Below are 72,089 nucleotides of genomic sequence, written 5' to 3' on the forward strand. Positions count from 1 at the left end.
GCACACCGCTGAAATTTAACAGAAAATAATTGTCAGAATCAATTTATCAAAAACGTGTTGTGTAATACCTAAAAACCAAACACATAATGATTAAATCATGCAATGCTTAAAAAGTAGTCTAGTAACACCTAAGTCACATAATGCCTAAAAACCATTCATGCAATGCCTACAACCTAGTTATGCAATGCCTACAACCAAGCACACAATGCCTAAAAACTAGAGATGCAATGATTAAGTCACGCAATGCCTAAAAACCAATCTTATAATGCCTAAATCATAGAATATCTAAAAACCAGTCTTGTAATGCCTAAAAATCAATGGCGCAATGCCTAAAAACCAGTAATATAATGCTTAATAACTAATTGATTTGCCTGCTTACAGCCAAGTTTAAGTTGCCAAAGTCATACAATGTTCTGATTTACAGATATGTTTAATCAATTTCAACCCCTCAACTTTAGGGTTCTATGAATATAAACCAATAAACCCAAGAACCTAAGACACATACCTTGATGTCATCTTGACTCTTTGGGATGGCAAGAAAGAATTGGATAGCAAGATAAATAGTATTTAGCAAGAGAGATAAATTGAGATTTAATTTTAAAATTTTTGTTTGAATGGTGGGATAGAGAAAACCGAGACCATTTAATTTGTTTGAAATTGTCTAAAGGGCATTGTTGTCAATTCATGCCAAAAATTGGGTAAAACAGTTAAAATTATAATAAAAGGCATTTTTGAATTATGCTTCTAAGAAGGGTTATTTTTTACAATTTTCTCTTTGTAATTTAATTAATATTTATACTTATGTAGATAAAGCCTATGGAACTATATATGTTTTGCAAAGAAATTGTATTGAGATATAATTATGAGATCCTTATGCATCAAAGCATTGTTCCTAAAAGTTTTTAATCATTATATTATTGAGACAAGGCATCGATAATGCTCAAAGATTAGCACATACTATGTTCTTTACTTATGAAGTAAGCAATTGATCCCATAGGTAAAAGTATAGAGACATTTGGAACTAGCATGTGGGTGTTTGCCTTGAGAGAACAGGTTCACTGAATATGACCCAACATGAGAAATGCATTTGGTATCTCACTCTAGTGTCTATGCAAATCTTTCTCATATGTTAGTTATGTAAATACTCCTTAGATTTGAGACACTAAGTTATCTTATATGTGGAGTGTTATATATTTGATCATATTACTACGGGTTCTACTAAGGATGCCAAAACAAGATATGGTTGGTTGTAGTATGAAGCATGTGAAAACAAATGAGTAGTTAAGAAAGGAATCATGCCCAAGTGATTTAGGGGACATATCTTAACATTTCTTGATTGATATTACTTTATTGAAGTCTTTGGCCAAGATTACTTGGAGATTATAAAAAGAAGTTTCATAAGTCTCCATAAAGCTAAATCTAAATTCAAGAACGAATATGGAAATCAATAAGAGTAGACACTATACTATACTCTTAGTATCTTCGAGATATATGATAAGAGAATGAATTACATTGATAGACTATACACTGAAAGTTTAGTCAAACCATTTTGACTTTTCTAACATTTATGTGGCTATCATGCATTGTTAAATGCCAATCTTGGTCTATGGACATGAATTAATTAATTGGGAATTGATAATGAATATGATTTATTTAATCCTAATTTATTATGATTATAATTCAAGTCCATTACCAACTTGTTAGGAGTTTAATGGGTTACACACATAAAATCACTATGATAAAATCAAAATGGGCTTTTACAATTAAGTAAGACTTAAGACTTAATTGAATAAAGGTTATGAACTTCTACTGGATTTAATTAAAATGTTTAAATAAGCCTTGGGGTCAAATACTTAATTATCTAAAAGTTATGTGGTGATAACTAAAAGCTCCTTAAGTATTAACACTAACTATAAGTATGTTGTTTGAGACCAAAAAGAAACAGTGTACCTTTTTTTCCTAGTCTTGCTTTAGCTGTACATTGAAAAGAGAAAGAAAAGTTCTTCCTCTTGAATTCGACTAAAAAAAAGAGTAAGAAAAACACTTGAGCTTTGTAAAACTTACTTGCTAGCACAAGGTTTGGTCAAAAACAACCCCAACCTCTTGAAGAAGGTTCGAGTTCATAGTGATTGTGTGGACTAAGTTGGAGTACATAAAAAGAAAGAAAAACTTAGTTACGAGAACTGAAGGTTAAGCCGACTACTTACTTTAGTATAGCTAAACCTAAAAAAGTTTATTCCCTTTCTATCAAAAGAGAGCTTGCCAACTCTACCAATCCCTTACTCCATAAGGCCTCTCACATGATCCTCTACAAGACAAGAGGTAGGAGAAAAGTGACTATAAGTATTTTTTTTTTCAAGCCGGAAAAAAGATTCACTGAGAACAAAAAGATGAAAAAGAGCACAACATATTCAATGATAACGAGAGAGAGTACCAAGACTAGTTAGAGGGAATTGCTTGGAGTTTGTAGTTTAAACAATAAGGAACTTAGATAGAGAACGAAGAGAAGAAATAAGTGAAGAATCACTAGTCATATTCTTCAATAAGGTACAACCATTTTTTTTATTTAAATCATAGTCGACTATGGTGTTCCATGGTGATCCATGGTTTAGGTTCTCGAGTTTTAATATTTTTGTTTAATTATATGACTTGAGGAAACCAACTAGTTTATGTGGTCCTTGAAAGCTTTAAACTAAGTTTTTGGTTGATAGAGTTTGGGGCCAAAGAGTACAACCAATTTGTATCTTCCTTTCTTGCTTAAAATTTAGGTTGCCTTAGAACCTTACTTTTGGCAACAACAAAGCCACATGTAATTCCCCCAAATTCATTCATTAATGATACAATATTTAAAAAAAAAACTCTTCAAGGATGTTCCCGGGCTCACCTCCAAAATCATTGAAACGAGCCTGGTTGAAGCATTCCAGCCCCTGGTCATCTTAGATTGGAACCCCCTTTGTCTAGACCAACGATATTGGACCACGTAGAAACCAAGTTGGTTCCAAGCCCGAAAAGCTATGAGCCACGAGGCATGCTCTTTCATAGTATGGCAACATGTCAAGTGCTTGTGAGCTATTCATTTTGGATGAGATGAGGAAGAAGTCCAAAGAAGATGGGGCTCCAGTGGGGTGTCATGTTCAGTTTCGGACTTGGGCTCACAATTGAGACCGTGGTGCTCCACAGTATCGCTGCTTAAAGAGGTTTTAAAGTCGATTGCCCCTTGCATCATCATGTAATCTAGTTCCAATTTCTCTTGCATTTATTTTTTGTTTATTTGAGTTTTAGTTTATTATTCTCTTCTAATCTCCTTTGAATTTGTATGGTTAATGTGAGAGTGTAACTCCCTGATGTTGTGGGTGTATTGTAGACTGAAAGCTCAAGGCCTATAAAATTCATGTACCAACTTATTTATTATGGCAATAATAAGTTCCCATTTCATCATTGCCTATGTCAGCGTTCTTTATTTACTTTACCTTTTATATGACCACATGGGCAAGAAACTTTGTATACTGTCCAAAATTTTATACGGAAAAGAATTGAGTAAACTATATAACTGGAGGTGCTTTCTGTCCCAAAATTTTACAACAAAGAATGAAAAGGAAATAGCTAATCACATTGTTCAATAAACTCTGTATACTATCCAATTTATGTCTCAATTCTTCAATATTAATAAGATTTAATTCTCCTCAGAAGATTTTAAGTTAGACATTTCAGTAACAAGAGCAGCACACTTGGCCTGTGAATCCAAAACTGCCCCTTAAAGCAAAGTCTTCATTAAAAAATATTCGTTAATGTACCAAAGCCTGCTTTGCTTGGGTTGGCCAACCTTTTTAAGTTCTCTCACTGGCTGAGAGCATAAGCTAGCTTCTTTACTACAAGGACTCCAGCTTGTGTCAAATTTCAAAGTTAAGGAGCTTAGTCTCTTCGTAATTAGAAGATGCTTTATGAGTTTTGTTTGTCATCTTTTACTTAAAAAAATAAAAATAATACACTCGAACATTTGACTCATTAATTAATTTATAATCTCTTAAGTTAAAAGGTAAAGATTTAAATCATCTTTTTAAAAAAAAAAATAAAAATACTAATATATGAATTCAATGTTTTAAATTTATTTTTATAATTAATTAAAAATTAGGAAACATACTAATTTTATTCTTTCATAGATTATCAAAGTAGCTTTGGGTGATAAATAAAACTTACCCTAATATTTTACTTGCGTGTAGATTTTATACAAGTAGAATATGTTGCCTAATTAAAATATAAATTGGAACCTTAAGTTTGCAGTTATTTACCTTTCTAAATCGATAATTAAAAACTTAATGTTCTTTCCTTTCTTATTTTGGGAAAGTGTTTTGGGTTCATTTATTGTCTGCGCGCAGATGGTGTTGTGAACAGTTCACATGACTCAGAAGATATGACCAACAATGGGAGTTCTTTAGGGAGAGTAACGGCCATACCATGGCTATGTCAATCCCATCTAACAATAACATATCACTCAGGCGGAAACAAGTTTCGCGTGAAAGGAAACAGCAATGGGTTTTCAAGACAATCCAGGTTAATCGATTTAATTGATTAATACAGTTGTGTGGAGATAAACTAGAGATTTCAGATAGAAGAGGAAACTTCTGGTACATTCTTTATGTATTTTATAGACATGGGTATGGTAGAAGAGTTGCCCTTTTTCTGTGGATCTATCAAAGATGGGAACCGAGGTTCTGATGCCTGTATTGTCCTTTTAAGTTATTTTTTAATGATTTTCAATTGAATATATCAAATTTAACTACCAAGTAAGCTCTTCTCTTCTTTCTCTTTTTTGATAATTTTTTTTTTCATCTTATATAATCTGGGGTTAGGATTTTACAAAATTGATTACAAAAGTAATGGTGTCATTTGATTTTCACTAATTTATGATTAAAATAAAAAATAAATATGAAATGGATAAAATCAATAATATTATTTTTTTAAAATATTTAATCACGTATTTATAATTATATATAAAATGAAATCTTTTATTTACATTACGCGGAGTGATAGTTATGTACTATTTGGAGTTCCAATTGATTGATATGTGAGTTTGGAGGCTTCCAAGTATGGATTTGGTTTTTTTGGTTGTTTGAAATATCTCATGGTTATGTTTTTCTTTTTTAAATTCTTCTATTTCTCAATATATCTCTATTTTTTTTATCAATTTTTTATCCCCTATGTTTATGAATCTCCCTATCAAATCAAATAATGTATTAAATCTCTCCTTTGCATCGTCAAAATTTTCCAAACTCTCGAAATCATATTTATGGGGTAACAGGCTTTGAGTATGGGCTACACAGTATTGATGACTCGTAACTTTGAACTAGTGGAAGACGGATGGATGCATCATATGCTAACATGGTAATAAATCCTGCTAACTACCTCACGCCTCTTTTGCATGCATGTGATTGTGGATTTTTTTGCTCTCTCATTGCTGGCACTACTTTCATCATTTGCTATGTGTAAAATCTTTTAAAATAGTTTATTCAATTAAGTTATTTAAATTTGATTAACGGGTGTTCATAGACACTAGTTTCATTAAAATCCGAACTCCACGTAACTGTTATAATGGTTCATAAACTGATCCGGCCGTCAGGATAAGAAGTTCGAAATCCAACGGTCACAAAGTATGGTCAACGTTGCCCCCACTGTTCATCTGAAAGATCCAGAATATCGAGCGGTTGCCTTCACCGCTAAGGCAAGCACGAAAACACACGCGGGATGCAGAATCTCGCGTTAGCAAATTGCAACTCGCAGCTTAGAAAAGAACAGTAAAATCACACCCAGATTAGCAACAAGAGAACGAAAAGCAGAGAAATAGCTGAAAGACAGATTGAAAAATGGCGTTGCAGTGGATGATACTAACATACGTGGTAGCGGCAGAGGCCGCGGTGGCTCTTCTCTTGACCCTGCCCTATCCCAAGCTCTTGAAAAACCGTTTGGTCTCTCTCATCTCTCTCATTCTGCAGCCTGCCCTCTTTATTGTTCCCTTTGCCGGATTTCAGCTCTTAGGTTTTCTCTCCTTTTTCCTCTCTTTGATTTTCTTTTCTTTTTCGATCTTTAATGATATGAAATCGGTTTCTGATTTTTTCTTGTAGATATTTACTGGAAGAACGAGCACCGCTTGATGTGTACCTCTGAGATCTGCACTGCTGCCGAGAGAGATCGTTACGAGAAATCGGTAAGTGTTCGATTTTTCCAACTTTTAGAATCTGATTATGAAATGCTATTGCTTTCTCAATTTCATGGGCTTTTGGGCATTGCTTTATTGCAGATATAACATACTATTTCTTCAGGCTTTCTCTTGTGTGTATGTCTGTTCTATGAAAAAAATATAGATAATGAACTGAACTTATTTTATTTAAGTTATCAAATGCATGATCAAGCTTAGTTGTATGTTCATCTGTATCATCTTCATCATCTAATTGCTGTTTTTATTTGGGACTTAAGCTCTAGGATTTGAAGTGGTTGAAACTCCAATACATTTGCTGCTGAATCTTTGTCTTTGCTATTATTGGTGGTCGGTAGCGTGGTTGTTTTCTTTGATTATGATTGTCTGAACTTAGATTCTAGAACCCCAAAAAGCTGTTAGGGATTTTAGTTATTTTCTTAATTTTTTTTCCAGGCCAAAGAACTATGGAAAATAAAAAATATAAGAAGGAAAAATGGTGTGGCACTTTTGTGGGCTATGAAGCACCAACATGAACACAGACAGAACATGGGTACAACACAATGGACACAATGACATGATAATTTCTAAAAGGTTAGGACACACACAGTAGGGATACAACAATAAAAAAATATTAAATATATAAATATACTTTAATTAATCAATACCATCATATGAATAATTTTCTATTCTTTTCTAAATCCTGCTTTCCAGAAGAAGCTTTATCAATTCTTTTCTAGGTGTTATTTTGGGTACGTGAACATAGGTGGGATCTTGGATAGTGTCAACCAAAATCATTAGGGCATCATTGGGTTTTATCTCGAAAATATTGAAAGCATGATCTTGGATCCTAGCAACCATTTGATAGTGAAGGTTAGCTACAACTGCAGTAGGAACTTGTGGTGCTCTTACAACTTGTACTTTCAAAGCTGTGAGCAGATTATGATCACACAAGGCCATGTTGTAATTGGGGAAGAGAGTAACTATCATTGTGCTAGGATTTATTGTGGCTTCAACAGTACAAATACAAGTATCCTGATATCTGAGATGTAATGTATCTAACAAAGCCATTCTAGCTATAAAAGGCTGTCCTTGGATACCATGATAATGGAGAGCAAGTCCGCTTGCTTCAAAATGAATATGAGAATATTAATGGTGTATCCATTGTTGTGGTAAATCTGGAGGGATATCTGAAGTGACAAATTGTTCTGTTTGATGTCCATGAATATAGTGTTTGTCAAAGCAAGTGGATTGGATGTTTTATTTGGTTTTTTTGGGAGAATGCTTGATAAGGGTTTTGATGGATTTTATGGGAGAGGAGGGTTTAGCATATGCAGAATATGGGCTTACAAGAGGAAGTTCAGAAGGTGGGGTTTTTTCTCCTCTGGAATGTAGTTTATTTCATACAAAGAGTCTAGTTTTTTAGTTGTAAAATTTTTGAGGGGGCATGTTTCTAAGGTAATAGAAGCTGTGTTTCGTACAAGATCTTTACTGGAGATAGAATTGGATTCCATACAGAAAGATTTCTTCTCTAATATTTCAAATCTAAGAGACTAGAATATATCTAGGAGTGGTGGCTCTGATACCAGTAAAAAGGAGTCACTATAGATAAAAGTCACTCTTTTAGATTACTGTAGCAAGTTATGCTATGCCAACAAACACGGCCCTCGTGTCCTTCAAGGGTGATTTGTAACACCTGCATTCATCATAAAACCTTTGATACAACCACTCGTGCTATCTTGTATCAAGCCCCAAAAGAAAGACATTTACATTTTCTTTTTACCCACATTAAACCTCTTAAATCTCTCTCCCAGTCTCTAGGTTGTTTATAATTACTTATTGGATGTATATTTTGAAGAATCAATGAATATTGTGTTTGGTATATGATAATTTTGAAATTATTGAAGTATACCCCTTTTCGTAAAGCACAATCTTGTTTGTCTAGGCACAAAGTTTGAGTCTAGGGGACTTTTGGATGACATTGATCTTTTCCCTTAATAATTCATTGTGTTCCAACGTGGGCCCCTCCCTTGACAAATTCTCTCTCTCTCTCTCTCTCTCTCTATATATATATATATAGGAACAAAAATATGTTTTGAAACAGAATATTGACTTTTCTGGAAATCGCTTAAAAACTAGAAATTTCTAAATAGGTCTTTTGAACAGACCAAAATTTTACAAGAAAATTTCTTTCTAAAACTTAGCTTGCCTCCTAAATGAATCGAAATCCTTTTATATAGGGAGGGATTTTTACAGAAAAATATTATTTTTACTGTGGAGTTACAGGAAGTGTTCAGGCCTTGAATAATTTCTTCTTAGAATCTCCAAGGTTTTGGTTATTGTCATCAGGCTTCGAGTCATTTTTAGACTTGTCAATTCCTTTAGGTTTTTGGTCACTTCATCTTTAGAATCTTTAGGCTTTAACTCATTTTCCTTGTCTTGTTCTTTTTAGACTTTAGACATCAAGTCCCATCTTGTGTGGGACAAGTTCTGAACAGAAAAAAATACTCAATACCTGCACTGGGCCACTGGCATACAAAATCTGAAGGCTTGCAAATTGCAATCAAATAGAAAAACTATAGTAAAAATCCAAGTCCAATGCCAATACACTCCTTGCTAAGGCTAAAACTAAAAGAAGAAAAAATATTAAAACATATCATGAAAGAAGTCTGAACTTGGTGATTTAGATGCAAATGATTCAAGTGAAGAAGAAGACAGGTCAAGTTCACTTGACCATGTGGACTTAAGCCTATGATAATCAAGATGATTGCTATGGAATCTTTCCACCAATTCATCGTTCCAAAAGCAACATGAAAATGACCAAAATGAGACAGAACCGATGTTTGAAAGGAAGAAAGGGAACTCCCATGTCTGAAAATAAGTAAAAAAATGAATAAGACAAGTATAATGACTTAAAACCTGGAGATTCTAAACATGAAATGACCAAAAGCTTGAAGGAAATGACTCAAAGCCTAAAGAAAATGATCCAAAGCCAAAGATTCTTAAGAAATAATGACATAAAGCCTGAGGATACCTTGTGAGTCTACAATAATTCTCTATAAGAATTCCTCTCTAGTTAAAAGGGATTTCGATTCATTTCAGAGGCATGCTTGTTAAATCTTGATCTATTCTAAAGTTCTGGTCAAAAATTTCCAATTTGTAAACAATTTTAAGATGATAAAAATTTTGTTTCACGTTCATATTTGAAATGATATTTTGTTCCAACTTAATATTTTAAATTTCTACAAGTTTCTACTCCACAAGCCCAAAAAGTTTAAAGCAAAAGACAGGTTATACATTTTGAGAAATACCCATGTCGGATGCCACATTGGAGTCCATGTTTTGGTTTATACCTTGTGATGGGGTGATGGATCAATCAGTGAAAACTTCTTTGCTATAGGATAGAAATTTTAGGTACGACATTTTCCAAGGTCTCATTTTGCCATTTGGATTAATGTGGGTTAAACAATTTAGTGTTCCTCAATTCGAAGATGCTTGCTGTGGATGTATGCAGGGCCTACTTAGTATGCAGGACTCATATCTCTGCAGTGCTATCTTTCTCGGGGCTAGGGAAACTGACGCTTCCTTGTAGCTTCTTTAAATTCTAAAAATTGCATTCCTCAATTCCGAGAGCATTTTGAGGGAGGATACACATAGGGCCTACCCTGCTTTTTCCCAATCATTTCTGTGGTTTTTTGAGCTTCGGTACACTTTATAATTGGCTTAATTGGAGCTTGTTTATGATTAATTAATTAAGCATTCCATTACTTCTTATAAAGCTGGTTAGACCTAATTGAGTAACATGTGAAGGAGCAGGAGCTTGTTCTTGTTTCTCTGAAATATCTCTTGAATTCTTATGTCCCAACTTGGTTTGTAAATAATTTCAGTTTGGGATGCTTTGCAGGTCTTCAAAGCTCAAAGGAATGTAATTTTGTGTGCAACTGCATGCCTCCTGTACTGGTATGTGCTAGCAATTTGACAGCCTGTGCTTGAGAAAGATATTTTTAGGAGTCTTTGGATTTTGAGATAAAAGTGCTTCTGATCCTTGTGCAGGTGTATCTACCGCATTTGCAAGTACAATAAGGAAATTCAGAGTTTGGAGGAAGTAGAGAAGAGATACAAGAATAAATAGTTTCTTGTCTTAGCCATAACAGGGTTGGCCGACAACCGCTTGATAATGCTTCTAGAGAAATCTCAGATTACCTTTTGAGAGATTCTGTTACGTTATAAGAATACATTTGCTATATTTGTATGATGTGTTCCATGCCAAAGTTCCTGCATTTTTCTCGTTGAATCTTTTGTTAGAAAAACTATAATTGGCGGTTTTTGTTAGTGATGAAGCAATTGCGTTGGATGTGTGCACTGCCACGTTCATCTATTCTAACGATAGTTGCCAAGAACGTGGCGAGGCCTTGAATGTGCCTTCTACTTGCAAACTGGATGCTCACGCCGAATTTGGGGTTGAGTCTTCAAGTGTTTGCCTAAGTTCACTCGTAGCCTTGAGATATGAATGTTCAAATAATAAAAGTTATTTTATTTTAATGTTATAATATTTTTATTCCTTCATTTTAAAAAAATCTTAATTTTCATATATTTTACATTAAAACTTTTTTAAAAAATTTATGCATAATAATATTTAATGTTAAAAAGTACAAGAATCATGAAAAATAGACTAAGAATATAGAAATATTAGATGTTCAAATAAAAAAATGTATGAAAAAGAAATGGAGAAATAGGAGTAAATATTTTTTAACTTATTTAATGTTGGAAGTCGTTTGATTGTGATTGTAATTGTAATTATAATATTTATCTATATATGCAGTTGCAACAAAAAAAAAAATACTATTTAAAAAAGTTTTTTAATTATACAAGAAAATAATTTAATTTTTATATTTTTATTGTGTTTAATTAAGTTTTTATATTTTTATTTTAAATAATAAAAATTATTATTACTAACTATTGATTAATTATTATTAATTAAAATTATAATTATCGGTTTAATGTCGTGACAAATGATGTGGTTATAGCTCATAGTTGTTTTGACTATGACTCTAAGCGATCGTATCGCATACCTTTTAAAAAAAAAAATCACTGATTGGATTTTTTTTTTGTTGACTTGGTTTTTCCTTATTATCTAATCACATGTCTTAAAATAATTGGTTCATCAAATAAAAAATTTGAGAAATAACCCATTTGTTTTTTAGGGTTCGGTTGTTTTCTTGGATTTTGTTTTTCGTGGCTCTGGTTATTCTGATTTTATCATCTTCAGCTTGTGTTTGTGAATGATGTTTTTTGTGTCCTTTGCTGTGTTTTTCTTGCTTGTGCAATTCTGCATTTGTGATGGTAGCTTTTTATTTTTACTATATTGTGCTGGATTTCGTTTATTGCCTTCTTTGTGTTCCTGGTAGCTTGATTTGTAAGTCTTGTTTGTACTCTAATCTCCCAATAGAGTCCACATCTTCCCTGGTATGACTCTTCATAATAATATCTATTATTCAAAAAGAAAAAAGTTTGATGAATATCAAAATTTAATTTAAAATATTAAAAAAATTAAAAAATATTAACATTTAACTTTAAAAACTTTTTAACTTAAAATATTAATATCTAAATTATTCAATACTATTAAAATTAAAAAAAATATTTTCTAATAAAATCAATCAATTCAATTTAATATTTTATTTATGAGTTGAATAAATCTTACTAATAATTATAACAAAAAATATTTCGATGATCTTCATTTGATGAATACACGTTTATAAATATAGGTTTTGATGTTTTACACAATTAATGAATATCGATATTTTTTAAGTGTTGTAGTAAAACAATTATAAGATGAAATTTTTTTTTGATAATTAAAATTTACTTTTATTACAATATGTGATAAAAATGTTTTGAAAAATATCATTACTAATTTTCTCCATTTTCAATTTCATTTTCATTACAAACAAATTCAACATTGAGCACTCAAATGAAGACAACCATAATAAAGAACTAAAAGCAAAATATAAAATCAAGCATTAGCTAAAACAAAGAAGCCCCTATCAAAATATCTAATGAAAGAACCCCCTTCTATCCCCCCACCCTCAATTAAACTAGATTGCATTTTTAAAGTTAATTCTTAAGAATGGAGCAGTGCAGTGTAATTTGTTTGTACTTGAACATTAATCAAATTGTTACATTTTCTCGGTTCTTAATACAAAGAGAAAGTTAATACAATGATGTCATTTTATGATGTATTTTTTTTTTTAATTGCTTAAATAGATCAACAAAACAAAAGATTGCAAGGCTTATAATACAAGTAGAAATTGCATTCAACTGCAGTGTTTCTATTTCAAGATTTCTGTACATTTCATACACCATTTCAACCTATAGGGAGGATCAATTTTCCCATGTATAATGTGAAACAAAAAATGGTAAAAATATCCAAGAAGTCCCTGTGCAATAACATTTTGTACAATTTAATCTCTATATTATAGCGTTTTATTTAATTTAATCGTTATTATAATATTTTGTTTAATTTAATCTATGACGTAATATAGAAAAATTGATACGGCGAAAACTTTTTTGCCAAAACTTTTTTTTTATCTAACATATCAACGTCACACAATGTCAAAATATATTAACCGGTTTTTAGATGGAGAGGCTAAATTGAAAAAAAAAGTTACAGTACAGGAATTTTTTAGATAGTTTAACTAAATAAAAATATATGAATTTGATTGAATGTAATAAAAATATAATGACTAAATTGATTTTGTTTTTTGTACACCAAGAGGTTTTGTAGGTATGCCAAAAAAAAAGTAGATCACATTATAAAATTCATTTAAATAAAAAAATTATAATGGTGCAATCCTCGCAAAAAAAAAGGTGATTGGCCTTTTTCTTAATATTTGTTTATTACCGTTTTAATGCCCAAACCACGTGCATCTTATCTACTTTAGCTAATTATAATTCCAAAACTTAGGCTACAACTTCTAAAATTCCTTACATTAACTTATCCACGGTTCTTAAATATTTTTTTTTTTATGGATTAGGGTTCACATAGAAATGATCAAATAAAAACGGTATTATTACCAAATTTGTCACTTAAAGTTGAATTTTATTATTGTATTTTTAATTTCATTGAATTTTATTTTGTTGATTGTTAAATGAAAAGTAATGACATTAAAATATTTCACAAATTATTTCGATAATGCAAGTGATAAATTTGGTTGATTTTAATCAATTTTTTTCATTTTTATCCAAATATAATGAAACTGAAAGCATAATAACAAAATTTAATGAAATTAAAGCATAGTTATAAAATTCAACATTGATCCATATTTTTAGTTAAAAATTTGCCCTTAATCCCTAAAAATTTAAATTTAAAAAAATTAGAATCGATAAATTGATAGAGCTCAATAAAAATATAAAAAATTATGTTTAAATAAATAATATCTTTATGTAAAATATGATCAATATTTATTCATGAATGATGAAAACTTTGTTATAATTTTTATAAAAATGCTTAACTAAGTAAAATATAAAAGGTTATTCAAATTTTATACATTTGATCTATCATCTATGTAACAAGATGTTTGAATGTTTGATTTTAGATTTTAATCAACGAAGAACCTCACAAACTTAATCTAAGAAACTTTACCTAAGTCTTTTCTATTACTTTCAAATTTTAACTCTATAACTTCTACTTTTAATTTCATCTGTGTAATCATAATCTTGTTTTAGAAAAGGAAGAAAAGTGTCGTAGAGCGTTTAACCAAAAAAGGTGGTTAGGTGGGCAGCTAATTTTCAATCAAACAATACTAATTCATTTCTAAATGTGAGAAATAATCATTACATTTCATATATTGACTAAAAACGATATTTCCTTTTTCAAAGATTTCTCTAAATTCGGCTTGTACTTTGAGTATACACTCTCAAACTCAATGCAATCTCAATTTATTATATTTATATAATCGTCAAACTGTCTCCACATGTTAGTGTAAGCCCTGCAAGCCAATCGATTTTGTGCTTCTAAAACACTACATTAATTAGTCATATTTCATGTTAAATACATTATGGATATTTTTTATAATGTATGAAGTATTTCATTATTTATGAGTTTATTTATAAAGAGTTATGAGAGACTTATGTAGATAAAGTCCTTGGAACATAATGGCCTTGTAAAGAAATTATAAAGGTTATAATTATGAGATTCTTATGTATCAATGCCTTTCTCCACAATATGTTCCTGGTCATTATATTGTTAAGAATAAAGGCATTGACAATGCTTAGAGGCTAGTACATGCTAAGCCTCTTTACTTTAAAAGTAAGCAATTGATCTCATAGGTTGAAGTATGTGGGATACTTAGGGATAGTATGTGTGAGAGCTTGTTAAGGAACAAGTTCACTAAACATGACCTGCTATGAGAGTTCTATTTGTTATTTCGCTCAAGTGTCTATGGAAATACTCTCATGTGTCAGTAGTGTAAGTAATCTTTAGACTTGTGATACCAAGTCATCTTGTATGTGAATAGTCATGCTTTGATTTCACCTTTACGAATCTAGAGGTGACAGATGCTTAAACAGGGTGCTTTTGGGTATGGCATGAAACATGCGAAGTTGAATGAGTAGTTCAGAGAGGATTCGTCACCTCAAGTGATTTGAAGGGGACATATCTCATTTGCTCCTGGCTTATATTGATTAAAAGTCCTTGACCAAGGCAATCTTAATAGGTTAATATAGAAGCTGCAAGACTAATATAGATAAGTTAGAAAGTAGACACCGAGCCAAGCTTTCTATCTATTTGGGATATATGATAAAAGGATCGTGTTACACTGAGATACTGTACACTAAAAGGTTAGTCAAATCATATTGACTCTTCTAACATTTGAGTGGTCCTGATGTATTGCTAGATGCCGCTCATGATCTATAAATATAAATTCTTAATTGAATTAATTTACATTTATTGCCAACATGTTGGGAACCTAATGGGTCACACAGATAAGGTGAATTGTCAAAATTAATTTGAGTTCAATTGAATGTGATATAATTGATTTTATAGAGGCTTAATCCAATTAAGTATTGGGCTAAATTAAATATGATTTGATGGAGTATTAAATAAAGACCCAATTAGCCCAAGACATTTTACAATCCTTATTGGTTATAAAGTAGGTCAATTCACTCTATCAAAGAATCCCTTAGCCCCCTCTTGTATATAGAAGAATTCTATTTTATTTTCTCATGTGTTGATATAGGATCACAGCTAAAAAGAGAGAAATACAAGAGAGCACAAAGTTGAAAGTTTGCTAGCACAAACTTCAGCTTAGTGATTCACACACTTTTAGTGAAGAGATTTCGACAAATCACTATGTGGATCACCATTAGAGTTAGGAAAACTATGCTGTTATGGTTTGATAATTCTTAGTTGGAGTGCCAAAAAAAAAAAAAAGAGGATTCCACCAAAGAAAGCAGACTTTTAGGTATGTCAAAATCTCTCTTTTGGTTTTTTTAGTTTAGTTTCAATTAAAGTGATCCATGGCTTAAATGATTAAAATTTTAATAACATTCCGCTGTGTATGAGTATTCATTCATCTTCGCATGCTTCATGCCATACCCAAAAGCATCATGTTTAAGCATCTAGCCACCTTCAGACTCGTAGAGATGAAATCAAAGCATGACAATCCACATACAAGATGACTTAATATCACAAGTCTAAGGATTACTCACACTATTGATGTCAAACCCTATTCTATAAAATAATTACGACGTCATTTACATGTTCAATAGAATGTTTGCATATTTAAGAAGTTCGAAAAATTGTTAAAAGAGATATTGCCCCTAATGGTACCATTAAGTCGATTAAGCCTTAAACTAGTTCAAATAGGAATTTTAAGGTGAAATTAAGATTTTCACAGTCCATGAATGATTTAAAATGGTGATTTGGAGTTCGATGATCAATTTGGAGTCAAATTGAAATTTTCACTATCTAGGGACAAAATGGTCATTTGCCACTTGGGGATAAAATGGGAATTTTAGAAAAGATTTTTTTGGCCCCATTAGACTTATTGGAGTATGATTTGAGGTTTAGAAGTGAAAAATTTTAATTTTCGGTATAATTTGGAGTATAGGGGCGAAATGATAATTTTGTCACCCTAAGGGCAAATCGGTAAATTTTCACCCCGACACTTGTCAAGACCAAGGAATTTTATTCATCATGGAAATGGATAAACATGAGAAATGTGTGGTGGAGAATTTAAGAATTAAAAGTCAAATATTTAAAATTTGGACCAATGGAAACATGCCATGTGTCAAGCTTAGGATATTTTATTATTTAACTTAAAAATCAGCATAAATCAGCCCACTATCTCTCCAAATATTCAGCCAAGCAAGGAAGAGAGGGAAAGAAAGGAAGAACAAACCCTAGGTGAAGAATTTCAAGAGAAAAGTGTGGGAAATTCAAGGAAACAAGTGACAAAAGGTAAAATTTCTTGATTTTGACTTGTGATCTACCTTTCCTATGCATTTCTTCTTATTTTCCATGGTTAAATTACATGTTTTCATGATGAATTCATGGCTGGTCAAAATGGGTATGGAGAGAGAAAGATGTTGGATTGAATTGATTTTAAGATATGTTAGTGTTTTTAGTTAGTTTAGTATATTTAGAAGCAAAACAACAAGAAAGGAATCCATTTTCCCCATGAATCTTCATGGCCAAATCTTCTTTGATGTGTGTGGGTAATGGATTGTTATTATTTCAAGAGAAATGGCTTAGAAAATGATGAATAATGGTAAGAAAATTAAGTAGAAAAAATCACAGTGTTAGTGCACTGTAATGGCTGAATTTTTTCATGAAGAAATGGGAGGGTTTTGATGCTAAAATTGGTATTATTTGAATAATGTTTGGTGAATTGAGGTACTAGAAATGAAATGGAGCAATTTGGAGCCAAATCGGACACAATTGTCATTTAATCGGGTAATAGACCGAATTAAGTCAGCACCGCATATAAGCGGTAGTCGGATAAGTTGCATATCATATCATGCATATACATCGAGTCTGAATTGATTTTATAATGGTCAAACATTAATGTGGTGAATTATGTATTGTACATTGTGGATAGGTGGTGAGTAAATTATACTGGTAAAAGTACAGAGATTGTGCTTAAAGACTGGGATTAGGAGTACATCGACTCCTAGAACAGTGAGTAAACTTATTATCGTCTTAATTATCTAGAGTAGTTTTATACAATTATGTAATTTTATAGAAAATGGGTTTAAATGGTAAATTGCTACGTTTTAGGAAAAATTATGATTTTATAAATTTTCTGAAAAATTGAATACTGGTTTTGAAATTAGAGTAATTGGAAACTGCCTGCTTGTGTTATAAATTTTGTTTTAAATTATATGGCTTATAGCAATATGTGAGCATGAATGGCAAAGTTGGTATTTGTATTAAAAATTATATATACTATGTATTCAGCCTTGAAGGGCTAGATTGCGATAAATTACCATGTCATGCGGATAAATATTTTATAAATCAGGTGGTAGATAAAATAATCCATAGTCACTGCAGTGGTGGAGGTTCCCGTGGACTACCTATGAGAGGGGCACAATAACTCAGTTATATATTTACCTCTAGGGGGAGATGTTGGATGAAGTATCTCTTGAGGTAAAGATTTGAATGCACTTCACGTGGACCATCGCGTGAGAGTGAGACTCAGCCAACGCCAAGGAATGGCTATGTGTCATATGCGAAAACATGTTTATGGGTATGAGACATTTAACAACCTTGGCGGTCTTAGTGGGATACCTTGATGAAGGTACCCGCAAGAATGATTTTGGCAAGAGCCAAGTTTTGTGAGATATATAAGCCATGTTGATTAATTGAGTAAACTGAATATTCATGTTATGAAACATATATTGGAAAAGAATATTTTAATTCGTCTCCATTTACTCGCCTTTAGATAGTTTAGATGGTATTTGTTTACTCACTGGGATTTTATAATCTCACCACCCTCCTTTCATCACATTTCAGGCTCAGAGAATTTCATAGTTAGCAGACTTTGACAAGGACCTTCATTTGGACTTGAATCGGCAACAGTTGTAGGTTTTCAGCTTCCGATGCATTTTGATCAATTGAGAGCCCACGTGTCACTGTAAAAGTAATTTTATATTTCAGTTATCTGATTTAAAGTATGTATGAACATATTTAGCTTTTACACCATGGTTTTGGCGGGTTTCGGTATTTTTAAAAAAAATGACGAAAATGCCCTTGTGAGCCAAAAAATAATATTTTATTATTTTGATTTGGAAATGACTTATGATTTCTTAAAATACAAGATTTAATAACTATTGCTCACCGAGGAAGTGCAAAAGCTGATACGAGAGCCTTGTGAGGTTTTGATTGGCATTTGGGGTGAAGAATGTCTGTCGAGGCTTCGCGACAGTTGTCACGGGCTCGATGAGAGTTTCGGGTCGTGACAACTAACACATGAGAGTATTTTCATAGACACTTGAGTGAAATACCAAATGGAACTTTCATAGCGGGTCATGTTCAATGAACTTGTTCCTTAACAAGCACCCACATACTATCCCCAAGTATCTCACATACTTCAACTTATGAGATCAAGTGCGTACTTCTAAAGCAAAGAGGCTTAGCATGTACTAGCCTTTGAGCATTGTCAATGCCCTTATTCTTGACAATGCAATGACTAGGAACATATTGAGGAACAAGGCGTTGATACATAAGAATCTCATAATTATAACCTTTATAATTTCTTTGCAAGGCCATTATGTTATGAGGACTTTATCTACATAAGTCTTTTATAACTCTTTATAAATAAACTCATGGATAAAGAAATACTTCATACATTATATAAAATATCCATAATGTAGTTAACATGAAATATGACTGATTAATGTAGTGTTTTGAAAGCACAAAATTGATTGGCGTGTAGGGCTTACACTTACAATCTCTCACTAGCACTAAAGCCAATCGCTCATGTATCTAATACTAAAGCCTTTCAAGTGGTGATCATATTTCTACTAAGATCATTAATATAGTCTTTAGTGAAAGGGTCAGCTAAGTTGTCCCCTAGTGGTACTCTCTCTATATTAATATCACTTCTTCCAATGATCTCCTTAATTAGGTGATAATGTTGCAATACATGTTTGGATCATTGATGAGACCTTGGTTCATTTGCTTGCACAATGGCTCTATTGTTGTCACAATACAAAATTACAAGATCAACAATGCTAGGAACCACACCAAGTTCAGTTATGAACTTCTTGATCCAAACTCCCTCATTTGCTACCTCAGACGCGGAGATGTATTCAGCCTCCGTTGTAGAATCTGCAATCGTTACTTGCTTGGAACTTTTGCAACTAATAGTAATGCCATTAAAGGTAAATATAAACCCACTTTGCGATTTGCTATCATCTTTATCAGATTGGAATGCAGCATCTCTATATCCTTTAACTTGGATTTTAGCCCCTCCATAGATCAAGAAAACATCCTTAGCTCTTCGTAAGTACTTAAAGATATTTTTCATAGCAATCTAGTGACTCTCACTTGGATTAGATTGTTATTTGCTCGTGACATTCAGAGCGTACCCCACATCTTGTCTAGTACATAGCATGGCATACATGATGGATCCTATAACGGATGCATACGGTATCCTATCCATTCTTATCCTCTCTTTTTGTGTCTTTGGACACATATCTATTGAGAGATGAATGCCATGTGACATAGGCAAGTGTCATTTCTTAGACTCGATCATGCTAAACCTCTTTAACACCTTGTCTATATAAGTGGATTGGGACGATCCTAGCAACCTCTTTGATCTATCTCTATATATCCTTATTTCCAAAATATAGGCCGCTTCTCCCAAATCCTTCATGGAGAATTGTCTGGATAGCCAAATTTTGATAGTCTGCAACGTTGGTATATCATTTCCTATTAGTAGTATATCATCAACATAAAGTACTAAAAATACAACTGCTTGTCTATTTATCTTCTTGTAAACTCATGGATCATCAAGATTCTTGACGAAATCATATTCTTTAATAGTCTCATCAAATCTGATGTTCCAGCTCCTAGACGCTTGCTTCAGCTTGTAAATGGAGTTTTGGAGTTTGCATACTTTATGCTGATTCTCCTTGAATGTAAAACCTTCAGGTTGTGTCATATACACTTCCTTTTGCAAATTCCCGTTAAAGAATGCTGTCTTTACATCCATCTGCCATATCTCATAATCATAATATGCAGCAATAGCAAGCAAAATCCTAATGGATTTAATCATGGCTATAGGTGAGAAGGTTTCCTCATAATCGATTCTTTCAACTTGGTTGTAACCTTTAGCAACCAACCCAGCCTTGTATGATTGTACGTTACTATCCATGTTAGTCTTTCTCTTAAAGACCCATTTGCATCATATATGTGTTACCTTTCAGATGCATCAACCAAAGTCCATATTTGGTTGACATGCATGGCATCCATCTCAGATTTCATGGCCTCTAGCCATTTATCAGAATCAATATCAGATATTTCTTCCTCATAAGTAGTAGGCTCTTTGTCAATTGGTAGAGCATTTCTTTCCATCATAAATCTATATCTCTTTAGAAGTTGTCTTTGTCTCATAGATCTATGGAGCAGTTACGTTTCTTGAGCACCGGTTTGAGCATCTAATGCTTCAACTGTCAGCTCAAGTTCCAAAAGGATGGCAGCTTGTGGTTCTTGAACCTCTTCAAGAATTATTTTACTCCCATTAGTCCTTTCAAGTAAAAACTCTTTCTCTAAGAAAGTGGCATGTTTCAAGACAAACACCTTTTGCTCGGTAAGATTGTAAAAATAGTATCCTATAGTTTGTTTAGGATACCCTACAAACTTGAATTTATCTAATCTAGCTCCAAGCTTATCAAACAATGCACGCTTCACATAAGCCATGCATCCCTAAATCCTTGTATAAGACAAGTTTGGCCTTTTACCATACCACATCTCATATGGTGTCTTATCAACTGATTTGGTTGAAACCTTGCTAAGAAGGTAAGCAGCAGTCTCTAGGGCATATCCTCAAAAGGATATCGAAAGGTCTACCTTACTCATCATGGAACAAACCATGTCCAACAAGGTTCGGTTTCTCCTCTCAGACACTCCATTGTGTTATGGAGTTCCAAGTGGAGTCTATTGTGATAGAATCCCATGTTCTATTAGATAATCAAAAAACTCTTGACTAAGATATTCTCTTCATCGATGCGATTTAAGAGTGAGAATACTTTTCTCAATTTGTTTCTCAATGTCAGCCTTAAACTTTTTAAACTTTTCAAAAGCTTCAAACTTGTACTTTATTAGGTACACATAACCATATCTAAAATGGTCATCTGTAAACGTAATGAAATACGAATAACCTCCTCTAGCTGGTGTGTTTAAGGGTCCACATACATCCAAATGTATTAGCCCGAGGAGCACACCTGCTCTTTCAACCTTTCCAGTAAAGGGAGTCTTAGTCATCTTACCAAGGAGACAACATTTACAAGTTCCATATGATTCATAGTCAAATGGATTTAGATAACCTTGTTTATATAACTTTGCTATCCTTATCTTATTGATATGACCAAGTCTACAATGCCAGATGTAGGTTTGATTTGGATTATCTTTTCTAGCATTCTTGACATCTATATTGAGCATTGGGTTATCAAGATCCATAACATAAAGTCCTCCATTACATCTTGTGGATCCATAAAATATATCATTTAGAATGATAGTGCAACAATTGCCCTTCATACTAATTTTGAAATCATCATTCTTAGCTAGGTATGAAACTGATATGATGTTTCTAATTAATGCTGGTACACAATAGCACTCTTTTAGCTCTAGCACTAAGATGGTAAAATAAAATCACAAGTCCTAACGACAACTACTGTAATTTTTACACCATTGCCCACTTTTAGGACTACCTCATTTTTACCAAGCCTTTGACTATCCTTTAAAGCTTTTATGTCAGTAAATAAATGCGATCCACATCCTGAATCTATTATCCAAGATTTATGATTGGTAGTAGAAAGATTAAGCTCAATCATATTTAAAGTTATCTCTTTTGTTGTCAAAATTGCACCCTTCCATTTATTAAAAATTTTTCTCAAAGTGATACTAGTCCAAACATTTTAGATTGATGGCATCAAGTATGCCAAGAAAAGTAGCAATTATTATACCCATTCTAAAAATCTATAAATATAGAAAAAGTATTTGTATTAGTCTTTCATCTTATAAATCAATTTAAGACGAGGTATTAAATCTTACATTGATTTTCCCACTAATTTTTTGTAATAATAGCCTTCACTATTATGCGAAAATCTCTACTAGGTATTTATAGTGGGCTAGAACCCTTTTCGAATTATTGCAACCTTGAGTGACTCAACAAATCACAATAAGCCTAATTGGGTAGATAACATAGCTTATCAATTGCATCCACATGTAACTCCCAGATCAGTTAGGTGACAACTCATTGTCTAAATGCATCATATGCATTTTGCCTAACCCTGCCTCTAAGACCATGTGGTCAAGTGTGACACATCCGAACCACACAATTTTAGTTGAGTAAAACCCACCAATAACTCAAACATGCCCATGTAAAAGTTTAACCTTGAGTGACTTAACAAGTCTCTAATTAAAAGGGTAGCCTAGTTATTTTGTTATATGGTAGAAGGCAATTTAATCATGTGAAAACATGTGACCGAATATTTTAATGAGGGATTTTTGTTGTTGCTTTTATCTTGTTATTTAGGTCTCATCGAATTTGGCATGCATAAGATAAATCTATCTCATGCATACTACTATGATGATTATGGACTTTTATCTAATCTAATTTCCTTGAGCTATCGAAGAAAATTAGTTAGTCAAATCTTAAGGGATCACGTACAAATATCACCATATCTTGTAGTCTTGTAATCTTCATGTTTCCTTAGCACCTTCGTCTTTCTTAGAATTATAAAATTTTCTTCCTAATCTAATCCTATGAATTCTAATTACATATATGTAAAGAAACCTTAAGTTACATTTGAAGGGAGTAAGATGAGAAGAGAAGTTTACAACTCCTGAATAAAATAGAGGAAAGGTAGGGGCCACACTTTCTATTTATAAAATAAATACCAAATACATTCAATCATAACTATCCACAACACATTATAGTGGTCTAAGACCATAATCATCCTCATACATTCATAATCATATAATGAACACATAAAACTTATGTTTAATTCAAATTGAAGATCTTATATGTCATTTGGCAATAATATAACTCAACCTTTGAAGATATTAATTCAAATAATTTGATGTCCCAATTCCATTACAAGTCTTGTGCCAATTTAGAAGTCCTAATCCTACTGGGAATTAAATTAAACATAGACTTTGTAATCCTAAACCTTTTAGGATTATGAATTTAAATCTGACCCTTATTCTCAAAAGAAGTCTTAATCACATTAAATATTTAATATTCATAAGGAATCCTAATCCAATTAGGCTTTCTAATCTTATTAGAAAATTTAATCCTTGTTGTCCTCAATTTTACAATCTTAGTCCAACTAGAATTAGATCTTTATGGCCAAGATTCCTATTTCTTTGCCAATTTGATTTTAGAATCTTATTTAGGACAATCCTAAACTCTTTAGGATATATTCCATTACAATTAGGAGTCTAAATCCAAGTCATAACTAAATTAGTACAACTTTTAATTATATAGAAAAGAAATAGCACAAGCTAGTGTAATTTTATTTGGTCTACATCACCTATGTTGTCTCAAATTCTTTAAAGCTCCATCCTCCATTGTTTGCAACGATTATGGCACCAATTCAGAGACATCTCATGCCCCAAATATCATGCCAAAAAGCTCTCAAACCTCAGCAAATTTGGAATACAAATAGCCATGATTTTGCAAGATCCTTGTCACAAAAGAATACAATTTCAGCAAACTGTTTGTGCAAAATATCATCAGATCACCACATAAATGAGGTAATTAAATGTTGTAAATTTTCAAAGATTGAGATCATCCTCTTGACCTTCTACCCTTCAAAAATCAAGTACAAACTCATGCTAAGACAACTCATACGCAACAAAATATTATTAAATCTTCAATAGTAGTATCATAGCTTCTTTTAATTACTTTAATCCAATTTTATGTTTAGTTGTTGAAGATTACAAAAACTATTTTGTTTATATGTCGATTTGATGCAAAGTTTGAAAAATTATTTAGAATAATTTTGAATAGATTTTTTCAAAAATAATTTATGTTTCGAAAGGCCTTTAAAGTCTTGATTTATGGATTTAAAATCTAAATTTAATAAGTCCTTAAATATTTTATAGATTTAATTTAAAAGAATCCAAATTTGAAAAATCTAGTAGCATAACGTGATCTGTTTTGAAATTTTTTTTGAGGGACTTAGAAAAGAAGTTTTTGCTTGATTGTTGGAGGATAGAAAGTCAAGACGATGATCTCGACCTCTGAAAATTTACAACATTTAATTACCTCATTTGAGTGGTGATCTAATGATGTTTCTGCACAAATATGGTACGTTTGGTTGGCGGAATAGACAGGAATGGAATAGAATAGTTATTATGTGGGAATAGAATGAGGTGGGAATAAAATAGAATAGTTATTACTTAGTTTGGTATGACAAAGGGAATAGAACAGGAATAATTATTATGACTTATTGTAGTGTTTGGTTGGTAACAATAATTTTGGAATAAGAAAGGAATATAAAATAAAAAGACAAAAACACCCTTTATTATTTATGTGACATTTTATTTTTATTAGATTTTTAAATATTAATAATATAGAATTTAATTAAAATATTAATAATAAATCATTTAAATATTAACATTTATTTAATTTAAATATTATTATGATTAATTTTTATTTTATTTTATTTTTAAAATATTCATATTTGATAATTTATTTAAAATATTAATAATTGATAATTTCAATATTAATATTTATTTATTTTTTAAAATATTAATATTTTATTTAATTTAAATATTATGATGATCAATTATTTTATTTTATTTTATTTTTGAAAATTAATAATTGATTATTTATTTAAAATATTAATAATAGATAATTTAAATATTAATATTTTATTTAATTTAAATTTTATTATGATTAATTTTTTATTTTATTTTTTAAATATTAATAATTGGTAATTTATTTAAATATTAATAATTGATGATTTAATTATTAATATTGTTTATCTAATTTAAATGATATTATGTTTATTTATTTTTAATTTATTTTGTTTTTAAATAGGAATAATTTATAATTTATTTTATTAATAATTGATAATTTAAATATTAATATTTTATTTATAATTTAATATTAATATTTTATTAAAAATTAGAATCAAGTGAGAGATAGAGGAGAGAGAGAAAAATAATATTTTATACTAATAAAGTTGTAAATTTTTAAACTTGTAAGGGGTATTTTTGTTTTTATTAATTTTTAAATTTATTCATCAACCATGGAATAGCTAATACCATGGGGGAGGGTGGTATTAGCTATTCCTTGGTTTTAAAGGATTTTGAAGAATAGCCATTCCATAGGAATGGCTATTCCTTGAATCATTTTCCAACCAAACAAAGGAATAAAAATTCCTTGGGAATAAAGGGGGAATGGCTTAGCCATTCCCCCAACCAAACATGCTAATAGTTTCTCTAAGTTCCACAAAAAAATTTTCAAAACAGATCACATTATGCTGCTAGATTTTTTAGATTTTGATTCTCTTAAAACAAATCTATAAAATCTTTAAGAACTTTCTAAATCTAGATCTTAAATTCATAAATCAAGACTTTAAAGGCCTTTTGAAACATAAATTAGTTTTGAAAAAATCCATTCACAATTATTCAAAATAATTTTTCAAACTTTGCATTAAATTGAAATATAAATAAAACAATTTTTGTAATCTTCAACAACTAAACATAAAACTAAATTAAGTCAATTAAAAGAGGCTCTGATACCACTATTGAAGATTTAATAATATTTCGTTGCATATGAGTCGTCTAAGTATAATTTAAATTCCCAACAGTGGTATCAGAATCTGCTTTAATTGATTTAATCTAGTTTTATACCGGTATATGCCCTTGAGCCAATTAGATTGGTCAAGGAATATATTATCATTTAATGCATATTTAATCGCATAATTATATGTGATAAAGGTTTTTCTAGATGTTAGTGCAATAATAAGAAGTTATTAAGTACTAATTGGATGAAGTCCATGGAACATAAAAGCTTTGCAAGAGAATTGTAAAGTTGTTATAATTATGAGATCACTATGCATCAAAGTCATATTCTTAAAATTATTCTTGGTCAATTATATTGTCAAGACAAGGCATTGACAATGCTCAAAGACTAGTACATGTTAAACCTCCTTATTTAGGAAGTAAGCAATCGATCTCATAGATTGAAGTATATGAGATACTTGAGGATAACATGTGGGTGCTTGTTAAAGAACAAGTTCATTGAGCATGACCTGCCATGAGAACTCTATTTGGTATTTCACTCAAGTGTTTATGGAATATATTCTCATGTGATAGTCGTGCAACTAGTCCTTAAACTTGAGACACCAGGTCATCTTGTATGGGGACTGATATACTTTGATTTTATCTTTATGAGTTTGGAAGCAGCCAGATGCCTAAACAGAGCGTTTTTGGGTATGCCATGAAGCATGCGAAGGTGAATGAGTAGTCAAGAAAGGATTTATCACCCCAAGTGATATAAGGGGATGTATCTCACTTGTTCTCAATTCGTGATTAACTTGTATAAAGTCTTTGGCTAAAGCATGATGAATTTGAGGAAAGTTAGTTCCCTAAATTCATAATGTTGGCCATGAATTATGAGAACTAATATAGAATGTTATAAGTAGATACTGAGCCATGCTTTACAACATATCCGAGATATTTGATGAAAGGACTATATTGCACTGAAAGGCTTATCATTGAAAGGCTTTATCAAATTCTTTAATTGACTCTTTAAGATTTAGGTGGTCATGATGTATTGTTAGATATCGTTCATAATCTATAAATATAAATCATAATCAAATATCAATTTGATAATTGATTTATATTTATTGACAACATGTTAGAAGCCTAATGGGTCACACATATTAAGTGACATGATTAGGATTAAATAAAGATAATTAATTAATTTGGACTTAATTGAAAAAGATCAAAATAAAGTGAAAAATTAATTAAGTTCACAGAGACTTAATTAAATTAAAATACAACTATTGTTTTTAGAGTTATAAATTAGTTTGGCTATATAAATATGTTATGTTAGCAAACTAAAACTCTGAACTTGCAGCCACTTCTCAACCATTTCATAAAATAAGAAAAAAAAAATAGTTTTCTTTGTCTTACATAAATAAGATTCAGCACAATTTTTTTGTCTTTTTGTTTTAAAAGCAAAACTTTCTAGCACAAGTAAAATCCTACCTTTAAGAAGGTCTTATGTAGTCACTATGTGGATTGCTGTTAGAGGTCAAACATTTGGGTGGCTAAAGATTTGACAAATCCTAAAGGTGAAGAAGTAAAGATTTTGATTTAAGTGGTTCTTGATTATGATACCTAAAACAAGATATGTAACTCTTAAACTTATGAGTGTTCATAATTAATTTGAAAGTTATATGAAAAACACAAATATTGATCTCGTAGGATTTGACTGTTTCTCTTATTAAATACTAATTTATTTTTTCGTTGTGTTATATTTTTTAATTTCTTGATTATTTTCATGTTTGAACATGAGATCGAATCTCAGCAGGTCCGACTTATGAAGATCCAAACACCTCGATGTAGGTTAAGGGATTATAACTAATCTTTTTTATTTAAATATAATCGACCACTTAATTAAATTTATCTTTTTCAATGAGATATTTTATATATATAATAAAGGAAAAAATTTTATTAATCTTGAAAATAACAACATCAACACTTTTGGGGGCAAAAATTGTATGGCATCCTTTTCTCAAAGCGACTCCCTATCAAGATTGACAAGCATTCATAGTGAGAAGGTGATAAGCATGGTGCAAATGTGAAACACACGTAAACTCAACAACATGCAAAGTTCCAAATATGTAATTGCATTCATTGTTTGAGTATTGATTCTCGTTTTAATTTAAAAAATAATTATGTGCAGCAATTGGTTACTTTCTCATTTTTCACAAAGTCTGAAAATGAGAGATGTTGATTCCATTTGTTCACGTTGTCCACTCCTTGGAAATATCCCAATCACCACAGGGAAAAAATTGACAGCATTACATTTTTCTTTCTCTTTTTTTTTTTTTTTTTGAAAAAGGAAATTTAAAGATAGTGTTAATACTATATCCAAGAATATCTAGTCTCAATAACGAGAAAAAAATTTTGAACGTTTAAGTTCTAAGTTCAAATCTCAGCATAGATAAATTTAGTTTTGTTTTACAGTTATTTATTTAGTTTATTAGGAGTTTCTTCTTGGACATAATAATTATATCAAACTTGTAACCAAATACAGTTTGATTTGTGTGTCTATATCTAGTTTCTTTTAGATGATTACACACTTTACTTCTACAAATATAGTTTAATCCAGTTTGCCAATCCTCCAACTTTACTATACATCATTATTGTTATTAATTTAATTTACAGAAAATTAATAAGAATAGAAAAAAAGAAAAAGAAAAAAGAACAGATTAATTAAAAACTACTAAAGAAATGTTGTTACTTAATGCAAATAAAGGTAATCTATTGCCAAAGTTTTGGCCCACCTCACACAATTGTGATCTATTCTCATATGTAGACGTAGATATCGTAAGCTCATTGCCTTCTTTTTAAAACTTTAACTTAATAAGATTTGCAATGTTTACTTTAATAATTTTTTAAAGATTTCTTACCTGTGCAATATGAAATTAAAAAATCTGATTTATTTCTTTTGAAACGTTTGACGTGACACAGGCACTTATCATTGAGCTCAATTCAATATTCCGAAAAATCCAAATTTCTTTAACACAGATGCAAGTTACAGATTAAAAAGTTCGGGAGGAAACTGTGTGAGATTGCAGTGACCTGACGTCTCTCAAGTCAAGAAATTAATATAAACTTGTGGTTTGCTTGTCTGTGTTTTCCTAACTTGAAGGATAATTTGATTTGACCTGCTCGCTGCTCATCTCATTTGAACACATCAAACCACGCGGCGCCTGCTCCAACTTCAAACCCCATTGCTCCAACTTTCCAACTGGTTTGAATGCGTCAATTTGGCGGTCCAAAACCTACTGCTACAGGCCATGGCTTTGGACGGAGGTCTTTGAGCTTCTCCATTCACATTTCTTTCCTTACTTTGATATCATTCTTTTGCCATATGTCCCCTGGCATGGGAAATGAATGTTTTTGCTAAGAATTCATGTTGAATCCGTGTCTGAAACCCCAAATTGGTTTCCTAACAGACCTCCCTGAACCAGAAGGAGCAGAAGGGACAAGACAGCAGAAATTCTAATAGACAAACAAATATCTGGTAATCATTTTTTCAGTTTGTACAACAAATCGAAACCCCTTACAATCCGAGCAGTTGATCTTTGCTTGGATTTTTTAAAGAATAAAGAATCTGGTATCCAAAATTTAAAATGATCTTTTGAGGCTCTTGAAATCTACAGAGTCGATGCACTCCAATCCAGCTCTGTAAGGATTCAATAGCTTCAAAAGCTCAGTTGCTTTCTCCTTTGTCTCATCGCCACACCCAACCTGTATGAGTAACAATAGCTTCTGAAAGGCGCCGACTTGAAGAGCTTCGATCAAAACCCTTTCTTCATCTTTGCTCAGCTTCCAAATCGTTGAAACAGAGTACTCGGTCGCTAATTCTGAAACACGTAAGATTTTCTTCACCAGAACTGGCATGGCCAGAGCGTTATTGTAAGCAACTTCCCTCCCTTGTTTGGAATCACAGAGTTTGTCAAGGACACCTAAAGCCCTCTCACATAGGCTTCTTTCAGATTCGACAATAGTCTCCAGCAGTAAAGAAACCAGACCCATGTCAAGAAATTCTGACTTGATCTTCTCACTTGAAGAACAAGATGAAACCATGTGGAAAATGACCATGAGAGAAGCTTTTGTGATTGAAGGGGAGATTGGGTCTTTAATGAAATTAAATAGCATTTCATTGACTCCATCGATAGCCGCCAACCCTTCTCCATATTGCTGGTCGCAAGAAAGAAGCTCTTTCAGCGCAGCCATGGAGTTTTGCTTCACTGAAAGGTCCCTGCATTTCAGAAACCAAACCATGCAACGCAAAGAAGATTGTGAGCCCAGGTGTTCCAGGGCTTCCCCATCGAGTGGGAACATCCAGTTCAGTACACATAATATCTCCTCCAACACATTGGCATTCCTCTCAAAAGAGTCACATGCAAATGCGTCAAATGCGGCAGCGAGGACTCCGGCTGTCTCGTTTGCTGTAATGCACCGCCTATTTCGCTCACTTTCCATGCACCATTTCTTGATTTTCTGCACAGAATCTAGGCAGCCACATTGATCCAGGCGTCTATTGGAATCCATAATCGCAAAAAGAATTTCAGAGACCTCCTCTGAGGTGACAGGAATTCTTGGTGTAGGGATCCTTTCAACGCCATATTTCCCATTCTCTACACACCAATCTTGAATCATTTTCCTGAGAGAGTGATTAGGTATCTGATCAAAACTTCTGAGAAGCTGGTTTGTAACAGGGCAGGTGAAATTCCCATCCTCAAGCCACGTCTCGATGCTTTCTCGATCGTAAGTAATCCCAGAAGACAATGTGACAGGATCCTTCATAAGATCAAGAGTTATCGGGCACAGAAAATGCCTTGGGATCTCAAGCTCCTTATGCTGCTGCTGCTGCTGCTGCCGCCTTTTCTCGCCATGACGGCCTGTGGTCTTTCTTCTCCTCCAATTGAACATTGCCAAAGGTTTTGAGAACCGATATCAGAAAATATCAGAGAAAGAATTGTAAATGGTAGCTTTGTGAATGGTAATGTGAGTTCTTGATGTTATTATATATATATAATAATAAGAATAATAGGGTTGAATGGAAAAATGGAGCTGAATTTCAAGCTCTTCACACACGGTTGTTCAAAGTCTAGGACTTTGCAGGGAAGAAGAAAGAAACTGACGAGAAGCGTTCAAATTGGATTAGTAGTAGAACCAAAAGAAGAAACGTTATGGCGTTTTAGGCAGTGCGAATATTGAATTTTGACCATTGAAAATTTGAAGGACTGGAACTGTCAAATGTGGAAATGGTAAAAAGAATGGGCTTCAGCTTCATAATCTTAACAAGTAAACAACACCCGGTTTGAATATGATTCTGGGTTTGCGCTGTTGACGGGTTGACTCAGGTTTCGTAGTCTTTAATCTTAATAACTATTCTCATGATGCTTACAAAGTTTTTCTTTTCTTGACAAAGGTTACCGTAAGGCCGACCTTATGGGTTAAATAATAAACAACCGTTTCAACAGGTAAACAAGTGTGTAATACATAATCTTATTCATTTTTGTATCATGTCCCTGTTTAGCTTGGTCAGCTTATTTACCTTTAGAAAAAGTAACTTTTAAAAAAAAAATTAAAAAACTTTAAAAAAAAAGTTTCAAAGAAATTTTTTTTCTTTATTTATAAAAAAGTACATCAACTTTTCAAGAAATACACACCCCCTCTCTCTCTCAACCCATCTCCCTCTCCTCTCTCTTTCTCTACAAATCACTCTTCTCTAACGTAAAAATAAAAATATTGTTATTTTTTAATGTTAAAATTATATTTAATTATTTTAAACTTATTACTATCAAATATTTAAATGGTATACGCATTCGAGTATTTATCTTATTAGTTGGTGCATATCTCCTTGCCTAAAGAGCAAAATTCGAATCTCCCCTCTCCTAATTATAAGTATACTATAATTTAAAAAGTAAAAGAATAAAATAACATTTACATAACATTAACATTAACGTTAATTTAAATAATGTTAACATGATATATTAACATCATGTAATGTTAATTATATGAAATTAAAATTTTAAATTAAACTCGTTACATTGAATTAAATATTATATGAGATTAAATGTTATCCATTAGAATTTTAATTTAAAAAATATTATTTGATTTAACATTAACATATCAAATTTTTATTGTCAGAATTAAAGCGAATTTGAGAGAATAAAATTTAGTTTGAATTAACTTTATGTAAAAATAAAAATATTGTTATTTTTAATGTTAAAATTATATTTAATTATTTTAAATTTATTACTATCAAATATTTAAATGGTATACGCATTCGAGTATTTGTCTTATTAGTTGGTGCATATCCCCCTGCCTAAAGAACAGAGTTCGAATCTCCCCTCTCCCAATTATAAGTATACTATAATTTAAAAAGTAAAAGAATAAAATAACATTTACATAACATTAACATTAACGTTAATTTAAATAATGTTAACATGATATATTAATATTATGTAATGTTAATTATATGAAATTAAAATTTTAAATTAAACTCGTTACATTGAATTAAATATTATATGAGATTAAATGTTATCTATTAGAATTTTAATTTAAAAAATATTATTTGATTTAACATTAACATATCAAATTTTTATTGTCAGAATTAAAGCGAATTTGAGAGAATAAAATTTAGTTTGAATTAACTTTATGTAAAAATAAAATAAAATTTGGTTTTTGTAATTTGTGTTATAGGAATTTTTATCTTAATTCTTATAAATTTAGGTCAAGATTTTGAAAAGGTTAATTTTCACTATAATTGTTTTTATCTTTAATATTATACATCAAAATCAATATTTTTTTTTTTGAAATTTCACGTCAACATTTGTAAATGGTCAATTTTCATTAAAAGTGGGTTTACTTTGTCTAACATGATTTGATATAATAATTCTTACATATTTATGTTAATATTTAAACAATGTTGACTTCAACTTTATATATTTTTATACTAATTCTCATGCATTTATGTTACAATTGAAAAAAATATATTTGATTTAACATTAACATTTTTAATTTTTTATGTCATAATATTTAAAGTGAATTTGGGAATTAGAGAGGATACAAATTAGTTTTAATTAAATTTATGTAAAAAATAAATTCTGATTAGTGTATAATTTGTGTTATATGAATTTTTACATTCGTTCTTATAAAGTTATGTGGCTTTAAAATTGGCTTTATAACTTTCCAGAGGAGAGAATTTGCTATCCTTGTTTCCAAACATGCTTACTTTTGCGGGTTTTCCTGGAATTGATGGCATAAATGCCAACGCCTCCATCAATTCAATACGCTGCACTGATGCAATCCGTCAAAGAGACCCAACTGATGCTCCTCCTTTTTCCAATTCCTTCATCGGTAAATCAACTCAGTCTTGCAAATATTTTTCCCTCCACTTGTAGGATTCCAGCTCATTCATTGTTTATTTCCTAAACTAAACGCTGCAGTTTTAATGTATTGGAGGAAGGACCGTTTTAGGACTGATGTTCCGATATTTTTCCACAGAAAAAAAAAAAAATTCAATTAAATAATCGGTTTTGTAAGTTAACAAGTTTCATGTATCAATGTTTGATATTTATACACTGTTAGGACATCAGTTATAATATAAAGACACATTTGGTTCACGAAATATATAATTTGATTAACGAAATGGAGTAGAATAATGTTATTATCTAGTTTGATTGAGGAAATGAAAATTGATATTATAATTTATTACAATGTTTGGTTAGTAAAAATATATTTAGAGTAACAAAGAAATAGATAATAAAAAAATAAAAATACACTTTATGATAATATATAATTATAAATTTTAATTTGTTTTATTTTTTTACATATTAATAACTTATAATTTATTTAAAATATTAATAATTGATAATTTAAATATTAATATTTATTAATAATTTAATCATTACTATTTTAAAATATTAATATTTTATTTATAATTTAAATATTATTATGATTAAAATATTAATAATTTTAATTTATATTTAAATTTAATATTATTTTTAAATTTAAAAACTTAGCATTTTTATTATAATATACGATTATCTATTTTTACTTTATTTTATGTTTTAAATATTAATAATTTATAATTTATTTAAAATATTAATAATTGATCATTTAAATGTTAATTTTTTAAAATATTATTATTTTATTTATAATTTAAATTGAATTATGATTAAAATATTAATTATTAATTATTTTTAAAATTTAAAATATTATTTTTATAATATATAATTAAAAAATTAAACTTTTTATTATAATTTTTTTTTTCATTTTTACTTATAAGAGACAATTTTGTCTTATTAATTTTAGAAGCTATTGTCATGGGTCGAAACTTAAGCCTAACTCCGTTCAAAATACATGCCTAAAATGTGATGAAAAACCAATATTTATATTCTTAAGACTCACCCCATCTTTTATTGATGTGAGATTCGTAATATTTTACTCCACTTAATTGAGGAATGCCTTTGTTGTATTGGCTCTTTACTCAGAGGAGAGAGACTTTTATATTAAAACTTAAGCTCAATCTTGTGTGACCTTAAGTTTTGAAAATAAAATTTAAGTTAGCCTAAAAATCATGGGTCTACGTTCTCTACCTAAAAGACACGCTTGATAGGTGGTGGAAGATCCGTATCTATATTCACAAGATTTATTTAATTTTTTACTAATGTGAGATCTGTGACATTATTCTCCAACCATGAAATAGCAAATAACATGAGAGATTGGAATTAGCTAATATTTGATTTTGGGTAATTTAGGAGAATAGAGAGATTGTAGGAAAATGGTTATTTCTTCAGTCATTGGACAAGTAGAAGAAAAAACAAATATTCCTTGGCAATAACCAACCAAACATGTTGTAATTGGTATAAATATATGTGTAAATGTCAATTATATCATGGTAAAAGATTTTAGATTTGATCAGACAATTTAAATAGGCCAAATAGCATAATAGAACATATGTAAGAATGTAATCTAATTTAAACTCTTATATTTGATTATATATATCTCGATTTGAATGTAAATTAAATTGAGTTAAAATTAAAATTTAATTCATCTAAATCAAATCTCTTAATATTATTTTTGTTTTATAAATTCTATCTAGATAAGAGATTATTAGCCTATAAATAAATTTTTTAGTTCATTTTTAAATAGACATTCTCAAATAAAATTTCTTATTTTATTAATGGATTAGAACTTCCAAAAAAGCTGAAAAATCTCATAAACATTATGACGTCTTCTCATCGTGTGTTGTTTAACATTATGATGTCATTTTCTCGGTGTTGTTTTATATGGTCTCCCTCCCCCTCTCTACGCTGCCACATCTGTCAATTCTTGTTATTTCCGTGTCATTTGTCGTTGCTGTTTAACCTCTCTCGCTTTGTCCTTTTTCTTTGCAAACTGTCTCTGTCTCTGACACTCATCCGATAACTCAACATCCATTTTCCATAAACATCTGCCGCGCATTCACAGTCAACCCATGAAACTACTGACTTTGAATATTTCTCTCCGATGCCTCAAAGACAATTCTGGGCAATTAAACTCACAATGTGCTCATCATTCCACAACAAGAGGGCTCTTTCTGCAACCTGCAATACGTAATGGTCTTTGAAAGAATTATGAAAAACACTGGGATGCAACTTTTTAGCCAACCCCAAGTTGATGTCATAATTTCAGAAAACCTGGAAAACTATAGAACAACTAATCAGGCATATGTATTTCATTCACATGCCACCAGCGTAGCACTAATAGCCAATATATATCACAATCAATTAATATAAAGCCAACTTTTTAATAAGATTTAGACATTTGGTTCATCATATCCTTGCCTGTAAACTCTAAAGCTAATTGATATAGATTTTTTTTTAAGTTTTTTCTTTTTTTTTTATAATTGAGAGAAAAAAGATTCGAACCTTACTCTTAAGATAGGAGAATTACGTACCAACCACTAGACTAAATACTCGGGGTGCTAACTGATATAGAAACTTGTTTATCATATATTTCAAGATTTAGATGTCTTTTTAATGAAATTCTGTCAGTAGTTTGTCAGCAAGTATAGCTTCTATACACTGATTGAATGAAGAAATAAAATCGACTACCTACTATATCCTACTAGCCCAACCATGAAGGTAGAGACACAGAAACAAGTTTCCTTTCCCATATATAATGACTCAAGACAGTAATATCGTTTTCAATAGCAGTAGAAACTGTAAAAATATACATAAATAAATCAACAAATTTCTGGAGCACGTCCTCCCTAAATCACCACAAACAGCCGAGGCTGGCAGGTTTCCATTGGAACACGGAAGGAACATCATATATAACAACAAATAAATGTGTACTTTCTCTTGCTAAAACCGTGTCTATCCCACCCAAAGTCAACAAGTCAACTCCAGACCCCGTCTGCCTCTCCCTGTGATCTGATCTGATGGAATGAGTTTTCCAGGCATGCAACTGGGTTGTAACAGCTGTGTTTAATAAAAGATTTTTATTTACATTTGATCGCATCCTAATGCAAATTGATTCAATAGGCTAGCTTTATTCCATGTCGAACAAATAACTATACAGATGTACAAATTATTTCAAAAATCACTGAAATATGCACGCTCGCGCATGCAGAGAGAGAAATTGTTATCAATACTTGACACTTTGACACCCGACCATCACCAAGATGTTCGATCTGTAACACCACCAAGCTGACATCACAATATCAGATCCCCCTAGCCAAGTTAATCATAGTAGCACAAATTGCATCAAGTTGACAAATTGAAGCGTTAAATCTTTCTCAGTTCAAACTGTTGGTTTGGTGAAGATGAGAATTATTCATGCCTGATATAGGGAGATGAACTCATTTCTGTACTGTAAAATGAATCATCCCCATTGATTCCATAGACATTATCATCCTTCTCTTCATCCCATTTCAGCACCTCCCTTATATATTTGAATGCCTCATCAATTGACGCACGTTCTCGGGCTCTAGTCTGCGAAACAAACAATTTTCTGCCACTTATAGAAAAATATAGCTCCTTGAACTTCACAGCCATGTAATAGTACGCTTGTTGTGCCAGGGCATGGTTATTATGATGAGGCTTTAAGGGGCTAAAATCCCTGAACCACTCACAGGTGGACAAAGGAACCCGATTTATCTTATCTTCAAAGGCATCATATTTGTTCAGCAAAAGCACAAAAGGGGTTTCCCTAAAAGAAGGGTGCCTCACCAGACTCTCAAACATATCTCTGCTTGCCAACATTTTATTACAGAGCGGGTCAGTACCACGGCACCATATCTCATCATAATCACTCAAAGCAACACAGAAGATCACCGCTCTTACATCTTCAAACATTTCCAGCCATTTGCAACCATCATGCAGCCCCTTGGAATTTATTCGAATCAGTTGGTACCTACAGCAAAAGAGAATGCCAAAAAAATATAACATAGAACAGTTACTATCTAGCAGCAAGGGAAAAAACATGTGTATATATATATATAAAGGTTACAAGGTTCTACTTGGTCAAGGAAGGAGGGCATTCAAAGTTTTCGTTGTATATTTCAGACATGGGGCTTCTATCATCAAATGAGAATTCAATCAAGGCAAGACCATTGCTCTGTGTAACTCCCTCAGCATACAAAATGTCCCTTTCTGAAGGTTCATACTCATTGCTTGATATTTCAACAGCCTGTATAAAAATATAAGTGCAAACAGAAAATTGAGGAAACAATTTTGTACTTGTAAGCCAAGGAAAGAGCTATGCTTCACCTAAATTACTCCCACCAACCTTTGAGGAATTCTGTCTCATCCCAAGGAATGAAATCAAAACAGACAAGAACAAAAGTTATTTACTAGAATTGAAAGCAATTAGAGCATGACCTTTATTTGATCCATATATGATACATTTACATACCAAACTTTCTAATGATAAGGCATAAGCAATTTGATGATCAAATCTAATCTTTTCCAACAATGAAGTTATAAAAATTGAGGCACCCTACAAAAATCATATATGTATTTAACCTATGCTGAAGCTTGCACAACCCTAGGCCAATATCTAGTGCCACGACAAGTCTTAAACTGAGAATAGGAGCCCAAATCTATGATGGAAGGATTGTCTGCTCATCACCCTTCAAAAGACCATGCCTAATGTAACAAGGTAATGAAAACTTTTATAGTTTACTCAAGTGACCTGAAGGAGAGTTGAACCCTCCTTATTGGAAATTTAAATCCTTTACTTCTTACCCTGCATTTCATAATTAGAATAACTTTTGCATTACACCATGCAATGACAGATCTTTTTCTTTCATTTTATATTTCACTGTTTCCTCCATTGATGGCTGCTTTAAACCTAACACACTGAAATATTAGGATTTATATTGCAAGTTTCCAGATCTCATGCATTACACTCAAGGATACAACAATAAATCCTCAACTCTACTATTGCAGTTCCCAGTGCTTTACACAGGCAAATCTGAAGGTCAGTAAAACCATTTCCAACTGAAATTGTACTACATTTACATAATTATTCTGCATTGGAAACCAATTGCTAATCATCTCCTTTCAAATTGGCATATCCTTAAGACATGCTAGCAAAATAAGATGGCATCCTAGTACATAGCCTAAAGAGACCAAAATAATGGCCTCTTGATAGGTCCATTCTATAAGATGTTCTCTGCATGCCGAAATCAGTTGCCCTTCTTGTACACATTTTTCCCTCTTCCTCACAAGAAATCCTAATTTGGCTGGTGAGGAGATTAGCCAAAAGAGAAACTCTCACCAAATGTGCAATACTAGTAGCTATTTATGATACAGGAATGAAAGGGCAGGTATAAAAAATGATGCTAATACCTACACAAAACCATCCACAGGTCATATTTGTGGCCCAATAATGGCTACATTGAGCACAAAATTCCCTGCTACTGGCTTTTGTAATGTCATTTTAGATTAAATGAATTGAGCTCAAAAGCCTCTTAGAGGTTCACACTCCCGTAAATGACTGCCCTCTCCTTCCCAGCTCCCACCACGCTAACCACCTAGAAGTGAAAAAATCAATCTATTTTGATAGCTAGTTTAATTTTCTTTTATAATAATTCTTCATCTTTAATGAAACTTCTCTAATTTCATGATGGAGCACGAGGCAGCAGCCTCTAAAGGTGTTTAGAAGGCATGCTAAGGCTGATTAATGCTCCAAGCGTTAACTTGGCAGATGTCCCATGACTAGAAGCATAATTGGGAGCTTGCATAGCTTTTATTAGCCGCTTTTGAGTCTTAGGTTTATGTCTCTTTAAGTGGTAGGAGTGATAGGTTCTTATTTTAGTTTTATGTTTTATTGAGTTTTAAGTGTAAAGGGTATTTTCATTATTTCATGGTTTGTTGGGAAATTCAGCTTTGGTGTCTGCTATCTTAGTTTAGGTTTTTGTTATCCTACTGGGTTTTGTTAAAGTTTGTTAATTCTCTATTTGGAATCCAAGTATTTGTTAAAATTGTAATTAGAATAAATGTTCTAATTCTTTAAGGATAAAGGATGCTAATGTGTTTGTGTGATGCAATCAACCTCGGGTGCAACTCGTAAAGAAACCTACATGCAAAGCTTAAGAATTTCTTCTCTTCTATTTCCTTATTCAGTTTTCCCTATTTTGCTCAAGAATCTCAGAGTATAAAATTGCCATAAACCTTCACGTCCTGTCCTACATCACTACAACTGTATGTCCGTGCTCCTTTTCATGCCTCTTTCTCAATATAATGTCATGTTCCTTAAAAGATTAAAGATAAAAATAACAAATGCCAATATGTGCATCTTCTTGCTTTTATTTCAAGACTATCTACATGTTTGATAATAATTGTTGCTACTTGACCAATCAACAGAAGAAAACATGACATTAACTGAAATCTATAGCATTATTAATCTCATTGACAATAACCATGCCTTCCCACTCAAATCCATAAAGCCGAACTAGAAATCCAATAATAATGTCACATGAAATGGAGGAAAATAAGAAGAAAAAGAAAACCAAGTAACTGACAATTACTTCATAAAACACACAAGGATGAGCCAATGTTTCATACCTGATCTAAAAAGTATTTGGCAACATCTGGAAGATGATGCAATTCTTCACTTCTCTTGTATGTTTCCTGAATGGCAGGATCCTTCCAGATCTCATCTACAATAGGAGCATACTCACGGGTCGCAGCAGGAAAGAATGTATCCAGGTCTCCCATAGCCATAATATCCAATAACCAATCAGAAAAATGCTTGAACCTTTGGTTAATTGAATATATACACTGGTTACTTCCATCAACTACGGTTTCACCTGAATCCAAAATTCACAATTAGCACATAAAATTATTTGTTCATGAAACAAAAAATACTCTCTATTTACATGTAAATGCACTGACAGTTTCAGAAAGGCCTCAATGCAAGGCCAACTGTGGTGAGAACAAAACTTTCCATCAAAACTGCTTCCCTTCAGACCAGATATCGGAGGACTTGGTATAACAATTATGCTATTTCATTCTTAAGTTCAAACAGTACTATATAGTTTATGTTAAACAGATAGTTCCATCACCATCCCCAAAGCTAAAATTGATAGGAAACAACCGGCTTTAATATTAAGTTCTAAAATGCCTCCTCACATTTAAGCCAAATGAATAATTAATGGCCTTTGCCATGAATCCAAGTATAGAAGAAAGGTGGAAGCTATAGAAAGATAAAGAGCATTGCTCATAAACTTAATATGCAAACACTGGGTGAAGAATTAAAGAAAGGGGGTGATTTTCCTAGGATTTAAACATGAGATTTTTTTTCTCTTAAAACATGTTAATAATGATTGATGAGTTAGCAATTATCTCAAAAGTTTAAGCTAATTGGAAATGGCACGAACAATGCTGAGAAATGAAGTATTAAAAGCAGTATTTTAAACAAGATATTGGAGGAATCAATTCAATTAGCCATTTTATAGTGAACCCTGATATGATACTAGAAGAAACTCAGAAAGAACAACATGCTACTACAAGGTGTAGTACAAACATCTTAATTTTGAATAGTTCACCACGGCCAATTATTCATCAATGTAAAGGTTCTCAAAGATAATCCAAAAAAGTTAATAAATGTATAAATGCCACAAGGAGATTGAGTGAGGGAGGAATGTGTATGCAGGAACGTGTATCCATTAATGCATGTGCATATATGTTTATAGATATAGAAAAAGTGAATGTCTGTATGTGTACATGTATTGAGATATATCTTTGAGTCTATTTCCTTAAGTATCAATTTAAACAGTCAATCTCCACTTTGAATCCTAGATGCCGTCTCCACATGTCAAAGACAACAGTATCACCATTTATAGAGATATTGTCTATACCAGCAGTTCTTGTAATCATGTTGAAACAGCTTGCTATGTACCATTTCAGTTATAGCAGAGACCAGATAAACTAAGAGAAATTCTCATTATTCATACAGAAGTAAAGGAATTGGACACATCATAAATGAAGAAAACACAACCTAGGATTCCTTTTGCCATTAGTCAATGTATTGCTTCCATATTAGACCTAGAGACCATTTAATTCCCCTACAATGTTAGAAAATCCCTTACATTCATGCTATCTTATGTCAAATTTCATTTCAATTAATTTCTTCCTAACTTCAATCTGTGAAACAACTAACAGGCAATCTCCTATGTAGCAGAACATTTCTAACCCAGAGATGCCTCTAGACATTCATGCAATATCACCCAACTTATTAGCACAACAAGACAGTCAACTCACAACTGCCATTCAACAGGTTATACTAATCATCTTATAATCAGAAAACAAGCTTCTTGACAACTTTCGGTTTCTAATGTCACTAAGAAGTTCATCATTATAGTTACAATCCTAAAATTATCTAGAAAGGATGAGTGGTTAAATAGACAGAAAAAAACAGTGGTTGATAGCTCGCCTGGATTAAGAGACAGAAAAAGTGCATCCATAAAAATGTTGAATAAAAATAGGAAAGGAGATGCAGTAATATAGAGACCTGAAGCAGACTCTTCAGTATCAAAATTAGTAGTTCTTAGCGCCAATAAAGCTTCTTCTTCAAACCTCTCTCGTCCTTCAAGTAATACACTAAGATATTTGTACATATTACTTTGAATCATAAGCTTGATGCTTTGCAGCTCTTCTGGAGAGAACCCATTCCCATATAAAAGCTTAGCCTGTGCAATAGAATGGAGAAGCTTTTATAGTCATTGAAACAAAACACTGAAACAAAACAAAGCACCTAAGTAGTCTTTTTTATCTGACTTGATGATGATATGGCATATAAATATATTATTTTAATCTAATTTCCAAAAGATGAACATTTTTTTCATGTAGGCCATGTGGCAATTACATGGCAAGATTTACATTTTTAAGATTATTTTTTTTAACTTTTTTTTTTAATTTCACTTTTCCATCTACATCTTATCTTTGCTTCTATTTTTATTTTGACTTTTGAATATTTGAATATATATATATATATATATATATATATATGTGTGTGTGTGTGTGTGTGTGTGTGTGTTATATTGCTTTCTTACTTTAGTTGTTCATTTTCTTCCTTTTCAATTGTTTTTTTTTCTTTAAATGGAAATAAAAATTAAAGTTAAGACGTAAAGAAACAGAGAGAGGAAGGAGAGAGAGAGAGAGAGATGGGGTAGGGGGAGGGATTGTTGGTGAGGATCTCGCTGTTTAACAATGTTTAGGTGCAAACCAGGGCCTATAATATATCAGGAAAAAATAGAGAGGTAGGATGTACAGAAGAAGAAAGATAGGAAGAGGGAGATGAGCCGAGAAACACTCCCCGCACCACAAACCACAAACCCCCCCCCCACCCCTCCCGGTGACAGATCTGGCACTGGCCTGAGGAATTCATAAATGCAACAGAAAGAAAGAAAGAGAGAAAGGGAGAGGGAGAAAAAGAGAGGTCAGGGAGGGGCTGCAGCAATCAGTGGTTCTAACTGGCATGTTGGTGGCTTGGTTGCCTTGATTGACCAGATCAACCCAAGAACCAGTCTGGCACCAATGAAAGAAAAGGACAAGGAAGAAGAGAAAGAGGGGAAAAAACAGAAAAATAAAATGAAAGAAGGAAAATATACATATATATTCACATATTTCAAAGTCAAAAAAAATTGTACAAAGAAGGATACAAATGGGAAAACGAAAATTGAAAGAAAGCTAGAAAAAATAAATATTTTCAAATGATTGCCAGATGATAAAAATGTTCATTTTTACGAAAGTATTATTTTTAATACTTTCTATACACCCTGTCATCACCAAATCAAATGAAAAAGCCACTTAGAATGCCATGTCAGCATAGTTTTACAGCACATAAAAGTTTAAGAATTTTACATGATTGGACCAAAACTTTTAGTAGAGGGATTAATTGGTTTGAAATAAAAATAGGACAAAGTTAAGCAAATTGATGAAGCACCAAGGACCATAACAGGATTTAACCAAAAAGAAAAAATGCTGCTGAAGGGAAAATTTACAGCATTCATAGCAAAACTTGAAGGATATTTTGTTTGGATGTAAAAATGTGAGATAGGAAGCCAAATGAAAACTAGTATTTTCTTTGTCTTTTTATTTTTGGAAATTTGAAGAATAGAAAATTAAAAAAAGCAGAAAAGCATGAGTTATTTCTCCAAGGTATATAAAAGCAGTGTTCAGTTGATTCTTATCCACTTTCTGACCTTAAATTGAGAAAGGTAGCAAATTGGACGACAAAATAAAATGTCCAACCAGAAAGAAGAAAAATTAAAGAGTAACAAGGCGAATTTTTGTTGTTTTAGTTTGATCTATAAGTTGCTACAATCAATATTGAAAAGAATTTGGAATTGAGGAAAAGCCAAGCTATATCAACAGAAAGCTAAGCAAATTAAAAAATTTCCTTCTGTGAACCCTTCAGCAAGACAATAGATAAGGGAAAACAGTAGGAAAATTTGCTATACAACAAGGACAGCATTATAAGTTAAACTGTATCTGCCAATATTAAGAACAAGACCAGAGCAAAAATATAAAGGAAGGATCAGAAGGATGATTGTAGCCTAAAAATAGCAATAAATATTTTATCTAGTCAGAAGAAGAAAGCTTGGCTGATATATAATTCAACTTATATTAACCAAGGAACGGTCAATAGAAGCAGGAGAAATGAATGTAACATACATGCAGTCAAAATAATTTGAAACAAAAACCAACCTGCTTGAAGATTGTACTGGTTCCAGATCCTTCCAACCCAAATAACAGCAATTTCTGTACCCTTCCCTGCTCCAAATACTCAGGCACTGACCTCCCTGAAAAGGTAGTTGGATCTTCTTGTGGCCCATGAGGATTTGCAGGTGGTACAGGCAGTGAAAATAATGAACAAAAGAAACGAGTAGATGCCTGCCTACCAAAAATCAAACTGCTACTGAATAAAAAATCAATTCAAAACCACTTGTTGAATTTTTAAACTTATAACTAATGCACAGATTACGAGAGAACCTTTTCCCATATCTTGCCCTTGATGTTATTTTGACCTTCTTCCTCATAAGATCCATCATCATACATCCAAAAATGAGTATCCCTAGGGCATTGTACATTTGCCAGCTGAAATAAAATTACATTTAAAATAGAATCAATATTATTATACAAAATAGTGTAAACACTAAAAAACAGAAGGGAAAAATTTTGTTTCTACCATCAGAAACAGACGAATCATGCTTTAGGCAACAGGAAACTATACTGGGAGGAAACACCAAGAATAGGAGACTGCCTCATTCACCAGGGCATCAGCCAATGCTACTGGCAATACACTTATTCATTGACGATTTTGAAGCATATATCAGTAGAAAAGAAATTTGCTCTCTCTAATAATATATTTCACTCAGCTATAATCCCTGACATGAACAGGGTTGACTCAGCTCTTCAGTTGAATAAAGTGCGAATTTTCAGAAAGAGTGAGAAAAAGCATGTTGCTGTTTATGAAAATCAAGCTGTTGGTTGACAGACTTTTGTTCTCCATAACAGAAATGCCTTCTTAAATATTTCCAACGTGACTAACTGAAGAAAATGTCGAACTCCATACAATATCTAGGCAGTCAGCAAACAGCCGTTATATCAAAGATATAAGGTGTGCAATTAACGACTCACTGTCTCAAGCTTTTACTTTCCTTGGAAATGCTCAAAATTAAGCATATATACTGCAACATGAACTATATTTTATAACATGTTCCAATTTGACCCTTATAATTTAATGGCCCTCCAAAATGAGAAGCATTGCTTGTGACAAAGTTGGAAGTTTGTTAATAAATCCTCTTGGTTTGATTGCAAACAAAAGATTCAGGTCTGGAGCAAACAAGTGGAGCCTTTCTCTTGTCGAGGTTCAGCCAGCCTAAATTAAATCAAGCTTGAGTATTTATCGAGCTCCAAGAATCTTTCACAGCATGAACAAACAGCTCAATTTAGAAAGTTAAAAAAAAACGATTAATTGCATAATATTAGAGTTAGCTTTTTGACCTCTAGTTTTCAACCGTCCTGAAGAGAGTAGGTTTCTAGTCCCTTTGTCCCAATGAATCCAAAAACCTTTATACCACTATCACGCACATATGAAAGATATATGCTATCGTCTTCATAATCTTTACCAGAAGCATAATTCATGAATTGATATAAGTAGCTTTCACTTGTGAACTCCAATAACTTGAGTTATAATATTTTTGCAACAAATATCATCAAAAATGAAATGGCAGCTTTATAAAAGGCAAGTACAGTAAAACATTTAATTAGCAATTCAAGAAATGCTTTAGTTTCATGCGGTTTGTTGGGCATCAGTGAACCAATGGCACATATCATGAAGAACAGAAGTAATTAATTACCTTCAACACTCTCAGCTCAATCTTTGTGATTTCACGGCCATTGATATACACCCTTGTGTTCCCATTGCTAGCATCCTTTTTCATCTTACCACCAATATTCAACTTAGAACTAATTATCCTGTCAGGCTTCTCTCCCTCCTGAAATTCAATTCAAAGGTCAATCACATCAAATCGGAACCAATAATAGGAACAATCCATTTTAATCAAAAGAAGCCGTAATTTTACCTTTCCCCACAATCCAGAATCCTTATCATACCAATACTTCCCAGGCTTCAACTTCTGCGGTGGTAAAGGACACCCTAAAACCTCAGCCAATTCTTCTGGAGTCAACTGTCTCCCATTAACAACCAACTGCTCAGGCCTCAACTGATTGGCCGCACACTCTTTCTCAGCCTTCATAATTTGCTTAACCTCCAAAGCGCTACAAACTGTCCTCAAAATCCTGGAACTCTTCCCCAATCTAGACCTCTTGGCTTCATCAATCGGCTTTCCGATGCAACCTACGCACTTCCTTCCTTCAGGCATAGACCCCATGGCCTTAAGCAAGCAGTTGCTACAGTACCTCGCATCGCAAACCAAACATGCCTCTCTTTCCTTCAATCTGCTCCCTTTCTCGCACCTGCTGCATATTCCTCTCTTTTTCTCCTTCTTTTTAATCCCACGCGTTTCCACATTTCCCACAGAAGCAGCAGCATCCGCCACGCAGGATTGGGAAGAAGAGTACCCATCGTCCTCTTCTTCTTCAGTTTCCGAATCTTTCGGCGTATTAAACGTGACGACAACATTCTTCTTATCAACAGTAACCGGTTGCGGTTGCGGTAGCGGTGGCGGCGGCGACTTATCAACCTCGATCTCGGAATCGTAATCGCCATTTCGAGAGTCAATCTGGGATCTAGAAGCCGAGGAAGGCCTCTGGCTCTCAAGAGGGCTACCATTTCTGATATTATTGCGATTCTTTTTGAAGCTGGAGAACTTGGGTTTCGTCGGGATTGGAGCTGCGACAGGAATCGAAGACAAATCTGAAGCGGCAAGGGAACCAAGATCAAGGGGATCGACACGAGGGACATCGTAAGGAATGGGAGGGCCTTCGTATTCAACTGCGATCGAGTAATCGAGGTGGTCTTCGTCAGGTAATGGAGCTCCCACGGGTAACATTTTTCTAATTACATCTTCCCAAGCTTTGTTCTCTTCTTCTGCTTCTGTAGATGCAGCCATTGGATGCGGAGCTGAGATTGGGAGAGAAGAGTCACAGTCTGCCAGATATCTTCCTTACTTCTATTTTATTGCTCAGGCTTCAGGAAGAAGAACCTGCAGCTGCCGTTATGGAGTTGGCAGAAAGTAAACGGGAAGTTTAACGGCGGACGTGGACCAAGTTAGATTCGTTGTCACAAGAATCCTTCCGTTACGTACTCCTTCGGAGTTCAGACTAGGACTCAGTAAATAAATTTAAAATATACGCCGTCAAAAACTAAACACGAGGGAGCGACTAGTAGATAATTTTTATTGGTTTAATATTTTAAAAAATTAATTATTTAAAAATATTTTTTATTTTTTATTTTTTAATCAAAAATATATATTTTTATTTTAAATTAAATAAATTTTTATAACTAACAGACTAACTTCATTAATTCGTCATTTTTATATTTACTTATCGATATGTTGAAGTAAAAGATGAAATTAAAATTATTAATTATAAAAATTTATTTAATTTAAAATAAGAGTGTAAAATTTTAATTAAATTAAATAAAAAAATAAAAATTTATTTAAATTTTTAAAAATATTTTAGAACTTTTTTGATGTTATGCTATTTTTGTTTTTAATTTTAACCTTATTTACTTTCATTTAAATAAAATTTATATATTATTGGTAGAATTTTTAAATTTTACCATTAAGATTCTAATAATTTATAAATATAGTTATTAAATGTGATAAACAAAATAAAAAATATCACATATTTTAACATAATAAATAAAAAAGATATAAGATAATATTTAAATATAAAACATTCATTTGATAAAACATAAAAAATAATCAATTAGTTTAATACTTAATTAACTTATTTGCAAAATAGGGTCCAATTATATTCCTTTTGTGAACCCACGGGGAGCATGGCAAAGAAAAAAACAGAAGGATCGTGGGAGCCGTTTTCTTTCTTTTCTTATTATTATTGTGGACGGTTTGATTCTTTTGGTCGTACGGTAGTAGTTTAAAGCTAAAAAGAAAGTAAGGAGATAAGCAAAGGGCGTGCATATTAACGTGCAAAGCCTTTTTGCCTGCTTTTTCTCTTTGTTTGACTTGTGCCACAAGCCCGCCCCGGTTTAGGAGTTGAAACACGGAGTCAACCAATTTAGGTGTAGCGTGTTTTCCAACCTTTGCGATGTAAATTTTATAAAAATGTAATATTTATTAATGAAAATAGAATTAGTGTATTGTTAAGATCAAAGATTATGTCACATAATAAAAAGTTATTTTAACTAAAAAATTATATCACATAAAGTAACATAATGTGAGTATTGGATTATAGACAGGTTTTCATGTGAATAGTTTTGTCTCTTGGTAAAATAATATTCAAAAGTTATGAGATAAATTAAAAAAACATCAAAACTCAAAAGTTTAAACACGAAAAGTTATTGTCTCAAATTATAATTCAAAAATTATGTTTTATGAAATGAATAGTTATCCTTTCATTGGATGATTATTGAATCAATATTTTTATCTAAAAGTTGTGTATGATAAAATGTAAAGATGTCTTTTAGATAAAATGTAAATATGTCTTTTAGACAAAATGGTGCCTTAGTGAAAGGGTTATGTCATTAAAGAAAAGACACTTGCAAGCCTATATAAAGGGCTTGTTACCAACCATTTTGAAACATCAAATCAAAAACAAAATAAGAGCAGAAAAATCAAGACCAAGAAAAGTGTTGGATTCTATTAACATAAATACTTAAGTTTCCATCAATGACAAAAGCGTTCAAATTTCTTATAATTTACTTGTTGCAGAAAATAGACTCTAAGGTCGAACAATTTTGCAACCCTCGGGTGTATCTAACGGTCTACTCTCGTAAGTGAAAGATGAAGTTAGACGTTGGCTTCATTGTATCCCTAAGGCTATTCGTATTATTCCCTTTTGCATACCGAGTGGCGGGAGTGAAATAAGTCTTAAAGATAACATCTATTGAAAGGCTCGCCTTGAAGTCAATTTTGCTTGTTCCTTAAATACCATCTAAACCCCAATTGCATCAACAATTTTAAGACTTATTTTCGTGGTATTCAAAATGGCTTCACTTAAAGAAATGGTTACCAACATTGTCAAGTTAGATCGCTTTGAAGGAGGAAACTTTATTTGATGCCAGAAAAAGATACGCTTCCTCCTTACAACTTTTAATGTCGCTTATGTTCTAGATACATCAAGACCAAATGAAAAAGGTGGTGAAGAATCCATGGATAAAACTCGTTTGAGGCAAAAATGGAATAATGATGACTACATATGCATGGGACACATTCTTAATGGAATCTCAGATGCATTGTTCGATACGTACCAAAATGAAGCTAGTGCAAAACAATTTTGGGACAAATTAAAGCAAGATACATGGTTGAAGATGCAAGTAGCAAAAAATTTCTGGTTAGTCATTTCAATAATTACAAAATGGTTGATAATCGTTTTGTTATTGAGCAATTGCATGAACTTGAATGCATTTTAAATAGCTTTAAGCAATATGGTCTTAAAATGGACGAAGCTATTGTGGTATCTTCAATATTTGATAAGCTTCCCCCTTCATGGAGAGACACTAAGAAAACTCTAAAACATAAAAAAGAAAAAATGTCTCTCGAGGACCTTGGTAATCATCTTCAAATAGAAGAAGATTATTATAAACAAGAAGAAGTCAAGTAAGATGAAAAAGAAAAGAATTCTAATGAAAAGAATCTTGAGACTTCGAAGGTCCATGTGATGGAACACAAACTATCAAACAAACTAGTCTCACGCAATAAAAGAAAACATTATGTGGGTATGAATGACAAAAGTCATAAGATCAAACGGAACAAAAATGGGTCATGTTTCCATTGTAACAAACTTGGACACTTTAAGGCGAAATGTAAACTTTTGAAAAACAAGACACAAGGTGTGAATAACAATAAATTTGTGGCTATGGTTTCTGAGGTCAATCTTTTCCAAGATGATGGAGCATGGTGAATTGACACTAGTGCCACTAATCATGTATGCAATGACAAAAGTTTCTTCAAGACTTTTAAAGCAGTTAATGATGGAACCGTGATATACATGGGAAATTCCTCCACTACACAAGTGAAAGGAAAAGACACCGTGGAACTTATGTTTACTTTTGAAAAAATACTTGTACTAAACAATATCCATTATGTATCGAAAGTTGGAAAGAATCTTGTGTTAGGTGGTTTGTTGAATCAGTATGGTTTCAAACTAGTATTTGAAACAGATAAGTTTATCCTTACAAAAAGTGGACAATATGTGGGAAGTGGATATTTTTGTGAAAACATGTTCAAACTTAATATTAATAAGAATATTAATAATTTTACTTATATTGATGTCTTGTTTAATGTTCATGATAGTAAAGTAACTTTGTCTAATTTATGGCATAATAGATTAGGTCATGTTCATTATAGAAGAATGCATGATATGGCAAAATTAGAGTTAATACCCAACATTGATGTCATAGCCCAAATCCTGGGCTATGACCGGCACATGGACCAAATAGGCATAGCCTATTGGACCCAAGCAAGCCTTTTCGTGAAAACTTATTCATTAAACCGCTTGTCTCTCATTTACCTCTAAGGTTCTCAATTCATAATTTTCAAAAATAATTCTTTCTCATGGGTTAAATCATGGCAACCGAGCATATAGTATTCACAAAATAATATTATCACTTGCCGACATGTGGCGGCACTATTATTCAAACCAAACACACAGTGTTTATAATAACTTTCACAAATTACACTTAAACAATCATACACACATTCAAAAAACGTTGACTATCAGTGGAGTGACTCTGGTGGGATTACTATCATTGAGAGTCGTAGTGAACCTATCGAAAGATGAATAGGAGGGAACGCCTCGACCTAGGATCCAACTACCTTTAATCTTGAAAACTAAAACATGATGTTGAAAAAAAAGGATGAGTATAAACCCAGTGAGTGAACATAGGAAGGGAACAAGCATCAATATGAGAAGTTTTAAAAAACATGATGCATTTATGTTGAAAACAATGCAATTTAGTTTAATTTATTGTAAAGCCCTTAATTCAACCATTGATTATTTAATCCCTTAAGGTGAAGGATTTATAATCCACAATGGAGTTGAAAAGAGTGAAAACTACAACAAATATCCAATCAAGACAAGCAAAACAGAGGGTTTCTCGCTGTAACGGAAAGGCATTCTATAGCATATAGTACAATACATTTTTTGTTTTCACAACTTGTCTATAGCATATATATATATATATATACATGTACACCACTGCCGCCTTACTCAGCTCATGTGCACTCCTTACACACACAAGGCAATATCATCATGTGCACTCCCTACACGCACATTTCAATATCATCACATGCACTCCCGCCCACATCATTATTGGCATGTGCACTCCCACACCGCACACCACCGGCATCGTCACGTGCACACCCACACCGCACGTGCACTCCCACACCGCACGTGCACGGTTATAGCTATTATATAGCATTATCACTCAAAACATAACACACATATCCACATAATATAGTAATACATGGTTTCATTGTACCACATATTTTATTACATAAAAACATTTGATCAAGGGCTTGTTCCCATGCACGTTTTAAAGAAAAGTCTGATAAAACATTTTAGGTGATTCAATTAAACACGTATGTGTTTATCCCAAAACATTTTAATGCAAGTTCATTCACCTTACGATTGCGGGACACTATGTCGTTATTAGTTCTGAGGCATATCTAGCTATTTCTACTTGCTAGTTGTTTGTTATTTCCTTCAGTACGCCACCACAGTGCACTGTCTTTACTTTTGCACTTCCTAGTAATAATCCAAATTCAATATCTTTAGTGTAAATCATTTCTACTTCTCATTTTCATTCAATCGTGAATCCTTATTCAACTAAGTTACATCTTGACACATTTTTACCAAAGTTACCTCTATTCTTTGCTTGAGTAATTCTTTAAATTATAATTACTGGTAACTCATTTATGACTCTAGCACATATATTAATATTTTCTAAAGACATTTATCAAGTTCAACCATCATTTTCACACCAATAACCTAGCATATGGCAGCAATTATAAATTTACTTCCATCAAACATTTTCTAAGTCTACATGTACTACCATTCTCATTTACATGTTGCCACTAAGCATAACATCAATGTTCATTCATGCACACCATCACCCATAACCTTGTAAGTGTCACGACCCGAAACTCCCCATGGGGCCCGTGACAACCGCCGTGACGTCCCGATAGGCACTCATTACCCCGAATGTCGATCGAAACCCCGCAAGGCTTAGCATCAGCTTTCGCATCTCCCTTGTGAGCGACAGTTATTAAATCTCGCATTTCAAGAAATCATAAGTCTTTTCCAAATCAAAATAATAAAATATTATTTTCTGGCTCATAGGGGCATTATCGTCATTTTTCTTTGAAAACACCAAAACCCGCCAAAAACATGGTGTAAAAGCTAAATATATTCATACATACTTTAAATCAAATAACTAAAGTATAAAATTACTTTTATAATGATACGTGGGCCCCAACTAACCAATAAGATACGAGTCTGTGAACCTACAATTTTGTCGATGCAAGGCTAACTGAAGTCCTTGAAGCAATCGGCTATCTACCGGCTATCCCAAGCCTGAAATGTAGGGAATTGAGGGTGGTGAGTTTATAAAATCCCAATGAGTAAACAGATACCATCTAAACTATCTAAAGGCAAGTAAATGGAGACGAATTAAAATATTCTTTTCTAATATATGTTTCATAACATGAATATTCAGTTTACTCAATTAATCAACAAGGCTTATATATCTCACAAAACTTGGCTCATGGCAAAATCATTCTCGCGGGTACCTTCGTCAAGGTATTCCACTGAGACAGCCAAGGCTGTTAAAAATTCATATTTCGCATAAAACACATTTTTCGTTGAACATCATAGCTGTTCCTTGACGTTGGCTGAGTCTTACTCTCACGTGGTGGTTAACGTGAAGTGCACTTAAAAAGCCCACCTCAGGAGATACCCTACACGCCTCTATGACCGAGGTGAGAATATAAAGGAGTTTACCGTGCCCCTCTAATAAGCTAGTCCACGGAACCCCCCACCACTGTAGTAGCTAATCTTTAATCCACCAATTGATCAAATCTCAATAGCATAGCATGGCAATTACATTACTAACCAATTTATCAAGGCAAAACAGACAGTTCATATTTTTCAACACAAGTATAAATTCAGCCAATCATGCCAATTTATCACAAGCCATTTAATTTAAAACCATAAATTTACAACACAAGTAGGCAGTCTCCAATTACTCTATTTTCAAAACCAGTATTCGATTTTCTAGAAAATTTATAAAATCATTTTATAAAATCACAATTTCTCTTAAAACATAGTAATTTACCATTTAAACCCATTTTCCATAAAATCACACAATTGTATAAAACTACTCTAGATAATTTAGACGATAATAAGTTTACTCACTGTTCTAGGAGTCGATATACTCCTAACCTCAGTCTTCAAGCACAATCCCTGTACTTTTACCAGTGTAATTTGCTCACCACCTATCCATAATGTACAATACATAATTCACCACATTAATGCTTGACCATTATAAAATCAATTCAGGCTCGGTGTATGTGCATGATATGAAGTTCAAAATATCTAAATTTTGCCTAAACGCGATGTTAGCCTATTTCAGTCTTTTACCCGATAAATCGATATACGCGTCCGTTTAAACTCCAAATTAATTTTTTTCAGTTTCTATACCTCAATTGCACCCAAATTAACTTAATATCCCTCAGTGTGGTGCAAATTATCAGTCTTGATAGCAAATTACGAAAATACCCCTAGTGGGTAAAAATTTATATTTTTGCTCCAAAAAATTCCATTATTTTTCTAGGCTCATAATTCATCATTATTCATCATAATTCCTCAAATAAACATCAAGATCAGCAGCCAATATTCCCCTAGAAAATTCGGCATAATGGGTTTCAATGGGAGAAAGTTATTTCTCTAGCTTATTTTTGCTATATTTCAATATAACCTAACTAAAATCACTTAATTCAATTAAAATCAACCAAAACTCAAGCTCAAAACTCATCCATGGAGGTTTGGCCAGCATGGGTGTCCATACCCACTTTCTAATTTTGCATGGAAATGAGAAAAAAATGCATGGGTAGTGAAAATCACAAGGAAAATCAATGAAATTTACCTTTTTAATGCTTGATTTCTCTTGATTTTCCCCAAAATTTTCAGCTAGGGTTCTTCTTTTTTTCCCCCTTTTCTCTTCTGGTTTGGACAGCTTGAAGAAGATGAGAATTCTGGAAATTTTGGCCTTTGTAAAGGCTAAAATAATATAATATTATTTTATTCATTATTTTTTTTTGTTTTATTAATTCCTTAAATTCTAGCAATCCATTTGTTTCCAAATTTTCACCATACACTTGTCCCACATATCCATAGCTTAGATAAAATTCTCAGACTTATCCAAAGTCTTGGTGGAGTAATTTTTAAAATTTACACTTTTACCCCCGTAAAAGTCAAAATTACATTTTACCCCAAAAACTGAAAAATTGCCCATAGACATATTTTTCATCCCTTATACTCATACCATTCTACAATTTGTCAAATGTGATCTAAATTCTCTCAAAATTTCAAATTTTGTCCGCGGGTGGAAAAATTACAATTTTACCCCTACACTCCAAAAATCACCGAAATTAAACTTTTTTACTGCCAAACCCTCAAATTATACTCCAATACTCAACTCATACTCCAATAAGTTAAATGGGGCCAAAAAAATCTTTTCTAAAAATTTTCATTTTGTCCCCAAGTGACAAATGACTATTTTACCCCTTGATAGTGAAAATTTCGATTTGACTCCAAATTGATTCTCGAACTCTAAATTACCATTTTGAGCCATCCCTGAACTGTGAAACTCTTAATTTCACCTTAAAATTCCTTTTTGAACTAGTTCGATGCTTAATCGACTTAATGGTACCATTAGGGGCAATATCGTCTTTTAACGATTTCATGAAATTTCTAAATATGCAAACATTCGATTGAGCATGTAAATGATGTCGTAATTATTTTATAGAACAGGGTTTGACAGTAAGCCTTTCCTAACAACACATATCCAAACTTTCAATTAATATAATTGCCTTCCAACCATACCTATGACATCACAATAACACTACATATTGCACACAATCATTCTCACAATATTAAACCAATCATAGGCTTCAAATTGTAGCATTAACCTTACCACTTGGTTTTAGCTTGGATTTCACCTAACAAAATTCATAATTTCCTCACACCCATGAACACCATAGTTGTTACAAAATGATTCACACATTATTCCTCCAAAGATTTAACCAACCGAGAGCTTAAAACACAAAAATCCTTTCCTTATGTTTCTTGAATCTTGACACCCACTTGATATTTCTTCAATTTCTCTTGAATCACTTACTACCCAAGCCTTCCACTTCTCTCTCCTTTCTTTTCTTAGCCGATTCTCTCTATTTTTTTTTCAAATGCAAGGTGGTAAGGTGAAAATAGCATGGGAGCATGAAAATGGCATGGAAGCATGAAGGAGAAGAAGAAATTATCTACTGGAGAAGATAAGAACCAGTCATGGATAAGGAAGAAAAGAGTCAAAGCTTACTTTGGAAGCTTTGGCCAAACTAATGGTAAAATTACCATTTTGCCTTCCAAGTTTTTTACCTTTTTTAATTGTATTCTCCCACAATCTTTTAAATTCTAATTCCCTTCTATTATCTTCTTTTACACATGTACAACCGAAATATAAAGTTTGTACTCCAACACAGTGTCCCCATAACATTTAAAATATTTACTTACCCGTGCTAGCTTTATTTAATAAGGACACACAAGCCCCATTAATGTCATTTTCCTCTGAAATTTCCTCGTTCTTCTTCTCCCCACTTAGATTGACCATATACTTCTTCTTCTTGGAAAATTTTGATATTGAATAAAATATTATTTTATTCCAAAAATTTTCACTTGTCTCCTTAGCACCCAAAATGTCTTACTATGCCCCGATTCACTGTCGAATAACTTTTTATCTCGCTAATTTTTCTCTGATAAAAATATTATTTTTTTTATTATTATTTCTTCACGTGCAAAATATTTTCTTCTAACTATTCCTTTTGTCTTTCATCACTTTTAAACACTCTAATTAATCTCAATTGGCATTTGATAAGTTTTATTAGCCACCTTATCAAAGTACGGGGTATTACAATTGATGTAAATACTGATATGTGTAAGACATGCATGGTTACTAAAATCATAAGAAGCTCATTTCCTAAAGTAGAAAGAAACTCCAAATTACTTGCATTAATACATTATGATGTTTGTGACATGCATAGTATTCCATCTATTGCTGGAAAGAAATACTTCATAACATTTATAGATGACTTTTCTAGATATTGTTATGTTTACTTATTGTATACGAAAGATGAAGCAATGGAGAAACTAGAATTTATAAAAATGAAATTGAATTGTATTGTGAATTGCTTATCAAATGTTTATGAAGTGATAGAAGAGTTGAATATTATGATCCAAAGTATTTTGAGTCCATTGGTATTATTCATGAGAATACTACTCCATACACACCAGAACAAAATAGTGTAGCGGAATGTAAGAATCGAGTTTTTACAGAAATGGTCAATACTTTGCTTTTTAATTCAGGTTTGGGAAAAGGATTTTGGGACGAAGCCTTATTAACATCTTGCCATATACTAAATAGAATCCCAAATAAAAGGAGTTAAACTACTCCTTATAAGTTATGGAAAGGAAGAAAGCCAAACCTTAATTATTTAAGAGTTTGGGGATGTCGAGCCATAGTAAGACTTCTGGAACCAAAGAAAAGGAAATTAAGTGAAAGAGGAATTAAATGTATATTTATAAAGTATACTGAACACAGTTAAGCATACTGTTTCATGGTGATAGAGCCCAATGATTCATATTCCATTAATGCAGTCATAGAATCAAGAGACCTTATCTTTGATGAAACAACATTCAATTCAATTCCAAGACCCAAAGAACTAATAACAAAAAGTGATAAACTTTTAGAAAATGGTGAGGAAACTATTGAGCTTCAAAAAAGTAAAAGAATTAAAAAAGCAAAGACATATGGATCCGATTTCCTCATATACTTAGTAGAAGGTACAAGAGAAAAAACATGTGAATACTTACCTTACTACTTTAATGTATAAGGTGAAGGTGATCCTCAAACTTATGAGGAGGCAATGAAGTCTCAAGATGCTTCATTTTGTAGAGAAGCAATACAAGATGAGATGGACTCGATAATGGCAAACAAAATGTGGAAGTTGGTAAACCTCCCACTAGGTTCCAAGCCAATAGGCTGTAAGTGGATTTTCAAAAAGAAAATGAAAGTTGATGGAATCGTAGATAAGTTTAAAAAAAAACTAGTGGAAAAAGGCTTTAAACAAAAGGAAGGTGTTGTTTATTTTGATACATATGCATCGATAACAAGAATAGCTACAATTAGAGTGCTTATAGCACTTGCATCTATACATAAGATGGTAATTCACCGGATGGATGTTAAAACAACATTCCTATATGGTGTGTTAGATAAAAAGGTGTATATGAAACAACTTGAACGATTTGTCTTTCTTGGTCAAAAAAGGAAAGTATGTAAGCTTGTAAAGTCCTTGTATGGATTAAAACAAGCACTTAAACAATGACATCAAAAATTTGATGAAGTTGTGCTAGCTAACGGTTATTAAATCAATCAATTTGAAAAATGCGTTTATAGTAAGTTCCATAATGGTAGAGGTGTCATCATTTGTTTATATGTAGATGACATGTTAATCTTTGGTACTGATTTGGAACAAGTGGAGAACACAAAAAGGTTCTTGTCACAAAATTTTGACATGAAAGATATGAGTGTGGTAGATATTATTCTTGGTACAAGAATAATAAGAGACAATAATGGCTTAACATTATCTCAATCTCATTACATTGAAAAGATTGTAATGAAATATGGTAAGTCAGATTGCATGCCAATGTCTACGCCTTATGATTCTAATCTAAAGCTTGTACCTAACAAAGACAAGCCAATAGCATAAAATGAATATGCAAAGGTGATTAGATGCCTAATGCATGCTATGGTTTGTACAAGGTCAGATATTGTTTTTGCGGTTGGGATGTTAAGTCAATTTACAAGTAATCCAAGTAAAGAACATTGGTGTGTTGATCATAGAGTTCTAAGATACTTAAAGAGTACAAAGAATTATGGCATTTGTTATTCAAGTTTTTCTTCAATTTTAGAAGGGTATACAAATGCTAGTTAGAACTTAAATAGAACGAATCATACTTCTACGATTGGTTGGATTTTTACAATTGGTGAGGGTGTTGTTTCTTGAGATTCTAAGAAACAATCTTGTCAAGCGAACTCCACTATGGCGGCTAAATTTATAACTTTAGCATTTGCCACCCAAGAAGTGGAATGGTTGAGAGATTTACTCTATGAAATTTCGATATGGCCTAAACTAGTGGCACCAATCTTGATACATTATGACAATGAAACAACTGTATCAAAGGCATATAATCAAGCATACAATAAAAAAATCGATATATTGGAATTCGACATTGCATTGTAAGACAAAGAATTAGTGATGGTATTGTCATTATAAGTTATGTGAGGTCTTGTGAAAATTTAGCAGATCCGTTTACTAAAGGTATAAAAAAAGACTTGGTAATAAAGATCTCAAGAGGGATGGGTCTCAAGCCTATCAACTAAATTTCCAGTGGTGGGAGCTCACCTTGACGCTTATGGTTTACTTGCAAGTCTTGGGTATTGACCATTTTACCACATGGATGATTGCAAGCACTAATTTATATTTTTCATCCCAAGGTGTATAGTGCTTGGTTTTCGTAATGTGTAAGGTAAGGTTGAACAAAAGTTCTTAATAGACCCATAACATGTATATATTGAAGTATTATAATTACAGTGTACTTTCGATGGGAGCTACCTATGTGAGTGGAAGTATGGCCACTTCTAGGAGCTAAAGGCTTGAATCTAATAGCACTCATAAATGGATGCAAAACACAAGGCCATAAAACATGTTGGCAAAACTAGATACAAAGTGAGCAAGGAAGCTTGTGCGTGTTTAGTGGTCCGACTAGTCAAATGAAGAATCGATGGTTCAATGCTTGGTCAACCACTCAATTCAAACTAGAACCAACCACACTTACTAAGTGAAGGTTCAAATCTGCGGGATACCTTCATTTACGCACAAGGTTCCCAAAGTTTTGGTATTTGAAAATTTTGAAAATGGTGGGGAATTATTGGTGTATTTTCAAAATCAAAGGTTATGTCACATAATGAAAAGCTATCTTAGGTCAAAGGTTATGTCACATAAAGTGATATAATCTGACTATTGGATTGTAGGCAGGTTTTCATGTGAATGGTTATGTCTCTTGGTAAAATGACATCCAAAAGTTATGAGACAAATTGGAAAAATATCATAGCTCAAAAGTTTAAATATGAAAAGTTATTGTTTCAAATTATAACTCAAAAATTATTTTTTATGGAATGAATAGTTATCCTTTCATAACATGATTATTGAAACAATACCTTTATCCAAAAGTTGTGTCTGGCAAAATGTAAAGATGTCTTTTAGACATAATAGTGCCTTAATGAAAGGGTTGTGTCCTTGAAGAAGAGACACTTGCAAGGTTATGTAAAGGGCTTGTTGCCAACCATTTTGACACATCAAATCAAAAACAAAACAAGAGCAAAAAAATCAAGACCAAGAAAAGAGTTTTGTTCTATTAACATAAACACTTAAATTCCCATCAATTACAAAAGTGTCCAAATTCCTTATAATCTACTTGCTGCAGAAAGTAGGCTCTAAGGTCGAACAACTTTGCAAACCCTAGGATGTATTTAGTGGTCTACTCTCGTAAAGTGCAAGACGAAGTTAGACGTTGGCTTAATTGTATCCTTAAGGCTATTCGTATTATTCCTTTTTGCATACCGAGTGGTGGGGCGAAATAAGTCTTAAAGATAGTGTCTATTGAAAGGCTGGCCTTGAAGTCAATTTTGCCTATTCCTTGAATTCCATCTAAACCCCATTTGCACCAACAAATAAGTTATTCGGATTGAAAGCTTAACTTAAAAACCAATGATCAAATTCGTAAGCCTGACACTTGGACAAGCCAAACTCCATTTAATTACTTTTTTTTTATAATTAGGGAAAAGGGAATTTAAACTCAATTCTTGAGGCAAGAGGATCATGCACTAATCAATAAGTCAAATTGTAACAACCTTGATTTTTTTTATATGGCCTAAACGTGATGTTGGACAAGTGATTTGATAAGTAAACTTGAAAACTTGATGTATATGCTTGTGGAGCATGCATATAAGCTATTGTGGTTTATAGAGAAAGACTTTGAATTTCAATGTACATTAAAGATTCTAATAATATAATGAAATAGCTATGCCAATTGGTGAGCTAAATTGAACTTTGATGAATATGACTACACTTATAGGTGTATGACTTTGAATATTGGTATAAAGGAGAGTTTTCAATGGAATCGTGCATATGTTTGGCACTTTGACACTGACATTAAGGAAAATATCGATAAAAATGATGAATTAATCCTATAGTTCTAGGATTTGATTTAATTTGATGTATATTTGAGAATATATGTATGAGGATTTGAATTATATGAGCTATTTGAGGTATGCGATTATTAGGGAATGGATTTGGGGTGTTAAGTTGGATTTTTGGAAGTTAGAAAAGACTTAAAACTACCTATATAAGGGAAAATGTATCGATACATCCCCTCATGTATTGATACATTCATGGTAGAAAGAACAATATGAGGTGTTCTTGAGGAATTCTATTGATACATTTGAGGATGTAGTGACAAATTTGGTAAAAGATGAACATGTATTGATATATTGTCTTGATGTATAAATACATTTGAAGTAGGGAGCACCCGAAACCATTTTGTCCAAAATGTATTGATACATTACCTCAATGTATTGATACAATTATTCGAAATTAGGGCAAATGTATCGACATGTTATTGAGGAGAGGCAAAAATAAAAAACAATTTCAGACCATTTCACCTCATTCTTCTTTCTCAGCTCTTTCTCTCTTTCACTTTCTACTCATATGAGACCCTAAGCCCCAAATGCCATTTGGAGCTTATTGAGCTAGATTTGAGCTTGGGAAATCGATTAGGAGGTAAGATTACATGTTTTATCTATTGATTTTCAATTTAATCGATTAATAACCTCGGATCTAAATTTTTTAGATCTGGTCAAACTCTTTCTTTTTGAGTTTATGGGAGATTGGGAGCTTAGATTTGAGCAACCCAACTTTTCAAGTAAGGATTTAGCTCATTTGTTGGAAAGATGAGCATGTATATTAAATTTGGATATTTTTGAAAAGCAAGAATATTTTCAAAAGTTAAGAAATAAATTTTTTTATGATATTTTGATGCGTTTAAGGGAAAGTTAAAGCCATCTACGCTTTGGTGAGCTATAGGACAACTAGAGGTCGAGGATTGGAGTTCAACTATAGGAGTGCCTCTAATTGTCAATGTGAGTGGTTTTGAATTAAAATGCATGTAATGGATGACACTTTGATGAAGGTGCTACCATAATATTAGAATGTGTTATGTATGTGTGTGTGTGTGTGTGTGTGTGTGTGTGTGTGTGTATCATGAGCCAACCTTGTATTAGACTATAATAGGGTAGAGTTGTCTATGAGATTGAGTTTTGTGTACCTATAAGGGAATTGTCCCTCTTTCAAACAATGTAATGGCTCGTGGTGACACCTTCAAAAATACTTGTTAAGTCTTTAGGGGGAAAGATCCTTTAGGAAAGGAATGTCTTCATTTCAAGCATTGTAATGGCTACTAGTAGAATACTTGTAAAATCTCATAAACTCTTTATAGGGGTGAGCAATTAGTAGATTGTTGGGCTACCTCACTGGTAAAGGTATGTTTATAGCGAATCATTTAGGGCTGCCTCTATGGCTAGACGATGGTGTGTCTTGGTCCCTTTATAATTAATTTCATATTAATAAAATATTTTTCCTTTTTATGACTCAGTGGTTGCATTTATGGCATTCGGTATGCCTTTTGATTTTCATGCGGATTCTCTTAGTATGATTTGTTGTTATTATTAATGTTGGATAAGATATAACCGAGTATTGGCTGACTTGAATGGAAGCGTCCACTTAAGTGTTGCACAGATTATCGTATACTTAGGCGGAAGAGCGTAGTTTGTGACAGTTGGTATCAAAGCACGGGTGAGATGTGCTGATCTAAAGTGCAAACATGGTGACCATGCAGAGTGCACCAGAGGACCATCAGAGGATTGATGAGCTAGAGGCTGCGGTGGCCACAGTAAAAGCTCAGATGGTTCCGCGCGAACGAATAGATGAAATTAAGACAGTCCAGCGAGAACTGTTTGAGATGATTAATGTAATACCCCGTACCTTATATAGTAGCTAACTTAACCATCCAGGAAGGACGAGGGACTAGTTGATACGAGTTTATGTGCTAAAGAGTGAGAAAGGGCGAAAGGAATGCTTAAGAGTAAAATATTTCGAACACGTAAAAATAATCATTAAAAAAAGTAATATCTTTGTCCGAGACGAATTTGCAAGCTAAAAGATGATTTGGAGGTAAATTGGGAAATACTAAGATGTTTCGGGACTAGAGGCGACAAGTGAAAAATTTTGAAATAAAACAATATTTTATTTGATAAAATAATATTAAAATATTAATATTTAATCGGATGTTGGAATTAGTCAGGAAGAAAAATTATATGATCAATTCAAATGGGGGAGAAGAAGTAAGAAAGAATTTTGGAGAAAAACGACAGTAATTGTACCCACGTGAATTTATTAAATCGAGCTAGCGCGGGTGAGTAAATAATCAAATATTATGGTGATACTATTTTGAAAGGTAATTTTGATATTTTGGTTGTATACGTGTAAAGGAGTAAAGATAGAAGGAAATTGAAACTTTTAAACGTGTCGGAAGGATCGAATTTTAAAATACGGAAGTTGGGGTTTGTGTAGTAAATAAAATGAAGTTAAAGATTTATATGTAAATTTTAATAATGAAAGGGAATAAAATAAATAAATAATATAAATAATAAGAAAATAAAGAAAAATAATAATAATAGAAAGAGACCCACATGGGCAGCCGCCCATGTGGTCAATTAGGAAGTCCACAAAATAATTTTTGTGGAGAATGGTGGTAGGGCCCGACCTAAAGAAGCAAAGAAGAAAGAAAGAGAAGAAATGATGGGGTGGGGCTGGCCAAAAGAAATAAAAAAAGAAAAAAGAAGAAAGAAAGAGAAAAAGAAAGAGAGAAAGGGACAACGACGTGCTGAAGGAGAAGAAAGAGAAAGAAGAAGAAAGAAGAAAGAAGAGAGAAGGAGAACAGCAATGTGCCGGTGGAGAAGAAAAGAGAGTAGAAAAAGAAAAAGGAAGAGAGAGGGAGAGAAGCGACGTGTTAGAGGAGAAGAAAGAGAGAGAAAAAAAGGAAGAAGGAAGAGAAAAGGAGAACAACGGTGTCAGAGGAAAAAGAAAAGGGAAAAGAAAAAGAAAAAGAAAAAGAGAGGGAAGGAAGAAAGAAAAAGAAAGAAAAGTAGAAGAGAAAAGCTGACTGGAAAGAAGGCCAACGATAAGGGGAGAAAGAAGAGGAAGAGAAAGAGAAAGAGAAAAAAAATGGTAGCATAAAAAATATATATCTATTAAGTGGGTTTCAATATTCAAGAGAAATAAGTAAATGTGGTGCACTACAGTGGCAGGTCGGAAGAAATAACGAGCGACCGATAAGAAGAAATAGCTAAATACATCTTCGAACTAATAGCGATGTAGTATCCCGCTATTATGTGGTGAGTAGGGGTTGTCGATTTTAAAATTTTTGTATTTGTATATATGTACGTATATTTTACTTTAAGTGCAAAATTATGGATAACGTGAGCTGTTAAAAAATTTTAGGAGATTGTGGATGCAAGTTATTTTTAGAAATTGTTTTGGATATATGTATAGATAAAATTATATACGTAAAGTGTTTTGAAAATCAAGAAACAAGCCTTTCACACTATTTTACATCAAAATCTGTGCCATATATTTATGTAGTGTACATTCATGATTATATTGCTTATTCAGCATGCAAATTATTGTTTTGAAATTCATGCATAAATTTTATTTTTGAGAAAATGATAGATTTTATAATACCCAATGTTGGATGCTTTGGAAATAATTTTGACACGAATTTTCAAGGACGTAATGTAATTTCTAAAACATTTTTGACAAACCGAGAGTGTCGAGAGTAGGCCAGATGTCACATCGATTAAGTGTGACCCTCGTGCACGAGTGAGCTCTAGCTAGAGAACCTTTGGGTCGTCAACGGGCGGTTAGGCATGGCGGGGGCCACAACCTGTGATATATGTATGCGTGGCTAGGCCACCAGATGATTACGCGGTTGCGACCGCTTGATTCTCTGATGTCGGCCAACATCATTGTGACTGCCATGGCATGTGGGATCTAGTGGAGCGAGGCTCTCGGATGTTATTACGTGATAGCGGGACCATGGATTTTATTTGATTTCCTACTCGAGACTAAAATCTCTTCGGGTTTTCAAACTCGTAATTCTATGCATGGTGAAAACGAAACTGGACGATTTTTTACAACTCCCTTATTTCTACTATGAAATGAATTTTAAATCCTTCTGTATGAGGCAAGTTATGATTTGTACATAATTTTAAATAATATTTGATTTCGCGGGAGCTTGCTCAATTTTATTGATTTGACGGGAATACTACATGAAATAATTTCAACGGCAGAAATCTTTTAGGTACACTAGATTTAAAATGATATTTGAAATGATTTGAATTGAAAATGCTTATTAACCTATTTCGATGCTAAAAATTTTACTTACCTTGATTTGATATACATCTTTGCTGATTACAACTTACAAGAAATTCTTGATATTATTTTCTCTATATATATAAGGCACAAATCTCCATTTGAATTAAAATATTTTTATCTACTCTTGCAATTTTTAATATTCAAAATCTCTACCTTATTGCTTGTTTCCATCTACGTCCTACTCACAGAGCCGATGATCACTGAGTCTGTGAGACTCACACTCATCTTATTTCCCCTTTTGCAGATAGGGATCAGCCTAGCCTGTAATCATCGGCACGTTTGGTTGACTGCAGATAGGTACAAGCATCTCCTAGCATTCTATCAGAGTCGCTCCGCTGCCTAAAGTTGTTTCATAAAGAAATTGCTAGATGTTGAAAAGTGTTGTTAACTCATGGACATGTATTGTTAAAGACCTTGTGATTGATATTTAATTGTTATTATTTTGAATGGAGTAAACAGTAGTACAATTATTATTATTCACTTACCTACGTGAATGTATATTTAACGAATTTAATGGGAATCTCAAATGAGGCTTGTTCGGGACTTGACGAGATTCCTCAGAGGTCTCGAACGCCAGTAGCGACCTAGGAGGGATTGTTACAACATTGGTATCAGAGCCCTAGGTTTAGTTGAGTCTTAGGATTTCCTTTGTCTGTCAGCGGAGTTGTTAGAGCTACTGTAGAGTCTTGCTCTTGGTTTGTGGGTGCGCAACACGAATCACAATAAGGAGGCTACATAAACTCTTCTTTATCTAGAAGCCTACCTTTTTCTTAATACTAAGAAGGTTAAAAATTAATGCATGTTTGTATACAGGTTTGGGGTGCCCCTGTGACACAACATGAGCAGAGCGAAAAAAAACGAGAAAGGTTTTTTAATGCTGAAGAGGGATCGATGGACTCCATTGCTCGGTGTCGTTATGTGCCAAAGGTTGAAAGCGTAGCTAGTAATTCACTTCGAATTCCTAGTGAACAGATTCTACCGAGAGTGAAAATAATGTTTCGTAGTGGGAAAAGTCTCGAAAGTAGTAAAAGCCTTGAAAGTAAGAATAACTCTGATATTCGAAAAGGCATGAGCAAATTACTTGAGGAATGGGATAAGAAAAAGATGAAAGAATCAATTGCAAAGGGAGATATTCATCCAAGAAAGGTAGCTGCTGTTTGACAATTTCCTCCTAGTCGCGAAAGAGGTGCTGCACTTGTTAGTAAGAAAGAATTTGAGAGGCAACAGTAAGCCTGGATAAATAGGGTCAAAGACGATGAGGAAGATCCTGGAAAGGACGATGAGGATGATTAGTCAACAAGTATAAGCACTAGCAGTGGTTCTTTTGAAATCATATGGCCTCAAGAAAATGAGTGAGATTGTGACACTGTGGTGATGTAGATGAACTAAAGTATGGTTGTAAATATTGTGTTTGGAGACTTTAAAATATGGTTAAATTTAAGTGATTTGGAATGGTTAGGTGGTAATTAAATTAATGATGTGCTTGAGTGTTTGGAACCGGTTATGCATGGTTGCATAAGATTATTATTGGTAAAAGTTTGTGAGTTTCTTAACCATTTCTTTGAGAGCATGAAAGTTGATAGGATAGAGGCACATAATGCCATGATACTATGTGAAGATAATTGGCATGATATATATCATTAAAGGTGATGGTGAGAATAGGGGAATAATAAATTCTCAACTTTTGAAATAATAATGTAAACATAAAGAGAATTGTTAAGATGGACAAATCTTATGATAAATTTAAGTTGAAATGGTTGAATTACATGAGTTGCAAGATGAGAAAGGCAATTAGTTCTAAATATTAAAGGAATTAAGGAACACTAGAAATGATGAATAATTATGGGTGGTAGTATATAATTGAAAAATTTATCGTGCCATACGAAAAGGATGTTTTAAGTGAGACTTGCTTGACTAATCACAATGCTAAGAGATAGCATGAGCTTAAAGGTGTTAACTGAACCTAGTGTATGTGATAAGTAAAGGAATACAAACGGATAAGGAAATTGTGGTAAAGGCTTAAAGAGAAGCCATATGGTTGAGAAAGATTGACGTAATAATCTTAAAGGTAGGAGAACTTCCTTGTGGAAGAAATTTTTGGTAGCTGCACTGCAAAGTACCAACTGTCCGATGCCATGATGCTAGGAACATCTCATGTATTGGACGCATGAGTGAGGTGCGAAAAGTATGGAAGATAAATGTACAAGTTGAATTTGGGTCATTGACCTCGATATTGAACGTTATTATGTGGAGATTTAAACGATTAGAAGAACGATACATGAATTGAAAGGTTTGTTCATTGACTTAGATATCGTGGAATGGAAGTAAAAAGGGGAAATTGGAAAGTTACTGAGGTAAACTGTAACGTGAAGAATCAAGAGGAATATTGAGTGGACTAAAGATGTATACTAAGATATAAAGAGACGCTAATACTAAGTGAGGAAATTATGAAGGAATTTGAGGTTGGCATAACAACAGAACGAACTTACTGTATCGCTAAGAAGTTCTGCAATCTTATTATGATATGATTAAAGGGAATGAGACTAGTGATAAGACAAGGTTAAGTATGTGGCGTATTAGAAACTACGAAAATAAATTGAGGTGTGAGTGGAAACGAATACTATTACATTTCTTGGAGGATGAGTACATGCTTATAGACCAAATTGTTTAAAGGACTAACGAACAAATAAGTGCCCAAGTAATCAAAAGTGCATAAAAGTTTTGAAAGGAATATACCAAACTATATGTGCCAAGGATGATGACTAATATTACTTTGGTGAATTTTGTATGCACATTGATATGACATGGTAGTTTGAAACTTGCTACCAAGCCTAATGATTAAACCATAGGTTATGTAGTCATAGGCTGAGAGATATAAGCTCAAGGTGGGTATTCATAAGGTAATACTCAAGAGGAATCCGCTGTGAATCTTATAAAAAGAAGTTTTAAATTGTGGAGTTACAAATAGGAAGAAGTAAGTTGGAAGTGAATACTTGTAATGACATTGAAAAGTACTCAGGCAAACTTTTGTTTCACGTTTTGTAATTACGAGTATTAATCGAATGATGGTTAACATTACTTTGGTATATTTCTCATGTCTGATAAAGAAATGTGGTATATGGAATTGCTTAGGGAACCTAATGGCTAAAGCATAGGTTATGTGGTCACTGATGTGAGTTGAACCTGGATGTTGACAATGATAATGAGGAATATTTAAGTAAACCCTATTTCAAGTTTTATAATTACTAGCGTTGATTATGTAGATGCAAAAAGGGAAAATAATGGCATATTGGTGTAAAGGAATAGTATAAGATGATCGAAGGTTATCCCGATAATGAAGCTGGTTAATGAAAATTCCCTAATGTGGAAATTAGTATTTAAAAATGCAAGAAGTGTACTCGACCTCGATGAATCTAAATTTTAAGTGACTAAGTAATATTGAAATGAATAAGGACCTATATGTTGGAAGTAAAATGGGTACTTAAGAAAGGAAGGAGACTTTTAGGAATTATGATATTACAGAAGATGCAGTGATCAAGTAAAAATAAAGTTGGACGGATCCATAAGACGTAAAGCATACACGAATACCGAATTATAATTAGATGGAAATGATATTTATCGATTGAGATATGGATAATGACATGGTTATGTAAGGATACATGGTATAATGAAATTTATATATATGATTGGAAATGGTAACGAAGGATTTAAGCATGTAAATTATGTGAAATTATGCATAGACATAATGTGGGTTCATATGGATTACATGAGAAATGATGTATGGTAAGATGTATGATGGATGAAACCTTAACTGTCCAAGAAGTAATTTGGAAATTGATTATGATCTAATGTTCATGGACTAAATATGATCTTTGGAAGTGAATTAAAAAGATAAACTAAAAATGTATTGAGAAAAAAAAAATCCAATCCGAATATAGTTGACAATGATAACTATATATGGTGATGAATATTGACATTTAAATGAATATATGTATGTATATGTGGAATTGCGTGTGTAGCCGATGGAAGTGAAGAATTATTTTTAGTAATTTGAGTTTTGAACACAATATGTCTGACGAGTTGTGTAAATGGTAAAACGATAAAAGATATCATAAGAAAAATTGACCTATATGGGTATAAAGAGAATTCCGAAATAATAGTCAAGATGGAATCATATGATCGAGATGCAAGAATAAATGAAGTGCTATTTCATAATTACACTAAATTCTTTATGCGGTAATAGAACTATGGATGGAGAATAAATGGCGATAATATTATAATGCAAGAATTTGGCGGGATTGAGTAAGAAAGATGAAACTTAATTTTGTTCAGGATGGTCAAAATGTTCTAAGTCCTAATAATGATAATATATTTTAAAACATGATGGGCTAGAATTACTAAAAAGAATTTAATGGCGAATGAAAGAATTGCAATTGAAGATAAAGATTGACAAGTGAATTGCCTTTCTACACAATTCAAACTGTATTAATTTAAGAATGAGGTAGAAGTGTGAATTTGTGAACGTGTAATTAACGAAAAGATGGAGAAGATTGAAGTTGCATAAGTGCAAGATATATATGAAGTATATGGCGACAATTGAAGACGTTAAGTTTCCCCAACGTTGAGGATACATACAGGAATGAACATGGTATGTTTATGATGCTGTAAGCCACCTAATATGGTGTAGGGATGAATGAATAAATGAATGTCGAGAAGTTCGACAAGGAACGAAGTAATGAGATGGTGATTAGGTATATATAAATATAATATGTGATCAAAATTGGTCTGATTGAGATGGAGTTATAATTCAAAGTTAATGATGGAGATAAAGGCACGCTCGGCATCTTAATAATAAGAGATAATAGTTGTGGAAGGTACCACCAATGTGATTCTAAAAGATGATAATAGATATAAATGAAGTATTCTAATTGAACTGAAGGTAAACGAGATAGATAAACTAAAATTCCCTATAGGGAAAGAAATGAAATAGGAGCCTAGAGTGGAATTAACAATCCAATGTTAACGTGAATTCGAGGACGAATTCTATTTAAGTGGGGGAGATTGTAACACCCCGTACCAAGTATAGTAGCTAACTTAATCGTCCCGGTAGGACAAAGGACTAGTTGATACGAGTTTACGTGCCAAAGAGTGAGAAAGGGTGAAAGGAATGCTCAAGAGTAAAATATTTCGTACGCATGAAAATAATCATTAAAAAAATAATATCATTGTCCGGGACGCCTTAGCAAGCTAAAAGATGATTTGGAGGTAAATTGGGAAATACTAAAATGTTTCAGGACTAAAGGTGACAAGTGAAAATTTTTGAAATAAAATAATATTTTATTCGATAAAATAATATTAAAATATTAAAATTTAATCAAATGTTGGAATTAGTCAGGAAGAAAAATTATATCATCAATTCAAGTGGGGGAGAAGAAGTAAGGAAGAATTTTGGAGAAAAACGACGGTAATTATACCCGCGTTTTCTATTAAATCGAGTTAGCACGGGTAAGTAAATATTCAAATATTATGGTGATACCGTGTTGAAAGGCAACTTTGATATTTCGGTTGTATACATGTAAAGGAGTAAAGATAGAAGGAAATTGAAACTTTTAAACGGGTCGAAAGGATCGAATTTTAAAATATGAAAGTTGGGGTTTGTGTAGTAAATAAAATGAAGTTGAGGATTTATATGTAAATTTTAATAATGGAAGGGAATAAAATAAATAACAAAAAAATATATATAATTAAAAAAAAAAGAGACCCACATGGGTAGCCTCCCATGTGGTCAATTAGAAAGTCCACAAAATAATTTTTGTGGAGAATGGTGGTAAGGGTCGACCTAAAGAAGCAAAGAAGAAAGAAGGAGAAGAAATGATGGGGTGGGGCCGACCAAGAGAAATAAAAGAAGAAAGGAGAAGAAAGAAAGAGAAAAAGAAAGAGAGAAAGGGAGAGCAGCGTGCTGAAGGAGAAGAAAGAGAGAGAAGAAAAAAGAAGAAGGAAGAGAGAGGGAGAATAGCGACGTGTCGGAGGAGAAGAAAAGAAGAATGAAGAGAGAGGGAGAGCAGTAGCGCTCCTAAGGAGAAGGAAGAGAGAGGGAGAGCAACAGCGTGTCGAAGGAGAAAGAAGGGATAGAAGACAAAGAAGAAGAAAGAGAGAGGGAGAGCAACGGTGCCGGAGGAGAAGGAAGAGGGTGAAGAAAAAAAAGAAGAAAAAGGGAGAGGGAAGGAATAAAGAAAAAGAAAGAAAAGTAGAAGAGAAACGCTTGTTGGAAGAAAGGCCAACTGTAAAGGGAGAAAGAAGAAGAAAAGAAAGAGAAAAAAAATGAAAGCATAAAAAATATATATATATATATATATATATATATATATATATATATATATATATATATATATTAAGTGGGTTTCAATATTCAAGAGAAATAAGTAAAGGTGGTGCACTACAGTGGCAGGTCGAAAGAAATAACGAGTGATCGGTAAGAAGGAATAGCTAGATACGTCTTCGAACTAATAGCGATGTAGTATCCCGCTATTGTGAGATGAGTAGGGGGTGTCGATTTTAAAATTTTCGTATTTGTATATATGTACGTATATTTTACTTTAAATGCAAAATTATGGATAACATGAGCTGTTAAAAAATTTTAGGAGATTGTGGATGCAAGTTATTTTTAGAAATTGTTTTAGATATATGTATAGATAAAATTATATACGTAAAGTGTTTTGAAAATCGAGAAACAAGCCTTTCACACTGTTTTACATCAAAATCTTTGCCTTATATTTGTGTAGTGTGCATTCATGATTATATTGCTTATTCACCATGCAAATTATTGTTTTGAAATTCATGCATAAATTTTATTTTGAGAAAATGATAGATTTTAT

General features: G+C 32.6%; 4 protein-coding genes across 4 annotated transcripts; 1 reads left to right on the top strand and 3 right to left on the bottom strand.

The window, feature by feature from the left end:
* Positions 1–5,716: 5,716 nt before the first annotated feature.
* On the top strand, positions 5,717–10,484 carry LOC18604421 (B-cell receptor-associated-like protein). The gene is made up of 4 exons (XM_007036888.3): positions 5,717–6,033; positions 6,120–6,202; positions 10,095–10,150; positions 10,244–10,484. Exons 1-4 carry the CDS (start codon positions 5,862–5,864, stop codon positions 10,320–10,322), a joined length of 390 nt encoding a protein of 129 aa, XP_007036950.1. The 5' UTR covers positions 5,717–5,861; the 3' UTR covers positions 10,323–10,484.
* A 10,122-nt stretch (positions 10,485–20,606) lies between these two features.
* On the bottom strand, positions 20,607–21,110 carry LOC148763554 (uncharacterized). Its single transcript, XM_088804580.1, has 2 exons — positions 20,824–21,110; positions 20,607–20,772 (listed from the first exon to the last, which is right to left on the bottom strand). Exons 1-2 carry the CDS (start codon positions 21,108–21,110, stop codon positions 20,607–20,609), a joined length of 453 nt encoding a protein of 150 aa, XP_088660706.1.
* An 8,554-nt stretch (positions 21,111–29,664) lies between these two features.
* LOC18604422 (ARM repeat superfamily protein) lies at positions 29,665–31,192 on the bottom strand. Its single transcript, XM_007036889.3, has one exon. The coding sequence runs from the start codon at positions 31,101–31,103 to the stop codon at positions 29,793–29,795; it is 1,311 nt and encodes a 436-aa protein (XP_007036951.3). The 5' UTR covers positions 31,104–31,192; the 3' UTR covers positions 29,665–29,792.
* Positions 31,193–36,317: 5,125 nt separating this feature from the next.
* Positions 36,318–47,349, bottom strand: LOC18604424 (extra-large guanine nucleotide-binding protein 3-like). The gene is made up of 8 exons (XM_007036891.3): positions 46,267–47,349; positions 46,042–46,179; positions 44,672–44,776; positions 44,387–44,572; positions 42,189–42,366; positions 40,241–40,485; positions 37,690–37,859; positions 36,318–37,583 (listed from the first exon to the last, which is right to left on the bottom strand). Exons 1-8 carry the CDS (start codon positions 47,254–47,256, stop codon positions 37,001–37,003), a joined length of 2,595 nt encoding a protein of 864 aa, XP_007036953.3. The 5' UTR covers positions 47,257–47,349; the 3' UTR covers positions 36,318–37,000.
* Between the last annotated feature and the right edge of the window lie 24,740 nt (positions 47,350–72,089).

Source organism: Theobroma cacao, chromosome 3, assembly GCF_053813885.1.
Source record: "Theobroma cacao isolate CCN51 chromosome 3, ASM5381388v1, whole genome shotgun sequence".
NCBI lineage: Eukaryota > Viridiplantae > Streptophyta > Magnoliopsida > Malvales > Malvaceae > Theobroma > Theobroma cacao.

Bases quoted from the DNA above. Each gene is read 5' to 3' on its own strand.
- LOC148763554 (XM_088804580.1), bottom strand. From the start codon at position 21,110: ATGGCTTATGTGAAGCGTGCATTGTTTGATAAGCTTGGAGCTAGATTA. The intron at 20,773-20,823 runs GTAACTGCTCCA...AAAGAGATATAG, and splicing joins CAAACCGGTGCTCAAGAAAC to ATTTATGATGGAAAGAAATG.
- LOC18604424 (XM_007036891.3), bottom strand. From the start codon at position 47,256: ATGGCTGCATCTACAGAAGCAGAAGAAGAGAACAAAGCTTGGGAAGAT. The intron at 44,777-46,041 runs GTAATTAATTAC...ATTTTATTTCAG, and splicing joins TTGAGCTGAGAGTGTTGAAG to CTGGCAAATGTACAATGCCC. The intron at 44,573-44,671 runs GTTCTCTCGTAA...TTTGGTAGGCAG, and splicing joins AGGGCAAGATATGGGAAAAG to GCATCTACTCGTTTCTTTTG.
- LOC18604421 (XM_007036888.3), top strand. From the start codon at position 5,862: ATGGCGTTGCAGTGGATGATACTAACATACGTGGTAGCGGCAGAGGCC. The intron at 6,034-6,119 runs GTTTTCTCTCCT...TTTTTCTTGTAG, and splicing joins TGCCGGATTTCAGCTCTTAG to ATATTTACTGGAAGAACGAG. The intron at 10,151-10,243 runs GTATGTGCTAGC...ATCCTTGTGCAG, and splicing joins ACTGCATGCCTCCTGTACTG to GTGTATCTACCGCATTTGCA.
- LOC18604422 (XM_007036889.3), bottom strand. From the start codon at position 31,103: ATGTTCAATTGGAGGAGAAGAAAGACCACAGGCCGTCATGGCGAGAAA.